Source organism: Tamandua tetradactyla, chromosome 20 (genome assembly GCF_023851605.1).
Source record: "Tamandua tetradactyla isolate mTamTet1 chromosome 20, mTamTet1.pri, whole genome shotgun sequence".
Taxonomy (NCBI): Eukaryota; Metazoa; Chordata; class Mammalia; order Pilosa; family Myrmecophagidae; genus Tamandua; species Tamandua tetradactyla.
This window is the reverse complement of record NC_135346.1, coordinates 54,780,740-54,852,490: the sequence shown is the minus strand read 5'-3', so window position 1 is coordinate 54,852,490 and position 71,751 is coordinate 54,780,740. Positions and strand designations below refer to the sequence as shown.

The window sequence follows — 71,751 nt, the reverse complement described above, 5'->3', positions numbered from 1 at the left end:
CCTAAACCACAGAACAAGTAGAAGGAGTGAGATTACCACAATGATCTTCAACTAATCGAGATTCACCCACTGAAGCTGGGGAGAAGCCCATCTTCGCACGTCCCTGAACCATATGGCTGGCCTGTCAGTAAGTAAGAAGGGAGAATGGCTATTAGGTAAACAACCCACAGTAACTGTCAAGGCTAAAATAAAATCCCATCCTCAAAAATAAGTAAATAATTAACCAGTCATAATGCTTGACTCTAGAATATATGCCAAGTTGCCTGCTAGAAGCTCATAGTCTAATAAAAGAGCTAGCAGACATTGATTGCACACCAAGTATGGAATGTTCATGTGTTAAGAATGTCCATGTTTGTATATTGTTTGGTTTTATCAATAAAAAAATTTAAAATATCAAAAGAAGAGCCAGCAAATCTTTTTTTTGTAAAGGACCAGATAGTAAATATTTCAGGCTTGAAGGTGTGCTGGTTTGAAACTCTTATGTACCCCAGGAAAGTCATGCTCTTCTAATCTAGTCTTGTGGGGGCAGACCTATTGTTTGGGTGGGATCTTTTGATTGGGTTGTTTCCATGGAGATGTGACCCCGCCCATCCAAGGTGGGTCTTAATCCTTTCACTGGGGTACTCTATGAGGAGAATAAAAGGCAGAAAACATAACGAGAGCTCGGAGCTGACACAGAGGGCAGAGAGATGACACCAAGAGACACAGACGTGCGGAGATGCCAAGCTAAGAGATGAAACCCATAGAAGTTAAGTGAGGACCCACAGATGCTTAGAGAGAAAACCACTGGAATCAGAAGCTGAAAACAACAAACCAGAAGAAAGGACCAGTAGATGCCAGCCACGTGCCTTCCCAGCTAACGGAGGTGTTCCAGATGCTGGCAGCCTTTCTTCAAAGTCAAGGTATCTTTCTTTGGATGTCTTGATTTGGACATTTTCTCAGTGTTAGAACTGTAACTTTGTAACCTAATAAATCTCCTTTGTAAAAGCCAATCCACTTCTGGTATATTGCATTTCAACAGGTTTAGCAAACCAAATAGAGAGAGGGTAATTTATTCTACTGTACAACTATTCAATTCTGGCATTGTCATGCAAAAATAGCCAAAGATGATAAATAAGCAAAAACATGGCTGTGGTCCAATTTTCAAAAACAGGTGGCAGGCTAGATTTGACCCAAATGCTGTGGTTTGTGACCCTCTCATCTCGTGGAACAATAAGCATGTAAACCAACAGCTAACTCTAGCCAGGACACATTTTGTTTGGCAAACCTAGGGTGTAAGCAACGCATGTGATTCCAATGAACCACAGTCTCCACTCTTCCCTATCGCCTCTCACCATGCCACTCTTCACATTTACTCTCCTGACTACTTGATGAGAGTGAAGGCTGTTTCACCCAACTACTGGGAGACATCCATTTGCTTATTTCTGCATCTTCAGAGAAAGCTTTTTTCTAATCCATATTTCATTAACAAATCTCATGTAATGAAACTGTTTCTTGTGCTGTGATTCTTGCTCTACTTTGGGGCCACACACACATGCGCATGCACCTCTCACATACACACACTCTCACAATTTAACTAAATTATTTGGACACTGATTTTCTAGACACCCAGGCAGAGAAACCCTGCAATAGTCCTTTCTCGGGAAAGGATCCTGGCAGACCGGGTCCGTGGTCACCCGATCTCTGCATTCTGCTGACGAGCCGTGCTCCCGTGGTTTATGAGCTCAGTGGAATCCCTCAATAGAATTATACCCTTTTATTGAGTCCTGAACCATATATTATCATGAACACTAACCCAGTTCAAATGGCCCATCCCCCTTCCCCCCCCCCCCCCCAACATTAGAGAAAGCTTTTGGCAATGACCCTTCTCTTCAAACAATGTGTTTTCTCTGGCATTGAATCCTGCTGAAACCTACAATGCCTGGGCACCATCACATGTAACACTCCAGTCTCCAAGCCAGACTTCCACCAACTCCCAGCAGTCTCTGGTTCATTTGGACAGGACCATGGGGCAGTTAAATGCCTCCCTTTCCATAAGGAAAGGATTACCAAAGACAATTTAAAGTACGGGCTCAATTTCAGAGGGGATGGTTAAATGCTTTAACCCAGGGCAGCGGCTTTTAGTGGCATCTAGCACTTGAGCTGCCTTCCACACTCCACCAGCTAAGACCCAAGTCTCCACAGAAGGTAATGCTAAGGAGACATGGCACTTATTTGTGTTCCATCAATATTTATTCATCAACTGCTGTGTGCCTTTGTACTCGGTAGATTCAGCAGGGAATGAAAAAGAACTGTTACCTCCTCTTGTGGAGTTAACAATGTAAGGGGGTGTTGGGGGGGTCTGGGAGGTGGTACTGGGTTACTTAGTACCCTCCAAAAATCCATATTCGCCTGGAATCTCAGAATGGGACCTTATTTGGAAAGAACGTCTTTGCAGATTTAAATAGTAAAATTAAGATAAGGTCACAGTATATTAAGGTGGGTCCTAAATCCAATGACTGCTGTCTTTGGGATATTCAGACACGCACGGGGAAGAAGGCTTTGTGGCATCAGAGGCAGAGATTGTAGCGAGGCAGCTACAAGCTGGAAGAGTCCTTTCCATAGAGCCTTTGGGGGGAGCACAACCCTGCAGATACTTTGATTTCAGGCTTCTGAAATTTAGATCAGGGGGTCAGAGAAGGCCCCTGGTAGGGGGTGGTGAGATTTAAGCCAAGACTTGAAGAAGAAGGGATATGCCACACAGCATAGGGAACTGGAGACTAAGGAGAAGGGACATTCCTGGCTGAGGGCACCGGCTGTGCAAAGGCCCTGAAAGTAGCTGAGTTTATGGTATTCCAAAAATGGAAAGAAAACTAGTATGCATGGGAAAGAGTGAGGGAAATGGCCCGAGATGTGCTGGGAGGGGCAGGCGGAGGCCTATCCTCCAGGCCTTGGAAACTACTGGGAGGAACCAGGGTTTTACACCAAGTGCAAGAGAAAGCCACTGAAGGGTGTTAAGCATAAGAACAACATGATTCGATTTACATTTCATCTTGGAGATACTTTCTTAGAGTGTAGCTGGCCTCCATTTAAACTGGGAGTTGTTATTTTCATTGTAGTTTTTAGCAATAACAAATGCAGGGTTTTGTCATTTACAAAGTACTGTTACATTAACTCATTTAATAAAAAATACATCTAACCCAAATACAAGTCAGGGTATCATGTGGTTCAGTGTCTTCCTGAATTGTGTTTTACGAATTACAGTCCAAAGTCCAAAAATAGTTCAAAGCAATTCCAATCTTTATGAGTACCTCTTCTAGAACATCAGAGGAAATCTAATTTACAACCCAGAGCAATACCTCATTCAATCCTCTTTTTCCATTGTTCTCATTCTCAACAGCTTTTCCAATTCAGTTTCCTCAGTAGCCTCTTTCCTGACACCTCAGCCCATTAGAATTTCTCCTAATACCCTGGCTAAGGTTCTTGACTCCTTCACCCTTCACATCTCCTTCTTGGGTGTGCCCTGTTTTGCCCTCCAGTGAGTTTTCCTTTTTAACCTCTCAAGTACTCTCGACCACCCCATCCTCCCAATAACCCCATGGGAACAGCAGGATCTAAAATCCCAGCTGGACAAGCCACAGCCTCCCTTGTAGAGAGAGGAGTCAGCCTGAGTAGGCAGAGACAGAACCGAATCTCATCCAATCTCTCTCTGTTTCCCTCTCCACCCGCCCCTGCCTCTCTCTCTCTCTCTCTCTCTCTCTCTCTCTCTCTCTCTCTCTCTCTCTCTCTCTCTCTCTCTCTCTCCACCACCCTTCCATCTCTGTCTCTTTCAGAAGAGGGATGGGAGACAAAAATGCAAATACAGTTTTCCATCTCATGCTATTTCTCTCCACGCATAAATTTAAATATTTTTTTCATTATAACCTCCATGAAGGGAGAAACCACATCTTGTCCATTTTTCCATGCCCTGCACGGCAGAGTCGGCCACCTTGCACAAAGGTGAAGACAAATTGATAGCAGATGCTTGCCTGAGACTCTGAGTCCTTCTCAACAATCAAACATTCTTCCTACATCAGCCACAGAGTCACTGAGCTGAAACTGTCTGGTCTTAATTAAGCTGTGGCGACATCTGTCACGTGTGACTGATGACATTTTTCCATCCACTCATCACTTCTAAAAATGGACTCATTCCTGCAAACGAGGACTCAACAGACTAAGGGCGCCCTGGAGCCCAGGTGAGGGAGGCTGTGCAAGTCAGCCAAGGGGAGGGAAGGGACCCTGCTCCCAACCGCAACCAATGGGGATGGCAAAAGGATGGAGGAAGGCAGTGAGGGAGGGTCTCCATGAGAAGCCGGTGTACTGGACCACGGGCTGGATACTGTCCCTGCAGGAGAAGGAAATATGTTCCATTCAGTATTGTAACTGTCTCCCCTCCAACCCCCCACCTCCAAGCTCCTTGCAAGAACCAAGCCCTCTGTGAAGTTGGTGAGTCGTTTGGTCGATTGGTAGGGTGGCTGATAGTTTGGTTGGTTGAATGAGCAATCACAATCTCTATAAAGAGTCCTATCTTCCCTTCCCGGTGCCACTCGCAGGGACTTCGCAGAGACTATAACATCACAATCACCTCTGTTCTCTTAAGCCAACTTCCAACATCAAAGTCTGAGAAAGGAGGTCAGTGGTTTCTTAGAATTCCAGAGTCCCCAGAGATGCTTGCAATGGTACCAGCTGCTAAGAGGTGTGAATCAAAGCCATCCATCAGAGAATCTAATTTCTTAAAACTTCCCAACTGAAAGTTTGCATGGCCACTTTAATTTTATCCTTTCTAATGTTTTGCAAACATCACTTAAATCATTCCTCAGATCCAAATATTTGTGAATGTATGTGTGTCCCTGGCTGTCTTTTCTTGTTGGGTGCATTTCTTTCTTGAGTGTGTGGGTGTGTCTCTGTGTATTAGATGCTTGTATGAGTCTTTTTTAAAATAGAATCTTTGTTGTGAATGGTCAATGTTAAAAATGTAAAACACATGGAAGTTGTTACTTGTAAAGTCACTGACATACTCTAGCTGCAGAAATGCAACATCTAAAAACATCTCATTACTATATATGAGTACAGATTTTCTTCCTGGGCCATATGATTTGGAGTTTGCTCTCTTTACCAGAGTCATAATAGTGAAATCAAACTATATCCATCCTTTTGTATCTGGCCTATTTCACTCAGCATTACATCTTCCAGGTTCATCCATCTTGTCATATGCTTCAGAATTTCAGTTTGCCCTACTGCTGTATAATATTCCAGCATATGTACATACCACATTTTGTTTATCCACTTGTTGGTTGATGGGCACTTGGATTGTTTCAATCTTTTAGCAATTATGAATAGTGCTGCTATGCAAATGTCCATTCGTGCCACTGCTTTCATCTCCTCTGGGTATATACCAAGTAGTGCTATTGCTGGGTCGGTTATAGGGCAACTCAACATTTAGTTTCCTAAGGAAATGCCAAACTGTGTTCCACGGTAGCTGTACCATTATAAATTCCCACCAGCGGAAATAAGTGTCCCAATTTCTCCACATCCTCTCCAACATTTGTAGTTTTCTGTTGGTTTAATAGCAGCCATTCTTATAGATGTGAGATGATATCTCGTTGTAGTTTTGGTTTGTATTTCTCTTATAGCTAATGAAGACGAGCATCTATTTATGTGCTTTTTAGCCACTTCTATTTGCTCTTCAGAAAAATGTCTATTCATGTCTTTTGCCCATTTTATAATTGGGTTGTTTTTTCTTTTGTTGTTGAGTTGTGTAATTTCCTTATATACACAGGATATCAAACTTTTATCCCACATATGGTTAACAAATATTTTCTTTCATTGAGTTGGCTGCCTCCTCACCTTTTTTTTTTTTACATGGGCAGGTACCGGGAATCGAACCCAGGTCCTCGGGCATGGCAGGCAAGCACTCTTACCTGATGAGCCACCGTGGCCCGCCTCTCCTCACCTTTTTTTGACAAATTCCTTTGAGGCACAGAAGCTTTTGATTTTGAGAAATTCCCATTTATCTTGCATAGCTTGTGCTTTGGGTGTTAAGTTCTAGAAGCTACCTCCTATCACTAGGTCTTGAAGATGTTTCCCTATATTTTCTTCTAGGTGTTTTATGGTACTGGCTCTTATATTTAGGTCTTTGATCCATTATGAGTTAATTTTTGTATAGGGTATAACGTAAGGGTCCTCTTTCATTCTTTTGGCTATTAATGTCCAGTTCTCACAAGTCCATTGATTGAAAAGACTATTCTGTCACAATCCAGTGAGTTTAAGGAATTTATTGAAGATTAATTGGCCATAGGTTTGATGGTCAATCTCCACACTCTCCATTTGGTTCTATTGGTCAATACTCCTTTATTTGTGACAATACCATGCTGTTTTGACAACTGTAGCTTTATCATAAGCTTTAAAGTCAGAAAGTGTTCGTCCTCCTACTCTGCTTTTCTTTTTTAGGATATCTTTAGCTATTCAAGGTTTCTTTCCCTTCCAAATAAATTTGATAACTAGCTTTTCAAATTTTTAAAATAGGTTTTTGGAATTTTGATTGGTTTTGCATTGAGTCTAGAGCAATTAGTGTAGAATTGACAGTTTAGCGACATTCAACCTTCCTATCCATTAGCATGATCAGATCCAATTTTTTTTAAGCACTTGGAATGTGTAGGTGCTGTAGGGAAGGTAGTCCTCAAGCATTTAAGCTCAACATTATCCCCTAAAAGAATTTTGGCATACCATATAGCCCCTTGCATGCTAAGTTGACATCTAAGATTTTTTAATCATAAATTTAAATATTCCAAAGGATGTCACTCTTGCTGTACTGTAAATATTGACATTTTACAAATAAAGCTGTTACATTACTCTTTAAAATGTGTCCAATGGAATTTAAATACCATAGCGATTTGATACCCACCATCAACTACATGAGTCAGAAAAATCTACACTTTTCTTTTCTCTCCTTGAAATCATATTTCCATTTTGCTTTCCTCACAGAATTTCATTTTAATATGATGTTTAAGCTAGAAAGACTTCTATTCATCATCCTATCACCATTCATGAAAGAAACAGAATGTATATAAATTGAAGATCGATTTTTTAAAAATATCCTGTGACCATTAGGCTCTGACTGTAAAGCAATTTCCTCTGGACTGAGCTCTTATTGTAATTATTATTCCTACATGTTTGATAAAGTAATATAAATATATTCTAAATTTGGGTATATAAATATACACAATACAATTATTGGAAATGTATGTCCTAATCAGATGGATGGAGGTAGGATATAGAGGCTTCATGTACACCGGCATTTTGAGTGTCATTGTTTGGCACTTAAGGGAGAAGAAGGGCTGGGTGTTTCTTGGTTAACGTGGGAGCAAAGCAGCTAGAAAGAGTAGGAGGAAAAGGAGAACCAGTCTCCACGGCAGATACCCCTTAGGAAAAGACACACAGATGATTCCTTTGAAACTGCTTTTGGCAAGTTCTCCCATACCTTCAGTGGTAAGAGTAGCTAGGATGTGAAGATCAAGCCATGGATAAGCAGGTAAGAATAAGACCCAATTTCAATCTTTCAGGAGTTTGCATCTGGGTAGGGCAGGTACATAGATTAGTAACAAGAAAAGATCTAAGGACAAATTCAAGACAATAGGCCTGGTGAGGAGAACAATGAACCCACCCTCTGCCCTCCCTCCCCCAGATGTCCATATCCTAATCCCCCATCCTGTGACTGTATCACCTCACATGGCAAAGGGGAATTAAGGTTGCAGGTGGAATTAAGGTTGCTAGTCAACAGATAGGGGCATTATCCTGGATTATCCAGGTGGGTCCACTGTCATCACAAAAGACCTTAAAAGTGGAAGAGGAGGTCATAATGATACAATGTGAGAAGGGCTCCAGGCACCCTTGCTGGCTTTGAAGATGGAGCAGGGGGCCACCAGCCAAGGAATGCAGGTGGCCTCTAGAAGCTGGACAAGGTAAGGGAACATTCTCTCCTAGAGCCTCCAGACGTAACACAGCCTCGCCAACACCTTGATTTTAATCTGGGGAGACCCATGTGGACTTCCAACCTCCAGAAATGAAAAATATTACATGTGTGCTATTTTAAGCCACGTCGGTAGTAACTTGCTACAGTACTCATACTTTTCTATGGTTTCTACAGAGAAACATTCCCCATGCTAGAAAACAGGTGCCCTAAAAGCTCAGAAAGAGCCCCATCCCCACTCCTGCTAGGGCTGAGGGGTGGCATGGTCAGGCCCCAGCCAACTAGTGGCAGCCCACACCTGGGTTCCAATCCCCAGCCCAACCAGCTCAGCCTCAGGTGCTCTGCCAGTCTGAGAACACAGGTGTGAGGCCACCTGGCTCCCTGCTACTAATGCTTCCATGCCCCTGTCTTCTGTGGGCCTCACACCTGTTCTGCTCTGTCTTCATTTCTTGGGCTCTTTCTGTCATGCACAGAGAAGGTCTGAAGAAAGCCTGGGCCCTTTCCTACACTTCTTCTAATCCGCACCACAACATGGCAAGAGGGGATGCTGTTATTCCCATTTTACAGCTGGGGAAACTGAGGTTCAGAGAGGTGTGCTTTGATTTGGGAAAGCTGACAAAATGCAGTCTACCAGAAATGGATGGGCTTTTAACAATGGAGATTTTTTCGCTTCCAAGTTTACAGTTCAAAGGCCATGAAAATGTCCAAATTAAGGCATCAACAGGACGATACCTTCTTCCCAAAGAAATGCTGCTGGCGACCTAGGGCTGATCTGTCGCCTGGCAAAGCACATAACCGGCGCCTGCTGATCCTTTTCTCCCGGGTTTCATTGCTTTCATCTTCTGGCTTCAGTGGCTTTCTCTGTTTTCTGTGGGTCCTCTCTGAGCTTCTCCAGGACTTCTCTCTAAACTTATCAGGGTGGCTCTTTCTGTGAGTGTCCCTTAATTTCATCTCTTTGTTTTTATCCTCTTATAAAGGGCTCCAGTAAGAGGATAGGACCCACCTTGAATGAGGAAGGTCACATCTCAATTGCAGCAGCCTCATCATAAGATCCCACCCACAACAGATCTGGACCCACAGGAATGGATTATAAAGAACATGGCCTTTTCTGGGGGTACGTACAGCCTCAAACCACTGCAAGGTGGAATAGCTGGCCCATCAGGAAACAACTGGCAATGGTTGCTCTATCCACTAACCTGGGAGCTTTTCAAAATCTAGGTTCCCTGCGCCCCACTACAGATCCACGGACTGAGAATCTTCAGAAATCAAACCCAAGAATCTGTTTTTTTCTTCTAAGCTTTCCATCCAGGTGATTTCGGTGCTCAGGCAAGTTCTACTCAGTGTAGCTTTGAGCTGCCTGGATAAATCTTCCTTTCTCCAAGGGCTAGCCCCCAGGCCGCTGCCACCTGCCCACACTAACAGAGTAAAGCCCTGCTGCCCATCAGAGATTGGGCTTGGGAGATGGCCTCTGTCCCTATTACCTACAAATGACTCTCAGCCTTGGCTGGACATCAAAAGCCTCCTGGGGAGCTTTCAGACACTGCTGCCTGGGGCACACTCCGGGTTCTTACTCGGGTGGTGTGGGCTGGGGACTGGCCAGCAGTAATTGTGAAGTTCTCCCTGGTGCTTAAAATGACTCCAATGTTCAGCTAAGGTTGCAAGGCCTAACTCTAAAACAATAACTACAATTACAGCTCATGCTATACTCATTGTAGGCCACCATTCTAAGTGTCTTATAACCACAACTGCATTAAGAGATAAATAGCATTCTGATTCCCATTTTTTAGATGTGGAAACTGAGGCACAGAGAAGGAGTCAGAAACTTGCCCAACCTCACAAGCAGGAGTACTGGATCTGGACCCAAATAGCCAAGCTTCAGAGGCTGTGTGCTTCACCATCAGGTGCCTTTTTAGGAGGCAGCCTCATTGCCCTACCCCTCATCCAGGGCCCGAATGGTTCACCTTCTCTGTGACCGCCTCGGTGTCTGTGAAGGCCAAGAGCTGCAGGCTGTTCATCCATCCTCTTGTCCCAGCCGTTTTTGGTTATAAGAAAAAAAATCATCTTTTTGCTTCTCCCACCCACATTCAACCTCCCTGCCCCTCCCTACCTCCAGCTCAGGCTAGGGCCCCCACTGCCCGGAGGATGCCTTGCTGAGCTGCCCCCTGCATTCCGGGGCAGCCAGTGAGGCTCACTGCCCTTCACACGTACATTTACAGCGAGACGTGTGCCTTGAGCCAGTGTGCCTTTCCTGGAGAAGCCAGTTGTTATCTGATCAGAAACACAGGTTCTTTTCAAAACGATCTGAAAAAATCATGGGCTCCAAAAGAATTGAAAGCATGGGCTCAAACAAGTACTCAGCCATGAATGCTCCTAGCAGCATTAGTCACAACAGCCGAAAGGAGGAAACAACCCAAGTGTGCATCGGGAAGTGAACAGAGCCACAACAGGGGGTGTGTACATGCCATGGAATATTATTCGGCCATAAAGAGAAATGGCGTTCAAATACAGGCGACGGTGTGGTTGAACCCATAAAACATCAAGCTACGTGCAAGACGCCAGACTCAAAGGTCACATATTGTATGATTCCATTTATGTGAAATATCCCGAGTGGGCAAATCTACAGAGACAGATCACAGATTGGTGGTTACCAGGCTCTGGCATGAGTGGAGGATGAGGAGTGACAGCTTAAATGGTACAGGGATTTCTCTGGGGGTGATGAAAATGTTTTGGAACGAGAGAGAGAAGGTAGTCGCACAACACTGTGAATGCTGTAAATGCCGCTGAATTGTTCACCTTGAAATGGTCCATTTTTTAAAATCCCCATAGACAGATGGACATTGAGAGATGGAAGGCTCTTTATAAAGAGTGCATGTAGTAAAACTCCAATTTTGTATCAAATATGCATGACATACATTTTTAAAAGTGGAATAATATATGCCCAGATGCTAACTGAAGGGTGATTTTTATTCTTTTTTTTTTTTTTTTTTTTGGAATGATCTGGGTATTCTAAGCATCTTGCAGTGAATTCGTATAACTTTTGAAATAAGGAGGGGGAAGTTCAAAGCACTTTTTAAAAAAGCCATGGTCTACAATAAATTAAGATGTTTGAAATTCTAACCAAAGTATTTTTGTACCTTTTCCTATATTAGTGAGTGTTGCTAAGGAACCATGCGGTACAAATTAGGAATAATCTCCAGGGTAGCTCAAAGGGGTGAAAACAGAAGCAGTCAGTCAGATAGACAGAAGCGTGTGGAGTAGAAGAAGGAACCACGGACCCATGTCCGATCTTGCTGGCTCTTTTCTCCTCCAACTCACAGGGAAAAGAGAGATGGTTTCTTCTCAAAGGCAAGCAGAGAAAAGGCTGAGACAGCCAAAAGATTCAGGGCCAGGGGCAAACTAATAATTACCAGTATTATTACTTCATATATTGGAGCCCCACAGCCTCCTTTAAAGGTGGGGAGATCATTACCTGCACTTCATAGACAAGGACACCGAGGCCCAAGGAGTTAAGTATCTTGCCCATTGTCCAACAGCTAACAAAGCCATAGACCCAGACTGCCCAGTTCAGACCCGGCACTGTAACCACTGACTGCGTCCCGAAGAAGACAGGCTGCGGGACCCTTCATTCCAGCCGGAGAGCTGGTTAGAAGATTCAAGGGCAATATCCAATGCCAAAGTCAGAGTGAAAGGAGCTAACGGCTCCTCTTCTTAGAGCAGAACAAAGAATGGAGGAGGAAAAAGAGAGGAAGAGGTATTCACAGTAAAGAAGGAGAGAAAGAAGTATAAGATTTTATGCTCGCATTTATTTCGTTAATTTTCGCTGGGTATATTGTTTTATTAAATAGGGTGTTTGATGTTCTCCTGTTTAATAAAGAGGGAGCTGTGTGGTGAGCACATGCGTCCAGATGTGGTTACAAATGTGCACTCATGCATGGGTGTGAGCATACAGGTGAGTATGTGTGCATCTGTGCATGGGCGGGTGTTTGCACCAGGGTGTGCATGCATGTGTGGGTGCACAGGTATGTGTGTGCATGTGTGTACAGGTGCACATCTATGCACATGTGCATCCCTGAGTGTGTGCACATGTGTGCAAGCATGGTGCACAGTCATGCCCACAGAACGCCTGACTGCCCAGACAGACCATCAGCCACATGGCGACCTGGTTAATTACCAGCAAAATTCCTCAGGGTAAATAGCCTTCCGGGAGCCCACGCTCACCCTCAATGCTCAAGCAATGGCAGCATCTCTGTCTCCTCGTTTGCCCACCAAGTCGAACTTACAGCAAAAGCATGGCCAGGGGTGCAGTCAGCGGCTGCTCTTCTCTTGTCTCACCACTCACCTTTCACATGTTCCTTGGGGATTTCAAACAAGACAAGAGCTTGCTTATACCCAGTCTTCTCACAGACGCTCTGCGTAACAACCCTTGACTCTCACCTACCTGCAGGCTGAGATGCGGTGCCAGGCACGCCAGGTTGTCTCCTTCTCCTGGGCACCAAGAAGGAGGGAGCAGCTCCAGTTCCAGATAGGATGACAGGTGTCCGACTTCACACACACTAGCTTGACCTGGGTCTCCCTTCTGTGATGCTGACCACCCTCTCGAGATAGTATTGCTAAGAATATATAACGAAATCAATAACATAATAAACTACATTTTTTAAAAAAGGTTGCACAGGTGGTTAGGTGGTAGAATGCTCATCTTCCATGCAGAACCTGGGATTCAATTCCCAGACTAGGCACCCCCCCCCCCCAAAAAAAAAGATCGTATCACTCATGTTACATGGGAGGGGACCTCTCCTTGTGCGCTTTCTGGTGAACGAGGCAAATCGCAGCAAAGCGAAACCCCATGGAAACCTTAGCAAGCAAGAATCTCCCTCACCTATTTCTAACGTTATCAATAACCCCAGAGCTTATTGCAAGTACTGAAAATAATAAGGAAGTTTGTGCAGCCTTTCTCATCTCAAGGCAACAAGAAAAGCCTTCCCAAGGGGCAGCCTGCAGGACAGTCCGCCTTAGTTGTGAGAGAGGGAATCAGCCAGAAAGCAGGGCAAAAGGGCCTCTCAACAGATCTGGGCAGCTGGGGGAACGCTGCTGTATAACAGATGCACCCCCTCCAGGGAGATCCCTGCCCCATCTTTAAAGCTGGAAAACTGGAATCATTTCCAAAGCACGAGGGACAAGGGTAAGAAATCAGAGCAAATTGCAGGAATGGAGCCAGTTGAGCACCGAGGTGACTTTTTAAAGCATCTAGAAGAAAGGTCAATTCCCCCCAAAAAAGGTAAGCTGCGGAAGAAACGCAGCCTGTGGATGGCTACTGCAGTCATGACGGGCTGAGGGAGGTGGTGGAGAGGGAGCCTCCAGGCTCTAGATGAGACCTTTTCCATTTCCAGTGGTTCTCAGAGAGCCATGAGCGGTCTTCTTGGGGGGGGGGGGGGGGGAGGGCAGACAAGGGAGTTAATACAGAGGAAAGATAACATCATTCCCAAGCGAGCAACTGTCCAATCCTTCACTCCCAAAATCATCCTTCGAGTACACAGGTGCCCAGTCAGGGCCCGCTCCGGACCAGGCGCTGGACTGCGCATTGTCTGAACCCGAGCAGAGGCCAGGAGCCACTGGCTCACCAAGCAAATGCAATGGGTAAGCAGGACTCACCTCCTCCCTCTCTCACTTTCTAAGGCAAGCTAGCAGCCCTCACCTTCCCAGGCCACATCCCCTCCCAGGCCCATCTCTGACCTGTGCCTGCGGGGAGACCCCTTGCCAGGCACCAAGCCCACCCCCACCGCACCTTCACCAGAGAGCAGTTCAAGGTATCTGTGTTAGTTGGCCTGAGCTGTGAGCACAAATAACACAAATTGGTTGGGGCTTAAGCAACAGGAATTTATTGGCTCCCAGTATTGGGGCTAGGGAAGTCCAAAATCGAGATATCAACAAGGCTGGCTTTCTCCCCCACTGCAGCATTCTGGGGCTGGCTGCAGGCCATCCTTGGGGCTCCTTGGCTTTCCCATCACATGGTGATGTCCTCTCCTTCTGGATTCCTGCTACCTTCCTTCTTCTAGCTCCTTCTTGTGGCTTTCTCTTTGCATGGCCTCCAGTAATGCAAATTAAGTCCCGTCCTCACGCAGTTCATTCACACCTTAATTAAAAATAACATCTTCAAGAGGGCCTATTGACAATGGACTCACACCCACAGGAATGGATTAAAGACACGTCTTGGTTGGGGCACAGATTTCAGCCAAGGACACCACGGTGTCCTTCTACCCAGAGGCGTTTGCCTTCAATGGGCGACTCCGAGGAATTCTTGACTCATGGGCTTTCAGTGCTAGAAAGGCCCCCAGAGATCGATGCAGCCATGAACCTTCTCATTTCAGAGGTGAGGGACCAAGGTCCAGAAGGGCCAGTCCCAGCACAGACAAGGGACAGCAGCAGGACTGAAGTTCAACCCTCGTATAGCACAGCTCATTGGTTTGCTGGTTTCTCGGGTGCAGGGACCAACTCCAAGCAAGTGTTTGGAAACAGGGAATGCAGCCTGCTACCTGATGCCCTCAAACTGTGTGTGGCAATGTGGACCCCAAAAGGCATGCATCACAGATGGGGTGGCATCTGAAGCTGGAGCTGACACCACTTCTCGTTTGCAAAATGGGCATGATTCCTGGATCCTTTGTCCTCAGGCAGTGCATATTCCAAGACCCCAAACATTTCTTGAGTCACAGGGTGATCAGGCAGGGAAGCTTACATCGCTTAAAGGGTCTGGCTGTGCCTGTAGGGATGGTAGGGATTTAGGGACCATGGGGAGACCCTAAGGGGATAACAGATTTGCCTTGTAGAAGAACAGGTCCAAAAACAGAGCCATGTATGGGTTAGAGGGGTTGAGAAAGGTCATTTACGGGGAAACCATAGTCGTTCAGGTGGGAGAGGATGCCAAACTGAGGCTGTGGTCAGCCAGCCATGGATTCAAGAGATTTTAGTAGCAAAAGGAAATCACTCCTTCTCGGAGTAAGACCTTCCATTTGCCAAGAGGACAAACGGTCTACATTCAAGGACCACCCACTCCCTGAGCATTTATCATCGGGGGACATTACACTATGTACTTTGCTCCTATTAATTCATTTAATCTACAAGGTAGATACGATTATCACACCCATTTTACATACAAGAAAACTAAGCCCAGAGAACTTAAGTAACTACCCCAGGGTCACAGAGCTCGCATGCTGGCAAAACCAGCATTTGAGCCCAGGTTGCCTGCTTTCAACGTCTGCACCTCTGCTCACCCACTAAACAAGAGCCAAAAAATGTCCGCCTACCAGCCAGCCCCACTATTCAATTATTTGGCTTCATTGAGAATGAAATCCAAACAGTTGACTGAATTTGTTTTCATTTTCATCCAGATGTTTGGCATCCCATAAACGAGATGACATGCCCGTGAGTGGGAAGCTCATCAGGAAACGGGACTCTGTCACCAGCAGAAACACTGCCTTAAAGCGAGGTTGTCGCTTCATAAACTAATGATTTGCACCCCAGTTGTTTTCGAGGAGCCTCCCAGTGCACACTACATTTTGCAAATCTGTTTCTGAGCCCCTTTGGTTAACCCAAACCCATGTTAGAACCGTAGGTTGTAGAGATATTCTACCAGTTTCTCCTTCTCCGGCTGGTATTGGCTGAAGTCACTTCGTCTTTTTTGGTGTGTGTGTGTGTGTGTGTGTGTGTGTTTTGCATCACAAATAACAAAAACCACGCATACTTTAGCTTCATCCCTGAGGTTAAAAGTAAATACATAATTTTGGCAAATTACTCGGAATTACTGGCTAGCAGCATCTGGTTCGGATATTCTCGAGTAAATTATTGGCACGGTCCCTGCCACATTTTTTATTTTAACCAAAATGTTCTAAGAAACATGTGTTTTCTGTCCTGGTTTGCATGTAATCAGTTTTAGAGGGCCTCGGAGCTTTAAGTGGAAGATTTCAGAAATTAGCTGCCCTACCTGGGCACTGACTGCAGGCCTTGAAATGCCACCCTCCCGGCCCTGGGGGCGTGGAGGAGGGAAGGCTGCCAGGCTGGGCCAGCGCTGGTAGCTTGCTTTTCCTGCCTCCGGCTCTTCGGAACCAACGAACCCTGCAGGTACTGCGTGTACACATATCTCTCCCTTCACTCTGCTTCCAAATTACATACCTCGCTTTTATGTCAAGTCCAATATAGCTCCTTAGCAGGTTTTCTTCCCCCCTCTTTCTTCCACATCAAGAGTACCCAATTACTTTTATAAATACTTGTTTTAAAAATATCGCAGTGGTTTCCTGCTGCTTCGCATTCTGAAGAGCGATGCAGGATTTCAGACTCTTATAAATCTTTCAAACAGTTCATATTTTATCAACAAAGTGTGCTTTTTTGTAAATCCTAAGTATAAATCCTTGTCGGGGCCGTTTTTTTATAATGAGTTGACCTTTCCATTAAAACGACCAAATAAAAGGAATTCTTGCCGTTTGGAAAACCATTTGCAATGTCCTCGGTGTGTTCGTTCATTCCGCCTCGCCCTCCAACAAGGGCGGCACTTTGGGTTACCAGAGAAAGCAACATGGAGGCTTGTCAGTTCCAGAACATGCCAGCAGAGGTAAAACAAGGTTAGGTACCTGGTCTTTAAAAGAAAATTCCAAGAAGGCTTTGGTTTATTGTTAAAACTGAAAAAAAATTCCCCAGCTCCAGGCAGGGAGCTCTTGCGTGGGTTTTCACAGCGGTCCCCAGGCCCTGGAGAAAAGGTCACCGGGATCACGGGCAGGGGAAGAGCTTTGCACGCTGGAGGCTGCTTTCAGTTCCTCAGCCACGGGTCTGCACGGGCCACTCAGCTGTCCGGGTTTAAACGGGCATGGCTGTGGTTTTCCACTTGGAACTGCCTGGAAATGCTCAAGGGATGGCCACTTAGGAGGCAAATCCCAAAGGATATTCAACCATATGCGATACAGTTCCAAGCAGGACAGCAATCGAGCTGTATCTACCAAACAAACCCGTGCCTGGAAGCTTGGGAGCAGGGCATCCTAGCCTTCGGTGATAGAGCTGAACAATTTTGAGGGGAGAGGGTTGTTCATTTTTTAATATTCTGGAAACCATGCTGGGAGAATAAATGCAATGAATGTAATTCAGGGATCGTTTAGAGCTTTTGGTCTCAAACACAAAAAGAACAAGCCAACTTCCTGAATTAGTAGACTCTGACGGGTATGCCATTGGGTTTTGTACACTTGATTCTCTCCCCTGAATATCCAGGAAAGTGTTTCCAGTCAGTTTAGCTTCATCCCCACCCTGCCCGGCCAGATGCATTTATTCGGGAGATATTTAAAAACCTCCTACTATGTGCTTGGTTCTCCTGGGAGCCGAGGAAGAGCCAAAGACATACACAATGGGCACCTTTTCTCAAGAATCGAGTTGGACCACAAGCTTGAAGCTATAGAGCCCCACCGGGCAGCCCACAAGCTAAGTCCTAAGGATGCCTCCACCTACTCAGGGCACGAGGGCTGGGTGGGAAGACCCAATCTCTGGAGACTAGGTAAGCTTCCACACAGGAAGCTGTGAGAGAGGAGGAGGATTTGGGGAGGCCCAAAGGAAAGAGGAGGTTTCGGGATAAAGATCAAGAATGGGCAGGATAACCCTTGCTAAGCCAGGCCTTCTTACTCTCTGGGCCTAAGACAGAGGTCGGAGGGCCAAAGGCAGTGAGCTAGAAATGGACACACGCCGTCTGCTGAGAGGTCTGAGGGTGACGTACCGGGGCTCTGGGAGTTGGTAAAGTTTCCCCATGAGCCTGTCAATTCCACAGTCTGGCAAGAGCACGAGGATGTGCTGGAGAAAACAGACCACTGGCAAGTCTGCTGTCACAGCCCTAAGGGAAGAGGCCAAGCTGGATGGAGAAGGACAGGGAGCGGAGCCCTGGAAGGCTCTGGGTGCTGAGCCAGGAGAAGAGACAAACCTGAGGGCAGGGTGTGGGTGTGATTCTCCTGGAGGCTGCTGCCAGAGCTCCCTGGGGACACGTGGCCAGGCTCAAAACAGAGGCCAGCCATACGGAGAAAACCCTGGATGCTTAACCATTTAAGGATTCTCCCAGGCAGATGCTGAAAAGAGAAAAGGTCAGAGAACTGAGGGCTGAGCTTGCAGAGGGGCGGTTAAGGAGAGGGGCCAAAGACCCTGCCTGGAGGGGCGTGCCTCCTTGCTGGAGAGTTCCTAGGGCAGGATGGGGGGATTCGAATTTGAACTAGATTTAAATGGAGGCCCCTGGACACCTGGCAGAGTGGGAGTGGGTGGGGGACGGGGTTTCACTGAAAGCAGCAGAGTGTTTAACAGGGAGGAAGACAATTCTCCCAACTGATGAGTATGATCATGGGGGAGGCTGGACCTTGTTACCAGATGGGCGAAAGGGGTAGAGCGGAAGTGGTGGCGATGTGAATTCCATGGTGGACCTGCCCAACCTGGAAAGAGGAGATCCAGGCCTAAGTTAAAAGACTGGAAGGTTAAGTTAACTTGAACCCCTCCAGTTAAGAGGAAAGAAGGAGGGAGGAGGGGAGGAGGCGGAGAAAGAAAAGGTAGGAGGGAGAGAAAGGAGGAAGGAAGGAGAGAAGAAGGGAAAGGAGAGGGAGGGGAGGAGAGAAGGAAGAAGAGAGGGAGGGAAGGAGAGGGCGAGGATAGGCCCTGCCTTTCTCGATTGCAGAGACCTGTCAAATGCAAAAAGGCTGGAGAAGCCGTGGCCTGCAAATGGTGCCAACAGCTCCCACCTCTCCAGTGCTAACCAAGCATGGCTCTAAGGGCTCTAGATACCAACATCTATTTAGTCTCTTAATCATCCCAACAACTCTGAGATGTAAGTACTATAATTGTTACCATTTTCATTTTGCAGATGGGGAAACTGAGGAACAGAGAGGTCAATGACTTGTCCACAGTCACACAGCCAGCACATGGCAGAGCTGGGATTCTAACTAGGCAGTCAACCTAGAGACAAGAGGTTATTTGGCTTGTTAAAGGTTGTGAGGAGGAGATAAATGCAGGATGTGAATCCAGGCCCCAGGCACACTGTGGCTGGTTTACACATCCAGCCTGGGTCACCCTGTCTAGAGATGGAGAGAAAGGGGCTCACCAGGAGCCCTCCAGGTCCGTTGGTTCCCAGACACCTTAGAAGATGCATCCCAACCCAGGATGGCTTCTGCACAAGAGCTCAACGGCCTGGGGCCCCAGGCAAGGGTTACAACTTCAGGCATGAGCAGCCTGAACGACGCCAGAGATGCCTTCAGCAGCCAGGGGGCACCTGTCAGGAAGGCTTTCTGCCAGACTTGTGATCAGATCTGGGAGGTGGCAGATATTCCAGAAGTGCCACTGGGGAAGAACTTAGCTGAGAGTTCTCGGGATGTTGCCCATCAGGGTCCCAGCCAGCTCCAGGAGTCTCTGCTTCTACATCGGGGGTTTCGTGATGATCCACTGTTGTCATTTGGTCTCTTAACCTGCTGAAATACAAACTGGTCATTAAGCCAAATCCAGGTAGCCTATAGAGAGAGAGTCTTTGCCCTCCTAATCCTATTACTTTTACATTTGTAATTTACCTTTTACTCTTAACATCTCTCATCACACTGGAGTGTTGCCCATTGCAACCTTAGAACCAAAAAATCGCTTTTCCTTAATCACCCGGTCAGCGCCTCATGGCTCAATAGATGCGAGATTGCAGCTAACCCCCCAGCAGCCCCCAGCAGCCCTCAGCACCCCCCAACCCATGGTCCAGCCCCTCACTCTGCTCTCACCCCCTCCAAGCTGACTGCTGGCCTTTGTATGACAAGCCCATTCCCCCTTCCCACGCCACATAGCCTTCTCTTCTGCAGCTATCAGGATGGGCAGCTAAGGGGGCTAAGAGAAGACTTGAAATCTCTTCACAGCAGGAGGAGGCTGGGGCAGGGCAGGGAGTAAGGTGCGGGGGAGAGGGGGTGAAGATTTATGGAGGCAGTGGGTGAAGATTTACGGAAATGAGCACAGTTCGTGAGTACTTGGGTCAAGTAAGTAAAACCCTGCTGGCCCATCAACAAACGAGAGCAACAGATGTGACCTCTCTCTCTCTCTAAGCCAACACGGCAAGCAAACTCACTGCCCTCCCCCTCTATGTGGGACATGACTCCCAGGGGTGAAACCCTCCTGGCAATGTGGGACAGAAATCCTAGAATGAGCTGAGACTCAGTATCACGGGATTGAGAAAACCTTCTCGGCAAAAAGGGGGAAGAGAGAAATAAGGCAAAATAAAGTGTCAATGGCTGAGAGATTCCAGAGTCAAGAGGTTATCCTGGAGGCTATTCTCATCCATTATATATATATATATATATATCATCTTTTTAGTTTATGGTGTATTGGAGGGGGCTAGAGAGAAGTACCTGAAAATGTAGAGCTGTGTTTCAGGAGCCATGTTTCTTGAAGATGACTGTATAATGATATAGCTTTTGCAATGTGACTGTGTGATTGTGAAAACTTTGTGTCTGATGCCCTTTTTATCTACAGTATAGACAGATGAGTAAAAAGTATGGATAAGAAATAAACAAATAATAGGGAGAACAAAGGTTAAAATTAATTGAGTAGATTGAAATACTAGTGGTCAATGAGAGGGAGGGGTAAGGAGTATGGCGTGTATAAATTTTTTTCTTTTTTCTTTTCTATTTCTTTTGCTGGAGAGATGCAAATATTCAAAAAAATGATCATGGTGATGAATACACAACTATGTGTTGATATTGTGAGCCACCGATTGTAACCATGTCAAGGATATTTGTATGTTTGCTGTTTACAATAAAAATATTTTTTTAAAAATGAGAGAAGACACTAACGGATCTTACTTAATGACTATTTTTCCATCCATACTGGCTCATTGTAACAAAGGTACCACACTAACCCCCCAAAAAATAAAGTTTATGAAATTTTTTGAAGTAAAAAAAAAAAAAAATCAGTGAGAAAACAGGACCAACTCAGCTGGGTTTAGTTACCAAACAGTCATTTTCCTCCGGCCTCCTCACCGGTCTCTCACGCTGCTTCGAGTGAAATCATGGCAAGTAGTAGTCCTTCTTAGAACGGGGAATGGCCCAAGATTCAGAAGTTTGTCCTAGGACAATTGCCGTTTTCTTCAGTGCATCCTCACCCGTGATATAAATCAGGTTCCCCGAGATGATTCTGGAGCCGTGGGCAAATGCTTTCTATTTAATTGCTTTGTATTTATTTTTACGATCACCTTCTATTGGTGGGAAGGGATACAGGCTATCATGTTGTAGCCATTAGATAAAACTCGCTGCTAAAATAAATTTTCTAAGTGGAAAAAAATGAGCCAAATTAAAGAAAAGCAGGTCTGTAATGGCATGGGTGGAACACAAAGGTATGGTAAAAACTACAAAGGGGTGATCGAACAACTGACGTTTGGGTGGTTCTGATATAAGTTGCATAAATACTGAGCCATCCCACAGACCCACCTGGGCCTTTTGCAAATTTAGAAGAGGTCAGCATCACAAGCCAATTGGTTGCAAATGGCAAATATTCACCCAGAGCCTTTGCTGAATCTAGGACTGGGAGACACTGAGGGAGTCACACGAAAGAGGAAGGTCCCCCCGTGACCCCTGAATTCAGGAAGCCTATGGTTTGCTTGTTGGAAAGAACAAGTCTACACTCACGGAAGGCTCCAGAGAACGGAGCGAAAAAAATATGCAAGGGACTGAAGCAGACACAGAGCAGTGACAGGGACAAGAAAAAGGAGCCCAGGATTAGACTAGCTGGGCTGACTCCGGGAATGGGTCATGAAGATCAGAGCAGAAGAGTCCAGAACATTCCAGAAATCTGACCTCACCACTGGGATCCCAAGAAGTGGCTTTGGGTCCTGGTGACCTTTCTATGGCAGCAGCCAGAGACTGTGCTTCTGATGGTGGGAAATGGCCTTGTGGATAAACACCGGGCGGGCCCTTCTCTGTGCCATACCATAGCCTTGACAGTCACCCACCGTGCAAAGGAGCTGGCTCTGTGGATTCAGGCCTGACCAAGTTTCACTCTCGTGCCAGGCTTCTGCCACGCTCTGCCTTCCGCGCATCGTCCTCCTTGCTGTTCTCTAGCTGAGGTGGTCGTCTTTCTCCCCATCCAAAAGCCGACCCAGGGATCCTAAGACCAGGAATAACTGCACAGGGACAGAGACAGGCCTTCAGAACTGCTGGATTTTCCCCCAGATCTTTCAATGCCCACCTGACTGTGAGGGCCGTTCCTAGGGAATGGGTACCCCCATCCTACCCCTCGGGGTCACTGGGTGGGCACCGAGCACCAAGTTCACATGGCATGGCCCCACCCCCTCGACTACCAGGGATTGGGGGAGGAATCTGAGCCAATCAGACCCCCCTCTGGAATTAGGAACTCCTAGGAATTTGGAATTTTACTCACTCTGGGCTGGTCTCCTGTAGAGTGGAGGTACAAAACTCCAGACTTACGGAAGGCCATTTTCTGCCATGTTGCCCAGAGACATGGAGAAAGCAGATCTGCAAAGTGAAGCAGAGACATAAGACCAAGCCAACCCACCATCTATACTCACCAGAACGAACTTTGCTCTCCCTTAGCCTTCAACCAGGCTATCCTAGCCACCTAGCAGGCCACCCCCTCCCTTCTCCAAGGTAACTCCTACAGGACTTAAAGCATCCCATTTAACAAGAAAATCCGTACTCTTTGCCCTGGACACTGGCCTTAAATTATTCATCTCCTGCCACTCCCCACATCACTCACTAAGCTCTGGCCTCACCAACTGTCTTTCAGTTTACTGGACAAGCCAAACATATTCCAACCTCAGGGCCTTTGCACTGCTTCTGCCCCAAAGTAGCCTGCCCCTGATGGTCACATGGCTGGCTTCTTTGTGCCATTCTGCAGAAACGACCCCTGCGGAGACAGGCCTTCCCCAACCACATTACTACCATAGGCCCTTAGCCACTCTTTGTGTTTTCTCATTATTTTATTTGCTGCATGAGACCAGCTACCTTGCCCATTTGATTCACCACTAAGTTCCCGCAAAGGCCAGCGCTTGGCACATCAAAGGCACTCATCAAAACATTTATTAAATAAATGACTGAGCCATGAGGGTCTGGCCTCCACTACTGAGGTGAGAGAACCAAGCTGGCACAGGTAAAGGGGGAAGGGGTGACCCCAGCAGAGGGCACCTCCTCAGTTTTAGCCCGTGGTCCAGCTCTTCCCAGGCAGCGAGCCAGATCAAGCAAGTCTTCCTAAGGAAACCCAAGTCAGTGCAGAACTTGGCAAACAGAGCCCAGGGCTGGTCAAAAGATGGTCACACTCTGGAATATGCATGACCAGATTTCATGCACCGCGCAAGTTTTGTCTTTGATGGTACTTAGGGAAACATTATTCAAGAACATGGCGAACACGTAAAAATAAATCTTTAAAAATACCGTTTGGAAGACACAGCCATAAAAGCAAAGGAGTTTCTCTTTCTACTGTCGCAGTCCATTAAGGCATTATTAAAAAGTCAAATGTGCTAAGTTCAAGCATACAGTGACCTGCAAATAAAAATGTCTCAAGTTGCTACCCACAGTTTCCTAACGAATGAAAACCACACCAATCTCTCCACGCAGACAGAGCTGCCCTAGCAGGGTGGGAGGGAGGGGGCAGCTAACTAACTTGCATACAGAGCTTGCTAACTCTGCTGTCTGCCTTCCAAGGATGTGACGGCTCCTCCTCAGGCCATGGGCAGTGCCCTGGGTCTGAAAAACCAGGGAAACCAGCAGCTTATTCAGTGTCTTCCAAGTGCCAAGCACTGAGCAAGACATTATGACACATTGTCTCATTTAATCCTACAACCACTCTATGCAGTTGGTATTATTATCCCTGTGCTTACGTCGAACAGACCAAAGCTCAGAGAGGTTAAGTAACCTGGCCAAAGTTACACAGCTAATCACTGTCAAGTCTGAGATTTGAAGCCCACATTGCCCAGATCAGAGGCTCCCACTGGCCCCACCCACCCAAAAACTGCCCCCCACCTCCACCCACCATGGACTACCTCTCCTTGCCTTCAAACATTTCTCTGCATGGCTGCCTACTCCATCTCTGCTGAGATGAATAGCATATGCCAAACTGAGAAGAGGAACAAAATGCCTCCGTCTTTTCTCTAATGCCCACTATATATATATATATGCTGAGCCCACCGTATATATGCTGAGCTCACTGGGAAATGGTGACAGCACACATGCTAACCACTGGATTTTTTCCTTCTGACCAGCCTCTCCTAACTTCTGTCATTCCCTGGGGATGCAGGGGGACCTTCTATTTTTTTGTTCAGTCTCATCAATTATTAGCCACCTTGCTTTAGTTTTGTGTGCCTAACTTATCTTGTTACCCATTTCTTTCTGTGGGTTGGCCAAAACACAAGAAGAATCTAAAAATATTTCTCAACTTTCTTTTAGATTATAATCTTACCTTCGTTTGTTTCTACTTCTTTCCTCTGAGGCCTTATTTGTACTTTTCTCTCCCCCTGGCTCTTGTCTTATTCTTCAGATTTTGGGTCTTAGAAAAAAATTGCCTATATATACACATATGTAAAGATAAAAATATACATATATATACACATTATATATATATAAGTACATGTGGATTGGCTTCCTCTATCACGCTAGCTAAGCTCACCTTGATTAGCAGCAAAAAGAAAGTGTTTTGCAACATGATCTGCAATCCTTTTTGTTAACTTGTATGGATGGAAGAGTCGGTTATAATTTCTTAGAACATGGTAAAATAAAAAGAATGGGAATTTGAATACCCAAATTTGAATCTGGATTTAGACCCTTCCAGTTGTGTGAACATTGGACAAGAATCTTTGAACTTGAGGTTCTCGCCTATAAAATGCAGAGGGCAGCTCTGCTCCCCGCCAAGGTTGCCAAGGTCTAAAGAGACAATGGACACAAATGCACTTTTAACCTATTAAACAATTGCAATGCCAAGCAATATGTGGACAAGGCCTTGACTAAAACAAAAAAGAAGTGGGAGGATGCCGGTTGAAATGCCCATTGGACGCCCCACTTGAGAGGTTCACTAGACTTTTACATTCACCAACTTCTTCCCTTCCTAGACTGGGGTTCCCCTCTTTAAGTCCCATCTTTGTTAATGGAACTAAGAGCCATTTCATCATTGGTAAGTAGGTGGTTAGATACCTACCTACATACATACATAGGTAGAGATGGATGGATGGATGAAAGGAAAGGAGAGAGGGAGGAAAGAAAGAAAGTGCACGTTAAATAATGGCTAGATAGATAGATGTAGTAAAATAGAGATAGATAAATAAATATATAGATGATGGACAGATGAGAGGGAGGGTAGGGGAGGCGAGGACGGAGAGGGAGAGAACGAATTAAAAATAGATAAACATAGATAGATATTTAATCTGCTGTGTTGCCAGGACCGTAGCTGGTGCTGGGGTTTGGGCAGTGAAATGGTGGACAATATCTTTGCTTTCAGGGAGCTTATAACTCATTTTAGGTGGGAGAAAGGAGAAGACAGGCAATGAATAATTAAAATAAATGAATATATAAACAAGATGATAGCTGAACAAGGCCTCTGATTTGTGGGAACGGACTGTCCTAAGGACCTAAAACAAAAGAGCTTGGCTCATCTGCAGTGTAGACAGAAGGTGCTGGAAGTGAATCGGCGAGGGAGGAGGTGGTTTCCATGAGGTCTGCTAAGCCAGCTAGGGGTCAGATGTTGCAGAGCCTTCAGATTGTGGTCAGGAGTGTAGCTTTTATTCTGAAGAAGCCACAAGAGGTTTCAAGCAACTGATGGTATGATTTGGTTTTAGTTAGTGTGGTTTTTGGTTGGTGTCTTTTTGCTTTTGTTTTAATCAATCTGGCGATGGTGTGGAGAATTTGGACCAGAGAGTGTTGGTGGGCATATATCATGCATCATCTCCCTTATTTTTCCTTAATCACCAAGCTTCAAGAAACCCCAAGAGGAAGGAGGAGACCAATTGTTTGACTTTGCAATAGTCCAAGACAGCTTGGCGGGTGGCAGTGGAAATGAAGAGAGGTGAATGGAATTGACACATACTGGCAACAGAAACAACAAGCATTAGTGATGGGTTTCATTAGAATTAGCAGAAGAAAGCGAAGGAAAGGAAAACAACAAAGACAACTCCTGTTTGTTTGGTTTTTTTGCTGGAGAAACTAGAGTATAATGATAGACTCTGAGATGGGGGTACAGGAGGAGAGGTGAGGCCAGGGGCAGTGATGGGTGGGTGGGTAAATGAAACGTAAACTTCAGTCATTCTTTTCCACTTGCCACTCACATGCAAAAGGTAGTTGGTTCTCTTAGTTTGTTCCGCCACCAAACTCTCAAAATCACACCATCCTTTCCACCTCCATATGCCTTCCAGGCTTCTCAGGGAGTCTTCTCCTTGAGGGGAATCTCTCTCAGATCCATCTCCTGCACCCACTCTCCCACCACATCCTCAGGACTTCCTGGAATGGGAGAATCACGCACTTTCATTTCTTCTCCAAGCCACTTTTGTTTGGGTTTTCTGGAAGGGACAGATGAAGTCAGACAAACCAGGTCCTCAGGGTCTAACCTCAGCCAATGCTTCAACCACGACTCCTCTCCCCACCCCAAACACCCTCCTTCCAGAACACACTGTCTTAGTTCTCCGAGGCTAGTATGACAAACACCACACACTGGGTTGGCTTAAACAACAGGAATTTATTGTCTCATGGTTTGAGAGGCTGGAAGGCTTGCTTCACCCCCGGGGTTGATAATGTTCTAGCTGGTTGGCGACCCTTGGGTTCCTTGACTTTCCCATCACATGGCAATGTCCTCTCCCTTCTTTTCTGAGTTTCTGCTGATTTCCATTTTGTGGCTCCTCCCCATGGCTTTCTGCCTGAATTTCTTCTGCTTATAAAGAACTCCAGCAATCCAGATTAAGACCCATGCTCTTAGAGAGGTGCCATACCTCAAGTAAAACAACATCTGTGGGTTCACACCCACATAAATCCAGCTCAAGATTAAGAACTGGTCTAATTTGGGACTCATAATTCAATCCACCACAAGTGCTAACCCACCCAGCTTTACCAACATGCCCTGCTCTCTGCTCCTCTGAGCTGATATGGGTTCATATGCCTGGAATGTTCTCTCTCCTCTTTTCCATCCTCTAAATGCCTCCTAAGCATCCTGCAAGATCCCATTTCCATTTTTAAAGGAGTGAATGTAAAAACTAAAAATGTTTAATCTTTGATGCCTTTTGTGAATGCCGCAGCCCTGCTCCTGGTTACCAGGGTAGTCTGTCCTCGTCTTTATGGTAATGCCTGCCTACAAAACTGTACAAATTATTACTTCCTCCCTCTAGATTGCTACAGGACATCCTAGATTGCCCCCTCTATAAGGGCAGAAACCATGCCTGTCTCTTCCTTGTTGTCCGGTGTGCAATATTAGATTTAGTATATAAACATGCACAAGAGTCTATTGAATGCACAAATCAATGAATGGAGGGTAGGTTAGGTTCCAAAATCTCCAAATAAAGTAAAAATCTTGAATGGTCAAAATCAATCTCAAAATCCCATAAAATACTCATTAAAATACATATTCGGGGGATGCCAGGGTAGCTCCATGGTAGGATTCTCACCTGCCGTGCAGGAGACCCGGTTTGATTCCCAGCCCATGCACCTCCCAAAAACAAACAAACAAACAACAAAACAAACAAAAATTCAACAAATTGTGCTGCAATAACGGGATGATCACATAAAAAAAAAAAGAAAAAAAAGAAATGTGACCCTGCCATACGGCATGAAAAAAAAAAACATATTCATTTTGTGTGAATGCAGCCCTATTCAGTAATTCTTATCCCCACTACGGTTTAAGAACTGAGTTACACGAAAGAAGAGAGCAAACTAAGGGGCTCCGTGAAGATGTCTCGCATTTGAACCACCGGCTTGAAAATAATCGTCACTCATTAATGACAAGCATGTGTGGGAAAGCTGGATGGGGACAGGGTTAAAAATGGAGGGACTTCCCCTTGCCTGAAAGGGTGTGATTCATTTTTATTTTAATATTTTGTCCCTATAACCTTAACATCCCAGGATACCTGTCATCATCATTTGCCACCAGAAAATGAAACTTGTTAATTTTTATGAGTCGTTATTTATAGAAGAATAAAAGGATGAGTAGATTAAAACATCATTAGAAAATTTCATAAGAAGTTAAACATAATAAATCCAAATTTTCATTCCATATTTTCCTGGTTCCAAAGGTATATGCATCCAAAATGGGCAGCATCCTTTGAAGGCAACTAACTAACTGCTCATCAATGATGATGCACAAACCTGAAATACGCCCATCGTGTTAATATTGATTCCAGATTCCAAGTATATCTCTAATCTCCAATACGTTCGATCTTATTACTTCTGGTTCTTCTTGCATTTGCACAACTAAATATTTGTGAAACCTTTGACAGTCCATAATTTTAAAGAGAACACCGTCCTCATTTTTGCTCCATAACTGCAAAGTATTTTCATTTTTTAATTTGTAAATGTCAATCAAAACAAGTTTAATGATTTTTTTCATTTCTATATCATCTATTTCTTTATGACTTCATCTCTTGTCCCCTTTAAACTGTAGCAAGTAAATTTTGGTAAATAAGCTTCACAAAAGGTAAAAGCTATTGCCCGCTTCACTCTCATTATTTTAGCAAAACAGGGTGGTTCAGGTTCTTATTGCAAAATTATTGCTTGATGAAGTAATTCCCGTTGAATGACTAATTGGATAAGAATACCATATTTTCATTTTGTCCTTAGAAATGTATTGTTCACTCACTGATTTCCGAATTTGAGTAAATTCATCTAGAATATTGTCATATAAGACTCATAGTCTGAAGCTTTGCTTTTATAACCATGTCACCATTGTCACTTGGTCTACAGCACTGCTAGGTATCTCTTTGCACTCATCCTCTGATTTGTTTAATAATTGTAAACCATTTTCCTTTGTCAATTTTCATCTCTCTGCTATTACGCGCAGAAAATGAAAATGTCTGTATTCTCAAGCATATCCAATAAAAATAAAAAATAAGACTACCAAGAGGCTGTATGTGTGTGAAGATATCTCAATAAAAATATTTTTAATTATAATAATAAGACTACAAAGATGGCATCCTCTGTCTTTTATACCTTCCTGCAAGATGATGTAATAGCTTGAGCAATGTAACAAGAAAACCAAAGGATGATGCAATAGCGATGATTTATTTCACTGTTGCTTCATTCTTATAGGTGATTCCATCATTCTTCTATTTTATTATTTTAGTCTTTTTAGCATAATTGGTCATAATTATGGGCAATGGTTAAATAAATCCTAGGAGGATAAAATAGAAAGTGCTCCAAGATATAAGAAAAATAAGATCACTAAGGTTTCAATGGTCTTATACAGTAACTTAAGGATAGAAACCGTTCTATTCTATTTTTTAAAACATAAATGTTCTCTTTGATCTTCAGAAGACTTCTCAGAAAGAACAAAAGTCATGTAATATCAACCTTTACAACTAGTTAGTAAAGAACCTCAAAAACTAAAACTGGGTCCGATGGGCCCCTGTTGGTATATTAAGAGTTAGATCTCTAATAGATTTGGTCGTTTTGTGAAGGCTCTATGTCTGGTTCACTGGAAACTGCCCCACAAAAGGACTCTTCCTTCACCTAGCTGAAATCCAAAAGTTCTGAAAAACCAGCCAGAGAAAGTTCTATCATATTGCTGCACCAGGGGCACTGACTGCTGGAGCACAACCTGGTTCGCTCTTCATGAAAACCAGGAAACTCCTTGCCTGGGTTTTTCCTCCTGAATTCTGTCTCAGCACACAATGAGAAAGCAAAAATTATGGTCCAAAGAAAACAGAGAGACGATTCTGGGAGATTATTCAGGTTTCAGAGCAAGGCACTAACAAAACTCGGACCACAATCAACACCCAATGTTTACTGCTTTATATTCTTTCCAGTAAATGGATTTATTGTTAGGGAGACAGTGTTCCTATTATCGTGTAGTTAAAAAAAATTGTTTTACTCTTTTGTGCTTCCATTCAATCCATGAATACGGTTTGATTATTGATCTATGACATAGAGGAAAGACCCAATTCATAAAAGTTCTCTGTTCCAAAACTTTGGGAGTTGGTTGTTTAGGGAACTCAGAATATATTTTCCTCCAAAATTAGTGTTATAAATGATGGTCCAGTTTCCAGGCCAGCTCATAAAAACCTAATTAACTCATAATGTTGTTGAAACACCGTACTTTTACGTTGGAAATTGGTAGATGACAATTTTGTTGTAGCACTAGCCAAGAAACCCAAATATTGAAGGCATATTCTCCTTTATCCTGAACTCTGGCAAACTACTGGTTTGATGAAATAAGATCAGAGAAAGACAACACTTTTTACAAAGAGAATTCTGTTTCCAAGAATTTTTGAGACCAATTAGCCGTAATTCTTTATTTTACCTGTGTAGTCTCACTTTGACTTTGGGAGTGGGGCGGTGATAAGAAGAGTTGTTCCACCAAGATAAGTGAAGGATGGGGGAGAAAGAAGAAAGCAAAAAAGCTTGTCTTGATGAGGAGATTCAAACGTGCCATTGACGTAACACTGCCTAAAGTGGCATTGATTGATTTGCTACGAAAAAGATAAGGAAATAGAGATGCCCCAGGTCCTAGGGTCAGACAGAGAGAGAAAAGCATTCACTGTTTGGACAGGGAGTTCCCACTCTGGCCATAAGGTGGTGCCATCAGCGCAGACAGGCAGCCCCAAGGGGGCAGAGCCTGTGGTGGGCGGAGCTCTTCCCGGTAAGCCATGTTCTCTGCTCAGGCTTAGGACCAGACAACGCTTTCATTGCCTCCTCACCCAAGAACCGTTCCCATCTTCTAAGGCCCCAGTTGCACACACCTGAGCAAGAACACTTGTCCTGCTGGGCACCGCAGCCTACATCAAGATTCCAACTCATTACTTCTCATTCTTCTCATTTTTATGCCCCCCCCACACACACACACACAATATCAGCACTGGATGCCTAATTCCAGAAGAGAATCTAGAGTAACAGCATCCAAAATACCATCAGGATGAGAGAGCAAGATTTTTCCATGGTAAGCACACATTCTCTCCAATGGCCTCAGCCTGGTCACCCGTGTCCAGATGCCCTCTTCCAGCTTCATCTTCCACTTTAACACCAAAATGGGCAACTCTCTTCCTGCTACATATCCCACCGTGTGTCCCTCCATGCACTTGCCCTTGCCAGTCCTTCCCTTATGGCACCCTTTCTCTTCTCCCTACCCGTTTTTGTCACTCTTCCCCCACCCACATCAATCGTTCAAAGGCTAAACCCAAATACCTGCTTCGAGAAACCTATTCATTAAATGTTTACTGCATTTAACTGGCAAGGGAAGTTTAGAGAGGAAATCACGGGCTCCAGGCATCCACCACAGCAGCCCCTGATGTTAGGAAGCAGGGCTGCCTCATCCTCTGCCTGGAAAACTTCAAAGGAGTGCTCAGCTTCAGGGCAATGGCTAATCTGTCCCTGCTCCTCCCAGAAGGCGACTGTATAAAATCTCAATTCCTATCTAGAGCGGGCTCGGGTCTGGAGGGACACCAAAGCTCCCAACCCAGTGTGCGGCCCGGTGTCAGTTCTCAATTCATGCTAACTTTATAATAATCCTTTCTATACCTGCTATCTCCTCCCCACCCCACCCCACCCCACCCCCACGGTCACAGTCTGCCAAGCCAGGCCTGAGTTACAGAGCTGAAGAAATCAGGATGGGGATCCAAGGGCACCCCGCTGAGCCCCCATCCTCCCTCCCCACCCCCACCCCAGGCCTGTGGCCTAGACCTAGTGCCCCATGCAAACTGCCTACTCATTCTGCAGCATTTTCACAGCCCTGGTGGAGTGACTGGGAAGGGCTTTCCCCCTGGATGTGCTGGCCCTGGCTAAGTGGTCTAGAAATAAAATTTTTTAGAACCTGGTACCTGTGCTTGCAACACCTCAAATTCCAGCCACAGAGTCTTCTTTTAGTTCTAATGGGGCAGTTGGCTCAGGTGGAGCCAAGAATGTCCTCTGAAATTCTGGAGCAAATAAGCCTCAAGATGAATTTTTAAATTACATTCTATTAAAAAACAGCAGTAATGTCCCATAGGTCCACTGAGGACAGTCCCAAGGCCTCAGGGTGGCAAAAGGCAGTGCCTAGCTGAAAGCAGTGGGGAGGCAGGAGCCCAGGGGACCCACTGGTCAGTTCCTCTACCTGCCTGGTGACCTCTCGTTGGCCAGCAGACGCAGTGTATCTGCATCTGGCAAAGGTGGGTGTGCTCCCTCCCCCTGCATCTCTCCTATTTTTACTGCTCAAAGGTGCCCAAATGCCTTTTTAATTCCAGAACTGCTAGATTTCTCCTCTACAAAAGAGGCTACATGAAAAGAAAGTCTACCCAGCTATACCTACAAGCAAGAGGGGGACCAAATGGCCTTTGGCCCCAGGAAACTCAGGGGCTTAAGTGAAAGGACAGGCTGCTGCAGCTTTCTTTCTTTCTCTCTTTTCTTTCTTTCTTTCTTTTTTTTTTTTTTTATTTCCTTAAGAATATACAGGAGGTGGTTTTTCATGAACTTATAAAGATAGCCAAGTTAACTCTGCAAACAAAGCGGGGTGGGAAATGCCGAACCACCTATTTTAATGTACTTGTACCCCCACCTTCCACAAAAGATCTGAGGCTGCGGGAAGTAATTGCTGCTGGAATCTCAGGCGTGAGTAGTCAGTTTCTCCCCGCCGCTGCAGACTCGGACCTTCAAAGTTACCATTTATTGGGGCTCTGAAAGTCGGGCGGGGAGGTGGGCGTTCGAACCTCAGGAAGAGCCCACTCCAAGGGCGCCTTCCACCCCTTCTTCTCCCTCCTCCCACCTCAGGGCCGCTCGAAGCTCCGGACAGCTGCGGCCATCGCGGCCCCCCGGCCCCCCTTCCCCAAGCCCCAGAGCAGACGAGAACCGGAGAGGAAGCCGATCTGCGGCCGGAGGATGACCTGCGCGGCGCGTCTCCGCGACCCCTCCCCCAGCTCTGTCACATGGCGCTAAAGAGGCGGCCAGTGCGCCCCGCCGCGGAGACCTGGGGCCGCATTGCCGCCGGCAGTGGGTGATGAAACCTCCCTGGCACATTACCGCAGAGGGCGCGGGCGGGGAGCGGGGCAGGGCTGGGGGGTGGGAGCTGGTACCCCGGCTCACCTGTTCCCTAGGAGGAGGGTGGGGTAGCGGGGGATGGGCGAGGGCGCGCCAACTCCGGTTGCGTGCCCAGGGGGCGCAGGGTCCCGGCGCTCGCGTTCGCTCCCTCCCCCAGCCCTTACAAGACCCCGAGCTGCGCCGTCAGGCTGAAGATGCCCGGAGCAGTTCCCGGCCCCGGCCCTGGCCCCCGCGCCGGGGAGACGTGAGCGTGCACACGTACACACACAGCAGGGGAAGAGGCGCTCCGAGCGGCGCCCAACTTTCTCCAAGCTTGCGCGGCCCAGGGAGAAAGCAGCCGGGAGCAATGCAGCCCCAGCCGGGTTTGGGGAGGGGGCTCTAACCAAGCGAGAAAAGAAGAGATGGAGAGAATTTCAGAGGTTTGGGGTTTTGTTTGTATGTTTGTTTAACCATTTGCACCCGATAACTGGCGAATAAAGGGGACCTAGAACCGGGTGGCGAGTAGCGCTTTGGGAAAATGGAAGAGTGTGTTTGGAGACGCGTAAAGTTGCCTTTCAAGTTCCGGCCCTCGGGGCACGCGATGCTCCGCGGCCGGCTGACTCAGAGCTGCCCGAGCTTCCTTACTACCCGCCTGGAAATGATGCAAGTCCGGACTGTCACCTGGAGCTCTGCAACCCAGCCAGGAATCCGTCTGGATTTGGGGAGAGGGGGCGTAAAACTGGCACCCTATGTTGCACGGCCCCACTGAGAAACTGAGCACAAAGCGGTGCAAAAACAAAGGGGAAAGATGGGCCAGCTGGTCAGGCCAAGTTCTATACCTAGTACTTCTGCTCCTATCTTCAACGGCTTTTTTGTTTTAATGCAAAGCGTCACACCACCAGGAATTCCCGTTTGTGCTCAGTTTGCCCCGAGCATCACAGTGCCCAGGAAGCTCCTTGAGTCTGTCAAGGCTTGGGGGCTGGGAATCTCTGTGAATTCCGAAGGGCGGAAAGAGGAAACTTTTCCAGCCTGGTGCGGGAGTGTTGCGAGCCAGGGGTCCGGGAGGACGCTGTCCCAGAGCAGACCGGCTCCTCTCGCCCTTCTTTAGCTGCAACTGGAGCGGGAATTCGCTTCAAAAAAAAAAAGCCCATGCCCTGGAACTCCCGCACCCGCGCACGCATCTCGGACCGCGCTCACGCGCACTCACACACATTCACGCAGACGCGTGGCCCCCGCCAGGTCGGTAACTTTGTCGGGCGCTCCCAGCGGCGCCCGGCTTCCTCCTATAGTAGTTGGACGCAGGCCCCGCCTCCCGGCGGTGTTGTCAAATGGGCCGGGGTCTCGGATTGGTCCAGCCGCCGGGACAACACCTGCTCGACTCCTTCATTCAAGTGACACCAGAGCTTCCAGGGATATTTGAGGCACCATCCCTGCCATTGCCGGGCACTCGCGGCGCTGCTAACGGCCCGGTCACATGCTCTCCGGGGAGCTACGGGAGGGCGCTGGGTAACCTCTATCCGAGCTGCGGCCGCGAGGAGGAGGGAAAAAGCAAGCAAGGAGGAAGAGTGGGAGGAGGAGGGGAAGCGGCGAAGGAGGAGGAGGAGGAGGAGGAGGAGGGGCGCACAAAGAATCCAGGTCTCCCGGCCGGAGGTTTATACCGAGAACCATGTGTGCCGAGCGGCTGGGCCAGTTCGTGACCCTGGCGTTGGTGTTGTCCACTTTCGACCCGGCGCAGGGGACCGACGCCACCAACCCGCCCGAGGGTCCCCAAGACAGGAGCGCCCAGCAGAAAGGCCGTCTGTCTCTGCAGGACACAGGTAAGCGCCCCGCGGCCGGGAGCTGCTGCGAGAGGAGAGAACACCGTGCGCCCACGCAGCGCGCCCTGAAAGCTTCGCCCTGAGCCGGGCGCCCACCCAGGGCTGCGCGAACTCTTGGGGCGGCGCTGGACGCGCAAAGGGAAGCGCGAAGCCAGGCGAGGTCCGCGCCGGGAATCCGCACGCGCTTGGGAGGGTGATGAAATGGCTGGGGCAGGACTTGTTGCTGTCCTCGCCGGGGTCGAGGGGAAATGAGGCAGCAGCGCCCTTCCCCCGAATCCGGGATCGGGTGCAAAGCGCGCCGATCCATCCTGGCTGGCCCGCAGGAGGGAGGGAGGGTCTCGGGGTCGGGCTGTGTCTGAGCCCAGAGAACTTCTCTTCCCAGCCGGCTGGCCTCGGCAGGACCGCTTCTCCCCCTCCTCAAAAGATGCCAGACATCCGAGAACTTTGTCGGAGAGACAAAGCGGCACTGCGAAATTTGCCCCGGGGGGTATTGCTTTTGGAAATGGGGAGGGGGGTGGACGCAAAGCCTAGCTCCCGCGGCGTTTGGTCGCCCCCGGCTCCTGGGTAGGTCAGCAAGAGAAGAAATGGTGACATGGCCCGTATCGTGCACCGCCGCTCCTTGACGGGCTCTCAGCTTACCAGCAAGCTGCCGAGCACAGCAAAGCGTGCAGGGCACGGGGCTGGACCTTTTCCCAGCTCCAGGGAGAGAGAGAGAAAAAAAAATCTGCCAGCCGCTCCTTTGCTCTGCACCCCCACCCCTCCCCTTTTATTCTGGGGGGCCGCGCAAACTCGTGTGTACGCTCCCCGCACGAGCAGGAACGCACGAGTGCCCATTAGGGGCGCCCCAAGTGAGTGAATCGCCGCGGTGCGCGGTCCTGCCCGGCCGCGTGGAATCATCCCGGAGCCTCCCCTACCCCAACCCCCATGCCGTTGCCACCACCCCCAGGCCGGCGCCTCCCCGCAGCCCTAGTTCGCTCGCTCTCCCTTCCCCCTCTCTAAACCTTTCCCAGGGAACTGAACGTGATTCTCGGTACTTGGTGACCCGCAACCAAATACGCACCCCTCATTCTTTCTCTCGATTTAATCTGAATACGGATTATCTCCTCCGACCCCGCCCATCTTCCAAAATACACTTTTCTGATGTAATTTTGTGGTTGGTTTAAATCAGGAAATTAGGTAGGGGGGAGGGAAGGAAGAAGCATTTGCACATGGCGGCCTGACAGTTTTACGCACCCTGGATCTGTCCTTTCTGAGAGAGGAATTAGGGCCACATTCTCGGAGGGCCGCGGGGCTTCTGGGGGAATTAAGTGACATCTCACACCGGATCTCTAATTAGAAGGAGCCTGTAACTGTGGATGGTTGCGTATCTGCAGGCTAGCCCCCCATCTGACTCGCTTACTGAGTCTGCTGGCAAACCGCAGCTTCGCTAGCGTGGTATTTTTTATGCGGTTGTTCTGGAGGCACTGCCTCAGTAGGAATTTTGTTTTGATTTTTAGGTGTTGAATCATAAAGCTGAATTGAAACTGCCTTTTGGACGCTCTCGTTTGGGGTCAGGAAGGAAATGGCTGTGATTTAATAGCAGCAGCTTCTACCGATCCAAATAGAGAAGGGTATTTCATTGATGAAGAGAGAGCTGATAGTTGAAAGTCTTCTTTTTGCCTTGTGGGTTTGAAAACGGAGCTACCTTCTGCTCTTACACTAAATATTCCTACAAATACTTTAAGGAAATGGGTAGGATGGAAAACGGAGTGCTCAGACATGACTTCTGATTCTGATTTTTGTTAATGCCAGCCTGGCTAAGTTTTAGAGATATTGATGTTTTTCATGTTACTGATATCTCATCGTGAGATTAAAGGATGGCATTTTGCTTCCTCAGAGTTTTTAATCCTGGAGGTCATTACTAACCTTTATTTCTGTCTCTTTGCATTCCCCACTAGAGCTGAGATACAAATATATATTTAACGCAATTCTCATTTTAGCGGAAATCCAGCACTGTTTGGTCAACGCTGGCGACGTGGGATGTGGCGTGTTTGAGTGTTTTGAGAACAACTCTTGTGAAATTCGAGGCTTGCATGGAATATGCATGACTTTTCTACATAACGCTGGAAAATTCGATGCCCAGGTAAGAGCCCTAAGATAGCATGAAGACTGTTTTGAGTTGGCATAGCATGACTGAAACGTACATTGAAAAGATTTATTAACCGATGTCCTCAGCTGTGCTTTGTGGTGTGTTTCAGCACTGGCAAAAGACTTTGTAGGTGTACAGTGGGATGCCAGCTTGTCCCCACTGCACTCACATCCTGCCCTCTGGCGCTGCCATTAGGCTAACTCCTACACTCTTGAGCTGTGCCTACACAAGCAGAGTGTAATGGAAAGCAGGTGAACAATTAACTGGGGGAATTAAGCAGATGAGACAACACCCAGTCCCCAGGGCTCATCACATTAGAAGCAATAGGTGGGGGAAGTGGAGAGGACTCCAACTGATTCCAAAAACTGTTTTCACCTTGTAGGAAAGAGTAGTAAGTGTCACATCAAATTCCTCAAAATCCATCATCTCTTAGTGCTCGTGTAGACAGACAACCTGGCTAACCCAGGTGCTGCTAAGGAGCAGACCCTCCTCGCCCAACCTGGAAATTCAAAATCCTGAATGAGTCCCTTTTGCTCTTTTGCACTTTTCTTTTGCTCTAGATAATAAATATAACCAGGGCCTGACCCACTTCAGTTGTCCCAGCATCCCAAGAGTAAAGCGGAGTGGCTGCTTGGGGCATGGCAGGGACTGAACAAGTAATGTTCATGGCTCCAGGGCTGACAATGCAAACACATCCTTAGATGGCCTGGGGCAGTGGACACACCTTCGTTTTCTCCCAGCCCTTCTAGGACTGTTGCAGCGCCCTGTTGTTATATCCTGTCAATTCCCGTTTCATTGAGGATGGGTGACAACATTTGGATGAGGCCAAGAGTTTAGGTGCGATTTACACAAATCCTCAGCCACCACCTACTGACATCCTGTAGAGAGCATGACAAAGCACAGCCCGGGAACCAGAAAGGGACATCACAGGACTGGCAGCCTACAAGGCAGAGGATGTGGGATGGCAGGAGGGGAAACAGAAACTGGGGAAGGAAAGAGGTAGAACGTTTGAACTCCTTGGCGTTCCTGGGGGCTCTGTTACCCTAATAAAGCATCCCTTCTGTATAAACTGGAATTAGGAAACGTAATAGGAAATCCGGAGGAAAGATGTGTATTTAAGGGCAATCCCACAGGATGTCGGGAAGAATACCAAGAACACACTGCGGCAGTCTACACACAAATTAATCTTCCTTATCTCTCGCCCAACAGGAACATGTAGTCAAGTTAGAGACATCCTTTTCAAGTTGATTCTCAGCACATAACGACTTAATAAATGGGCGCACTCTGCTCTTCCTCCTGTTTGGCTCCCCTTGAAAAATCTGAGGAAAAGGGGGTTCTAGGGAGGTGGGTGGGCCCCATGGTTTTTCTCTGATCACACACTTATCTGTGGACATTCAGATTGCTTCTAAAGAGAGAGCCACAATAAATGTGCGCGACGGCCTCCCACCTCCAACCTAAACCCATGTACTTTCTCAACTCACTGACTTCCGAGCCTGTCTGTAGCTGAGGGGCGGGCTCTCTTAGAACCAGCTCGTTTCTGTAGCAAGGGAGGAGCAGGGCTCCCGGAATAGATCTCCACATTGTCTCTCTGCCCTGGGAGCCTGATAAGGGAGCTCTTGGCCCCGAATTCCCCTCCACATCCCCAAAAGCTGTCTCCTTTCTAGGATGAGAACAATCTAGCGGGGTTGCCAGAGAAGAGCACTGCGGGCCAGATATGTGCCTAGCCAGTGTAGCCCCTCGGAGGCAAGGAGCACAGGGAAGGGGCTGCGAGTCGGGCAGTCCAGACGCCAGACGCTGCCAGAAAGGGTGCCAGGCGAGCCTTTTAGAGGCAATAATCCTAGCAGTTTCAAGGAGTAGAATCGTTTTCAAAAAGGAAAAGAATGCTCCTCCTCTAACGACCAGGAGGATGTGGGGGCCGTGGGGGTGGGGGTGGGGCACTGGGGGGGGAGGGGGAGACCAACCTTGACATGACGGGGGGAGTAGAGGGGGGGAGGAAAGGGGTGGAATTTGGACGACCGGGCATCTTCTACTTGGGACAGACTAATGCCAGGAACCAAGAAGGTACCATATGGATTTATGTCTGGCCCAGTGCCCCTGGTATTCCAGAAACGTTGCCCCAAACAGCCCAGCCCGAGCCGTCTTGAGAGTAGACAGCCAGGGACATGCCAGGACGAAGGAACCTAACAGAGCAGCTGGGGAGGAAGGAGGCAGATTTGCCAGCCTCCAGGAGGAACACCCTTTTTGGCCAGACGCCACAGGGCCGTGTCCCTCTGGACATACCTCCTTGGTGTGGTCCTGGCCCGTCACCTGGAAGAGGGCCCAGTTGTCAGAAAAATCCTAGATCCGCCCAAGAAGGGTAACTGTCCAAGGACGTAACAAGACCTCCGGTCTTCCGCCCCCGTCTCCCTGCTCTGTCCTCTCGGCTCTCAGGGCAAGTCGTTCATCAAGGACACCCTGAAGTGTAAGGCTCACGCCCTGCGACACCGATTCGGCTGCATAAGCCGCAAGTGCCCGGCCATCAAGGAGATGGTGCTGCAGCTACAGCGGGAATGCTACCTCAAACACGACCTGTGCTCCGCCGCCCAGGAAAACACGCAGGTGATGGTGGAGATGATTCGCTTCAAGGACTTACTGCAGCACGAGTGAGTACTGCCCCCGCCCCGGGAGGCCACCGAGGGCTGCAGGAGAGTTCTAGTGGGAGAGGTGTATCTCGGGAAGCTGCCCTGACTCCTCTGGGGCTCCCCTTTCTTGCTGAATTTCAGGAAAAGCAGTTTGAGACTCATAAGCAGTACTGGCAGGAAATTTTGTACCGAGCACGAAATGCGTAGGATCAGCAATTCCCTTCCTCTTTCCCCCAGTTAAGAACACAACAGTTCTCTGAGAATTCCAAGCAGCCCTGTAGATATCCTTATAGACAGCAGAGAGCTAATGACATTTGCCGAGTATTTGCCAAGTGCCAGGCACTGTGCCAAGGGCTTTATGTGAAATTTTCACTTGATACTGACAAGAGCCCTTCTGAGGAAGGTACCAGCATCATCTCCCATTTTACAGACAAGTAAACTGACACTCTGGAGGTGAAGGTCACACAGCCAGGGGAAGGCAAAGCCAGGATTCGAACCCCAGCGAACGGGCTTCAGAACATGCACTCTTAGATGCCAAAAGCCGAAAGCAATAGGTTTTTTCCTGCCTCCACATGTCCTCTTCCCTTAGAAGGTCCAGCTCAATTTTGGTAACACGTTGATGCCTCCTAGAAAAATGTCAAAAACCTAACGTGTCAGTTAAACACTTTTATGGCAAAGTGAGGAGACGTGACCTTAACTTATTCAGAGACTTGCAATTCAGCGATAAACCCTAAACATCTCATTCCTTAAAAAAAATTCCCATCTCTAGAATTCTAAACCTTGCAAGGCAACAAAGCATGTCGGTCCACAAGTTTTCCTAATAATCAAAGCAGGGTCAATAGCCCCTGAAGATTACAATGACTCCTTCCTCAGACACTCAGGCAGAAAAGAAAGCTGCCTGCTAGGCAGTCCATAGAAAGTACAGCCAGCTTGATGCCTTTCTTGCACTTTCAATGGTAAGTCATTGGGCCAAATCAGTACGATTTTATGAACTCTTCCTCCTCCATTTGTTCCACGACCTTCTCCCAGATATGTCAGTAAATAGGCGACCCACCACCACTGCTACCGCTTGGACTGGAGGACTGCAACCATCTCATGTCACCTTGCACATGGCTACAGGGTCTGGGCATCTTGCAACGCCCGTGGTGCATTGTTAGAATGACACGTTTGACTGTGGAGCTCTGCAGACAGCTCTTGCCAAAAGCCTAATGGCATTGTCTTTTCTCTGAGAGATAGAAAAGCCTTTTAAAATATTTAAAAATATTATTTATCCTTCCAAATGCCTGTAAAGAAACAGTAGCCACCACAGCATTAACAACAGCCATCATTAACAACAAATAAAAGAGCTACCACTTTTTTTTAGTGTACTAGGCCCTTGGGTAGAGGCTCCAGAAGGTTTGTCTCATTTATCCTTCCCAGTGATGCTACAGAATGGAAACGACTGTTCCCGTCTAACAGATGGGGAAACTAAGTCTCTGAGATTTCATTCCTACCTTTCACCTTGGGAGCTGGTGATACAAGCAACTGAAGCTCCTTGCCCCTGACCTGTCCCCTCCCCATCAGGCAAGCTGATGCCCCACTGGTCCCTAAATGCAGCATTTCTTTTTCTTTACTCAAGCATATTCCCATTATGCAAGGAAAGCACTGTGAAATCCCCTTCCTTCGAGGTGCCACTAGGAACAGGATTATTCTAACCAAATCTATCCATAAAACAAGAGGCAAACGCCCCATGTTTGAGAAATTCCATGAAGTATAGGCATCTTCAAGCTCTTATCATCCACTAAAAGTAGTCTGTGGGGCTAAAGAATGGATGATGGGGTGCTAGTTGATAAGTCTATAATACATTACTTTTATAATACATTCCTGCAGTACGAGAAGATTTTGTTTTTCTGGAGAAAAGTCTTTGGAAATAATGGGAGGTTTTGCAGTTTCTCCATCACTATAGATCATAGAAGGAGAAAAGCACTGTGGTTTTCTGGCATCTTCTCCGTGGATATGGCCTGGGGAGCATCAGTCCCCTACTCACAAAGGGCTCCTCATGTCATTTGGAGTGAGTGGATAGCCCTTGTCCCCAAGGAGATAGCCCACCCCATAAGAAGCGTGGGCCTCTTTTTAAGAGCATTCTTTGTGGCTGCATGGAAGTCCCCTTGCCTTCGGCTAAGCCAGCACTTCCAGGCAGAGGGGTCTCACCTGACTCCAGCTCCCTACCCCCAAAATCCCCTATTACAGTCCCTTCTAAAGCTGTGACTAGGCAGGGCATCAACTTGACCTTCAAGCTGAATTGCCCTGGTTCTTGTTTTGTTTCATTTTTTTAGCTATCTTAACTGATTTTGGCACAAAGAATTCTGTCAGTTCCCAAATAGCATGAAGTCCATTTAAAAATGTGTGACATCGGTCACGAACAAGAAAATAAGAACTGGAATTGCTTTTCACTTTGGAGAGGAGATCGCATCCCCCAGATTCCACACCATCCCCATTCCTCAACCCAAGCGCGGGCACAGTTCAGTTGAAAACACACACAGTTTGAGGTGGCTCTTTCCAAACTCTCCATTCCCCTCCACTCCCCACACCCATCCAGCCCCACTTTCTCCAAATCCTCTGCCTCACCCTTGCTGCGTCCAGCCTGCTTGGCCAAGACACACTCACACACACACTGTGTCACTGGTGGCTGGCAACTCATTGCTCATTTGGAACTTTCCGCCACGTCCTCCTCCAAGTTTTTGGTGGTTTTTTTTTTCCAATTCGTTAGCCTTGCTGACACCCAGTTGAGAGAGCTGGGCTTTGTCATTAGACACGGGCTGAGCTTGCAGCCTGAGTGGGCACCACGCCAGCTTGGAACACTGCTCAGATTAACTGGGTTGGTTGCATACACCCCTCCTATACAGCTCTCTCCTCGGGCAAAGAGGAGCGTGAGCCGGCCCAGCCTTCTCGGGTCCGCCTTGGGGCTCTGAGAGCTCTCTTGGCAGGCAGTAAGGCCCTGGCAAAGGAGGCCAACAGGCAGGCCACAGATTCCCAAGACAGTCCTCTCCGCACTTTGGGGAAAGAAACTTGAAAAAGAGCATTGTGTGGTCTTCCAGAAAGACAGAGACTCAGTCCCTAAATTTGCTCATCTAAGACCTGGAGGGGAGGGATGTACAATCAAGGCGTTAAATCCTGTTGTTGCTTTAGCAGACACCTTCAGGGGACTTGAGCTCGCTGGGACAGTGGCTAGTTTGCAAAAAATGGAAAGACACAAAACATGCATTGAGCATTGCCCTTGGTCCTTGACATCAGGACCTCTTCAGGGCAGCCCCTGCTGGCCCGATGCTAACACATTACTTGCCATTGTTAGGGCCTGCCTTAGAGAGCTGGACCAGCTCACGCACAAGAGATGCAAACTGATTCCAGACCCATCCAGGAAGCCTTAAAAGGCAGCTCGATCTCTTATCGGCCAGAACATTCTTCCTCTCTGCTCTCAGCCCAGCCCCAGTCCTTCCAGGCTAGCCCCACCGAAAGCCACCTCCTCTCCTCTCAATTTTTACGTCTCTGCAGAACGAGGATCGTTTTACCCAACTGCAGCCTGTGGACTAAGTTAATAAAAATGGCAATAAATGCCTTTACAAGTCCTTAAAATAAAACAAAATAAAAAAAAAAAAAAACACTCTCTCTGCATGGGAACAACTGCTAGCTTGCAAAGAAGAAAGATCCAGGCTCACGGAGGATAAGAGTTTTGCCCTTCCCTGGGAGTGATATCCCCTGCCCAAGAGGATGGTCTGGAGGGCGATGCTCACTATCTGATATATCCAGAAACTTTGCTGGGTGAGGGCTGTGTAAGAATGTTGGTTGGCCACGTGAAGCATTCCATACCCTCCCTGGGGATTTTAAAAGTCCAGCAAGGAGGAAGAAAAGCTCAGGGAGTGGATCATCCAAGCCCAATGCTGGGGACAGCCCTTACCCAGATGGGCCCATAAATATAAAAAGCAGGGCGGTGCGATGGTGGCTCAGTGGCAGAGTTCTCGCCTGCCATGCCGGAGACCCAGGTTCGATTCCCGGTGCCTGCCCATGAAAAAAAAGAAAAAAAACAGGCTCACCACTGACCCCCCTTTTTCCCACACAGCCCCCACCCTGCTTGATATAGTCATTCCTCCTCAGGCGGTTTTGCTTAAGAACAACCTAAGGCCCAAGCAGCTCACCCTCCCTCCAGAACTGAGCGGTCCTTTCATGGAGAGCTGGCTCTCATTCCAAACACACAGGCCGGTTGCCGCCAGCCCTCACCTCAGGATTTGGGGAAGCCCAGATTGAAAGAATAAAGATATTCAGATAGTTACTCCAGCTCCTCCGCCTCTACTACCAAGAAAGGGAAAACTCCATAGGAAATGGCATTCCTAAGAGGGAGTCTTCCTCTCTGCCCATCTCTGCCTCCTCCTCTGGGCACCTCCAGATGTAGCATGAAATGCATCCAGTGCCTTTCATCAGGAACTGTGATTTCCCCATTGGCCTGAAACGGTGGCAAACACAGGCATTGGTTGGGGGGGCGGGTATCTTGGGACCCTCGCTTTCCTGGGAGAGGGGAGCATCATGCAAAGCAAGTTGGGGACACTAAGGCCACGGGCAAGAGAGCAAGGTGGGGGTTGTGGAAGCCATTCAGGGATCCCTGCCTGAGCCCTAAATCTCCCATCGCACCTCCCTGCCTCCCAGAGAAGACTCCCCGGTGTGAGATTTTAGGCCCTCCGCTTTTACCTAGGTCCGCTGGTCTTCATCCCAGCTGGCACCCACCAACCTGGCATTCCAGAAGCGTGCCAGCACCCTCTGGCCCTCCTACATTATCCACAGCTGCCCTACCTGGAATCCTCACCCCCAGTTCTCCCCCTTCCCCACAGGTTCTTGGTTATAGTGCCCCAGCCCTAACCTTTATCTTGCAGCCCTCTGAATTGTTTCTGGTCCTTTCTCATGGCGGGTACTCGTTCTACGGTTCCTTAGACAGTGGAAGCCTTCTTGTGCCTCTCACTCCAAAGCCTGGCAAGCGGCCTGGTACGTGCCAGCCACTCATTAAACACTAGTGGAGGTCGATATTCCAGAGCACTTGGGTAAGGGCTTGAGCAAATTCCAGAAATCTTTCCACCAAACCAACCCCAAGCCAACAAGCAGCTGTACGTCTCCCTTTCTGGGTGCCGAAACTGTTCTCTGCGGCCCCAGTTTCCGGGGTTCGTGCTATCCTCAGCACCTCTCTCTCCCTCTCTGCTGTCCATCTCTAGGCCCTATGTGGACCTGGTGAACCTACTGCTGACCTGTGGGGAGGAGGTGAAGGAGGCCATCACTCACAGCGTGCAGGCTCAGTGCGAGCAGAGCTGGGGAAGCCTCTGCTCCATTCTCAGCTTCTGCACCTCGGCCGTCCAGAGGCCCCCCACCGCGCCTCCTGAGCGCCAGCTCCAGGCGGACAGAGCCAAGCTCTCCAGGGCCCACCCCGGGGAAGTGGGTCACCACCTCTCCCAGCCCGGCAGCAGGGAGACCAGCCGGGGCCCCAAGGCCGAGCGAGGTAGCAAGAGCCGCCCGCACAGCTATGCCCGGGGCAGGGCCGGGGCCCCTGGGTCTTCTGGAAGCAACGAGTGGGAGGATGAACAGGCCGAGTATTCTGATATCCGGAGGTGAAACGAAAGGCCCCAGCCCTGAGATCTTTTCCTCCACGCCGTCCATTTTCTTATCTATGGACATTCCAAAACATTTACCATTAGAGAGGGGGATGTCACACGCAGGATTTTATGGGGATTGTGGACTTCACGGAGGGGTGTGTTAGCGGAATGAGCAGGTGAGACCGAGACTTCTTGGGCAGAATACCTGGTGAATTCTGCGCTTTTACTCATGCCTCCCGGATGCAACTTTGTCTTCTTTCACCCGCAGAGCCAGTGTGGGTGGCAGCTTGCGGTTTACTCGGTTGTGGGGGAGGTGAAATGGGGAGGGGGCGGGGTGAAGCAGGCCCACCTGGGCTGGACCACACACCTGGTGCTGGGGCCCGCCCCCCGCAGCTTCTGGTGCTGTCTTCTTGGGCGGGTGGATGGATTCTGCAGGGCTCTGAATGCCGGCGAAGGAGTGAATGTAAGGGTATCGCTGGGAACAGCAGGAGAAGAGTGGAGAGGAGTCAGCGTGGGCGCTTGGTGCCAAACCGAAATTCAGTTTCTTGCATGGGACCTTAAGGTTTAGAGCTGCTTCGGGTGGGGGTGGGGGTAGGATTCGATGTGTCATTTCTGAGCCATTGTTCCATCTGGGGGCGGGGGTACGCCGTCGGAGGGAGTGACCCCCACGTGTTTGTATTTTAACCACTGCTTCAAATCTCTATTTCACTTTTTTATTTATCCAGTTACATCTACATATCTGTAGTCTAAATAAACAGCTTCCAAACAAAGCAACTGGGTCATTAAAACCAGCTCGAAGGGGCGGGGAAAAAAAGGAAAGCAATGCATCCTTTGGGACTGATTTTTTTTTAAATGCTACTTGCAAAGGAATCAAGCAGGAGTGTCGCTATACATCTGAATGCCTGCTGTAGACCTCTACACACATAGGGCAAACTTTACACATGAAGGGAAACACACCTGGGGGATATACATTTGACAGATTTCCCTTAGAATGGTTTTAACTCCCCTGGACCCTCACCCAAACTGATAGAGCACTATGCAGTCCATCCCATGAAGCCACATTGGAAACTTGACTTTTCCGTGCTGGAGAATGGGAAAAGGGAGAGGTGAATGAAAGCTACTTATTAATTTCCATCAGGGAATCCTGACTTTTTCCATAAATGGGGTAGGATTTTCCAGACCCTTTAGCAATGAGGAGAGGAATCAAAGTGAACCAAGGAAAGGCAGAGAGGGGCGAGAGAAGTAAAGATAAGAAGGGCGGGAGAGGACTATCATAAAAAGTGTCAGCAGTTCCTTCTTGCAGTTGTTTAAAATGTCTCATAATTAGGCCTTTTCATTCCTAACAGGCTATCAAGTTAAAGCTTCTTCCTTGCCCCCAGTACTAAAATATGAACCCAGCATTTTAAAGAGTGGAAAGGGTGTTCAGGCCAGGTCATTTTAGAACAGGGGTAGGCAAACTGTTTTCTATCAAAACTTGGAATAGGGTGGTGTGATGGTGGCTCAGTGGCAGATTTCTTGCCTGCCATGCCGGAGACCCGGGTTCAATTCCCGGTGCCTGCCCATGCCAAAAAAAAAAGGCTGGAATAGTAAATATGATATTTTTCCATTATGCTGGCCATACAATTTCGTCCATTGCAACTACCCAACTCTGTCATTACTGTAACTTAAAGCCGCCTTGGTAATATGCAAACAAATAGATTTGGCTACCTTCCAATGAAACTTTATTTAGCACAGGCCCAGTGGAAATTGGCCCTAATTTGCTGACCCCTGTTCTCCTGGATGGCTGGCAAAAAGATATGCAGCCTCTATTTTATATCACCTCATTAACACTCCCCCAAAGCAACCGGAGGCCAGAGACAAAGTCAAATGTATTTACTCTAAAACGCATTATTCTAGGGAATAACCTCACCCCAAGCACGGTTAGCGTCTATCTACCCTAAATCCAGTCTCACAGCTGCCAGGACTTGGTGCTCTTTGGTAGTCCACATTGGAGAGCAACTTTTTGGGTGTTGGGGAGAAGGAAAGCGAGGAGGTGTTAGCATGCTGAGAGGAGCACGGGGAAAGAGCTGGGGCCACAGAGAACAGAGTTTTTTTAAGCCCCTTACCCCTTAACCCAGCCCAGCCCTGGGTGGGGAGGGGGAGTGGGGGTGTCAGGCTGTGCCATGGGAACTGATGCAAAGCGTGCCTGTCTCACGCCGTGTGGCAATTGAGCAAGCTGACCGTGTTACTTACGTCACTCAAAATCTGAAGCAATAACATTCTCCCGCATTGCTCGGTCAGCTGTTCCTTTATCCGCCAGTCCTGGGCTGGATGTGTGAGAGGCACCCCTTTTTCTGTGTTCCTCGGTGTAAACTTTTTATGTGTTCGCCTACTGATGTCCCATTTATTGCTCCTATTGTAAATATTGTCATTTGTGTTTATGATGTCAGTGTTTTCTCCCAAAGGCATCACAGGGCTTAACTCTGATTATTTGAACCCCTTTCCTGGTTCAAATAATCATGCCACCTGTGTGTTTATTCCTTAAAAGTCAGGTAAACATAATTTCCGAATCTTCGTGATATTGGAAGTATACAGAAGTATTTACTGCTGAAGTACTGTGGTTCAAAACCAATGAGAGTCCAGATTTCTCTAAGTGTTTATCAAGGCATTTCTACAACCTAAAATGAAAGCAAAGCAGTTATTAAAAATAGGCCTTCTGCTTGGGCTTCACAAATTTACTCATGAACCTTCCTTTGAGGAAGGATGTTGATCTCCAAATAAAGATAGGACGTTTATTTTGAGCTTTGCATCCTTAAGAACCGAACACTTCTCTTGTGAATCAATAAGTAGCCCCTGAATTGGGAGATGGAGGACAGAGAAATGCCAACACCCAAAACCAAATGAGTAGAAAGCACCAGCCCAGAATTGTAGTCCGACTTTGGCACACACAGAGAGAGAGAGAAAGAGAGAGAGAAAACTGTAAACTCAAACCAAGTAAAGGGCTTCACTAGAATGACATGAGAAAACAATGCTTCCAGTGGCCATTTCCTATGGAAGAAAAACCTCTTCTGATCTCAGGATTGGCACCGCATGTGTTTGCAAAGTCATAATATCTGTTTCTGCTATGAATTCAGGCAACACTCTGTACCTTGTCACGCTATATTATTTTGCTTCAAGAATTAATAAAAGTTTTAAATAAACTCCTTCTACTTGAGCGGTATTTTGTCAGAGAGGGCTTTTGATATCTCCAGGGCAAAGGGGGGTGGGGGGCAGCCGGAACAAGTTAGCTTTCGAACCAAGAGAACCCTGTGCCTCTGTTGAATGTTCAACTTACAGGACGAAGGTGAAGGCTGTCCCTGGGCTTCTCCTCCATCAGCGCCAAATCCCTGCCTGAGTCACAGACAAAGAAAAGAATGAACTCCGTGCAGGTAGCCTGGAAGTTCCATCCCCTATACCTTGTTAAGGAAAATCTTAGCATCATCCTCTGGTCCTATGTTTGAGTCTTCCCTGAAGCCTGGCTGCCCCTGCTTTCAGACCGAGCCTGCTGATGCCACCAGCTTAGCACCCTAGTGGCCAGGCACAAGCAGGGAAACTCACCACCTCCTCCCCAACTCCTTCCCTCCAGAGAAAAACAGTAGAGGTCATTGGTTTATTATTACTTACAGCACCCTTGGTGAGCCTATAATGCGCCAAGCACTGTCCTAGGCATTTGTCACTCATTGTCTCATCCTGACTGCATCCCACAAGTAGGAGGTGTTATCCCCATTTTCCAGGAGGAGAAACTGAGGTAATTGGGAGAGATGAAGCAACTTGTCCCAAGTCGTGGGGGTGGGGTGGGGGTGGAGGCTGTGGGCTCAGACCCAGAGCTGGGACTCCTCAGCCCGTGTGCTTTCCCCCACTTCAGGCCTAGCATCTCTACATTCGATTTATTTTTAATCTAAACCAATCAGTATCATGCCTATTTTACACGAGGCTTAGAGAAAGAATAATTATACTCTTGTATTTATAGCACCAGCCCCCCGAGGCGTTCTGCTTGAGAATGGAAAGGAAAATTGATGTTCTCACCTTGTCTCTCTGCAAAGGCTCAACTTTTGGTTCCGATGAAAGAAGAGAAGGAGAGGCAGAGCCTCATCACTTTTTCTCTACATGTGGGTCATTTGGGTTTGTTCGTTTTTTCAATTGTTCCTCTCATGTGCCACTGAGGAAAGCATTTTGGGAGAAGCTGGGTTTATGAAGAAGCAATTAGAGCTTGAAAGGCAGCCCAATTGCCAGTCCCATCTGAGAAGCCAGGTCTCCCTGAACTCTTACTTCCGTCATGACAGTTAAACTTTCTTGTGGCCATACTATGTGCCAGGTACTTTGCCTGATGCTTTAAAGATGTCATTTCTCAGCTCCACCTTACAGATGGAGACACCAGGCCTCAAAGAAAGCTTAGTCTGCCTGGAGCTGGTTACAGGACTCCCCAGCTAGTCGTGCTCCCGTGCAAATGGGAATCCAGGATTCCTTCTGCTCTTACTGGGCTGCCTTTGAGGCTCAAGTGAATCTTCTCATCCCAGGTATGAAAGTGTGGGTTACTTACATGCACTTCCAAGTTCAGAAATGCAGCTGCGTCCCCTCAGACCTGCTCCTACAGCTCAGGAATTATTAGGCTATGAGGAGGTAGAAGGGCCTCTGAATATTTAAACAAGGTTTCTAAAGGAAGCTGGAACTGTGAGCCCCCAAATTTGAAAACAGAAATCTGAATTTGTTCTAAAGTCAACAAGAAAGCATACCCCCCGCCCCCTGCTGAGGAGGGCACAAGCCTTGGCCAGAGAACGGGTTTTATGTGAATTCTTTTTTGTGGGTGGAGAGAAGAAAAGAGCAATAGAAGCCCTAGGCTGGGAGTCACGCTTGTTGCTGCTGCTGCTGCTTACATAGTCAGTTTTTATCACTCCAAAAAGGATGGGGAAAAAAACTGTCATTCCCTGAAGAGAACAAACAAACATACCTTACAAAGCCAACCTAAGCTTGTGCATGAAATGGGCCTCACCAAAATGAATCCTGCTTTTTGTCACATTTCACATTAGGGTATGCAGCCACTAGCCATCATCTAAAATCACAGCTGCCCTTGCAACTCTTTAAAAGTTGAAAGAAACAAAAAATACACATCCAAAGAATTCTCTGAGGCGGGGAAACTCTTCACAAGGTGCTCAAGAGAATAAGCTGGTTCCATTTTCCGTGTGAGAGTTTCCAGTATTTTTTATGCCTCTTAAAATGAAGGGGGGAGGCCCATGGGAAAAGAAGAGGTGGGCAGGCCATGGTGGTTCAGTGGCAGAGTTCTCACCTGCCCTGCCGGAGACCCAGGTTCAATTCCCGGTACCTGCCCATGGGGGAAAAAAAAAGTAGCAAGCCAAAGAGGACCACCTGTTTGCCCTCTTGAATTATGAAGAAAACAACAGACCATGTGCTCCAAAGAGGGCTTTTTGTGCAGGAAAAAAAACGATCTGGCTGTAGGATTCTATCCTGTTTGTTGCTGTATAACTAACTACCACAGAACATCTTAGATTAAAACAACCATTTTATTTCACCTGTAATTTTGTGGGTTAGAAATTTTGAGAGGGCTCAGCCAGGTGGCTCATCTCTTCTCCACACAGAGTCAGGTGGGGCAACTGGAGGATGCAATTCCAAGAAGGTGCCTTCGCCTCTCTCTGACTCCCTAAGTGACGTCTCATTGCTGGAAGTCTCTCAAACATGGCAGTCTCAAGTAGTTGAAGGGTTTTCCAGAATATTCTTTAAATCTAAGCTAGGGATCCAATTTCACCCTTGGTAATGTAACAACCCCAATTTCTAAACTCCACAAGGACAGAGACTGAACCACGTTTTGTGCACCATTTCATAGCATGCCAGCGGTCCTAACATCTTATAGGATGAGTGAATGAATGAGTAAAACTAGGTAGACATCTTCTCTTGTCTAAAAAGGTGCTAAAATGTCAAATCAGATTAGTTTTGATTCACTTTAACCTCAAAGACGAATGTATCATTGTGTCCTTGAAAGGGGCATGGGAAATATCAGAGGGTCAGTGAGAGGGCGTCAAAAATAAAAAATAAACAGCGGGCAGCCTGTCCTTCTGGAGTCATGAGAATAGATAAGGCTACCGATCTGGCCACTTCCGAGTCTTGCACCAGTTCATCTGTTTTCGAATAAGATGGGGTGTAAATAATGACTGGAAAAGTAAATCAGAACTGAGCCTGAGACCCGGCCAAATCAGTTAGGTTTTCCAAGCCTGTTTTCTCAGCTACAAAATAATGGAACTAAACTACCCAGGTCCCCTCACAGGGGAGTTGTGAAGCTTTAGTGACATGAGCTACATGACGAGTCACGATACATAGGAGATGCTTCGAAGACCGTGAAATTCCATGTGAACGATGGCTGTTATTTCTCCTGGGCCATTTTTGGAAGCTTCAGCCCAAAGCCGAGAGGGCAGATGGGAACAGTTGTCCCCGTCCTGTCCTGTCCACTTTGTCCTGTCGATTCTTAGAGGCAGGTACAACATCTTTGATTGACAGGACAGGAGGCCAGCTCTGCGTGGGGGGGGGGGGGGGGGGGGAGTTTGCCTGAACTAGGAACCAGGGATCGGAGATGCTTGTACTGCCTCCAGTGCTAAATAGATGGGGGCATTGAGCAAGTCCCAGCCCCTCCCTGCGGGGGGGAGCGGGCGCTGAGAAGCTTCTGGATGCTGTGTCTCTCAACACAGAGCCCCAGGCAGCAGGCTCAGCTGGGGAAGAGAGGGCCCTTCCTGCGAGGCTCTCCCTAAAAACCCCCAGGCCAGGTACCCACAGAAAAGCCGATTAACAACCCCCCTTTAATGAGAAAGGAAAGCAGAAACTGACAAAGACAAGGGAGAGCAGGGATTGTGGCCAGAGCCCACCCTGCTCCGTGCCAGGGTTCCTAAGAGTTTGACATTTGGAAGAGATCTGGTATGTAGGAGCCAAGGATTTGGGACAGGGCTCCTTCCGGCTCCCGGGAGTGTCAAGGAGAGGAGGAGGCGAGGAGGGGGAGGAAAGTGACTCAGCTGAAATGAAGAGAAATGTATTTTTAAAAAGCAAAAACGATGAAAAGCACAAAGGAACAGAATGGAATCCCAGGACAGGCTCCAAATGCCTTCTTGGAACGACTGGATTAAATTTGCAAAAAGAAAAAAAGCTAGAGCACTCACTAGGGTTTCCCAACAAAGAATTTAACCAGGAACATGAAGACGCTCTCCAGCTCCACCTCTCTCCGAGCCCTCCCGGGTTCCTGGTTCCTGTGAGGCTTAACGCCCACCTCCCCTGACTTTCGAGTCTAAGAAAGCAGGCGAGTTCTATCACATGCATTCAGGAGGCAGGCCGCTCTCACTCCAGAAAATGCCTCATGGTCACATTCACCCAGCAGGGCGAGAGGAAGCGGGGTCTCCGGGACTCACCCCTGGCTCCATTTCAGCAATGCCCACCCCCCTCCCCCCTTATCCTCATCATGGGGCGGGGTATAATGAGGGGAGGAAAATGGAAGGAGTCCCTCTCCTCCAGAAGTTGACACAGATCCAAACCCTCCAACAGCCAAGGTCAGAGACCTTGATTGCAAAAGTGTCATTTTGAAATATTCAGTGGAGAGAGAGTGTGCTAATGAAAAGAGATGGGAGAATAAATAGAAGTCAGCGCCTGAACGCTCTGCTTCTTCCTTTTCCTGGATCATTCAGCGAAGCGCTGGGTTCACGCTGGGTTCCATCTCCTCCCTAGCATGAAACTCGGTGAAAATTGACATTTCTAGAAAACGGAAAGCAGGGGGGAAGAGCTCAGCCCACGAACTGTGACCCCCTAGCCTGGGCTTGTCAGCCCGGTTTATCAGCCTTTTATTTTAAAAAGAGTCCCCCAGAGTTTACTGAGAGGCAAACTTACTGTCACTGGGCAAACTATGCATCTCTTCCCAGGGGGAGACAGAACGAGCTCGGCCAACATGACTAATGCAGAGGGGAGCTTGGGGAAGGCGGTTATATTAGATTCCTGGGGCCACTGTAACAACGTGCGACAAGCACAGAGGCTTAAAACCACAGGAATTTATTCTCTTACGGTTCTGGAGACCAGAAGTCCGAAATCAAGGCGTCGGCAGGGTTGGTTCCTTCCTACGCTGTGAAGAGAACCCTTGGTTGTTCCCAGCTTTGGCTGGAGGTCAGGAGTAGCTGGAACCCTGGCTGTGGTTGCCTCCCTCTCATCTCTGACTCCGTGGTCACACAGGCTTCGTCTCCTGAGCTTGTCTCTCTGTGAACCTGTCCTCTAAGAACGTCAGAGATTGGATTTGGGGCTCAGCCTAATCCACTGTGTCCTCATCTTAGCTACCTGCATCTTCAGAGACCCTATTTCCAAATAAGGTTCACATTCTGAGGATGCGAGTGGTCGTGAATTTCGGGGGTACTCTATTCAACTCACTCCAGGGTCAACTCACCAAACGCCAACTGCCCTGAAGCAAGGCTAGGGTGGGAAGCCTCCCACACACCCCTTTTGAGAAACTTCTGAACTGTATTTTCTACATTCTGACAGGAAATAGGAAAACGGCTGAGAATTCCTGGCTCTGCATACCCTGCATCACCCCAGCTCCCGAGAAGAGGGAAGTTGTTTCTGAGACCATTCTAACGACCGCCAGCACCAGTCCATCAGGCCCCTTGTGGCTGCGGCTGTGCAGAAGGAGCAGGGCAGCTGCCCTCTGAGGCCCCTCCCTGCCAACCTGGGGTATCCTGAGATTTCCTTCCCAACCACTGCTCCTTTACGCAGATACCCTTAGGCAGAGAAAGAAGCAACCTCTGTACATGTATTCTCAGCGGCCCTAAAAGCTATGTCTGTTGGGGTCCTTCAGGACCCAGAACAAAATGAGAAGTGCAGGAGCTGTACTGGAGGAAACACTGTGCAGGATAAAGTGGAGGACAGGTGTGAACAGGTGGTTGAGTTTGCTAATGTGGCCAGAACTGCAATGTACCAGAAACGGTTTGGGTTTTATAAAGGAAATTTATTATAAAGTCACAAGTTTACAGTCCTAAGGCCATAAAAATGTCCAAACTGAGGCATCCAGGGCAAGATACCTTCACTCAAGTAGTCCGATGGGTCCGGAACACCTCTTTTAGCTGGGAAGGCACATGGCTGGTGTCTTCTGGTCCTCTGGCTTCCAGTTTTAAACAGCTTCCCCAGAGCTGTTTTCTTTCTGCATCTCCAAACATCTCTCTGTGTGCTGGCTCTGAAGCTTTTTTCCCCAAATGGTTCCCTCCTAAAGGACTCCAGTAAGGGATCCTACCTTGAATTCATGAAGACACATCTCCATGGAAACAACTTAATCAAAAAGAACCCACCTAACAATACTGAATCAGGATTAAAGAATGTGGCTTTTCTGGGGTATACAACAGTTTCAAACCGGCACATCCGGTCAGGCTCTCAGACGGCAGTGTAGGGCTGACCTCTGTGAAGGGAGAAAGGGAAGGAAGAAGGGCTGCATAGCACCACGGGGCAGCACCTAGAAAGTCTCGGCCCACAGGAAGCAGAGCCCGAAGACAAAGTTTGCCCATTAGAGAAGTCCTGAGTTGGGCAGGGAAGGCCCCAGTTCTAGGAGCCTTGCATGCTCGGACTTGGCTGGGAGCAGCTCCAGAAGAGCATGGCCTCAGCCTGGTACTGCAGCAGACCTTGGAGTGTGGCAGCTGGAGAATGTCAGTTTCCTACACTCCCTGCAGCAGGTCTTCTCAGGAAGGAACATCTGGGCAACAACTCTCCCATGGCTGCCCCAAAAACTTTTTTAAAAATTCCTTTAAGCAGAGCACTAGGCTTAGTTCTTAAGACAGGTTCCACCCGTGCCCAGACCCTTGGTAAGAGGCTTCAAAGGGTTATTGCAAGAAATAAATAAGAGAATGAATGGTACAATAATTTGCCAAAACTGCAAAGCCCACACTAGAGGTGCACAAGATGGTAGCTCAAGGGCCAAATACTGTACATAGGTGTGTTTTATTTACTCTTGGATTGATTTTTTATCTTTTTAAAGCCAAGGTAGCTGCCAGCATGGCCAAGCCACAAAAATCAAGATTTCCAGCTCCTCTTCACGAATAAAATTATTCACCAATATTGAGCCCACATTTCTGTTCACCACATCCGCCACCACTCCCTGTGGTATTATACCCAGCTCATGTACTTGACCTGACTGACCCCTGCAGGCCTTCTGCCCACACGCATGGATGTGTCTCAGTCATTCACGGTCATCCCATTCCTTAGGAGCGTATAAAGAGGAATATCTAGAAAATTGAAAAAGAAGCTCCTGGAAACTAAAGTATGAAGTGGGTTGGGGAAGGAAAAACTCAATTAAAAAGTTGGAAGATAAATCTGAGAAAAACTCTCCAAAAGTATTATGAAAGTAAAAAGATAAGAAAGTGAGGGGATCCATCTAGGAGATTTAATACCCAGCCAGCAGGATTTCCATTAGGAGGGAACAGAGAAAATGGTAGGGAGAAAATAATCTGAGAAATAGAACAAAATTCAAGTTTTCAGGTTGAGAAGGCCTACAGAGGATCCAAGACAGTGAATGGAGTACTTCCCCAAGAGGACACATTCTTGTGAAATTTCAGAACTCCTAGGGATAAAGAGAAAAATCCCAAAAGCTTGCAAAGAGGTAAAAAGGTATGGGTAGAGGGATGAGGGGCGGTCATTAAAAGGATCAAGAATCAGCACAACTTCCGGAGAAGATGGCGGCTCAGTAAGACGCGCGGGTCTTAGTTCCTCCTCCAGAAAAGCAACTAAAGAAACAGAAACAATACAAAACAGCTCCCGGAGTCACGACAGAGACCAAAAAAAACAGCGTACCCCATTCTGGAACGGCTGAACGGGTAGGGAGAATCCACTGCTGTGAGATACCCGAGGGGTGCACGTTTTCCCGGCTGGGGTGGCTGGCGTCTGGGGTCCCCTCCACGCACGTGGCTCCCCGGTCTGACTGGGAACATTGGATAGCGGGGCCCTCCCGTCACGCTTGGCGTCTCGGGCCAGCTGGGCAATTTGGACCGGCACTCCCCCAAGCCACGGCCAGCGACCCCCGCCTCCACGCGCGGTTTCCCGGGCCGACTGCCCCGCAGACAAACGACCGCCACGAGCGCCACCTACTGGGCAGGAAAAGGAAAACAGAGCCCAGAGATTCCACAGAAAAACCTTTCAACCAGCCGGGTCCCACACCCAGGGAAATCTGATCAAATGCCCAGACACCAGCAGAAAATAATGGATGACGCTCGGAAAATTGAAGATATGGCCCAATCAAAGGAACAAACCAATAGTTCAAATGAGATACAGGAGCTGAGACAACTAATGCTGAATATACGAACAGAAATGGAAAAACTCTTCAAAAACCAAATCAATAAATTGAGGGAGGACATGAAGAAGATATGGGCTGAACAAAAAGAAGAAATAGAAAATCTGAAAAAACAAATCACAGAACTTGTGGGAGTGAAGGACAAAGAAGAAAAAATGGAAAAAACAATGGATACCTACAATGGTAGATCTAAAGAGACAGAAGCTACAATTAGTGAACTGGAGGATGGAACAACTGAATTCCAAAAAGAAACAGAAACTATAGGGAAAAGAATGGAAAAACTTGAGCAGGGAATCAGGGAACTGAATGACAATATGAAGCGCACAAATATACGTGTTGTGGGTGTCCCAGAAGGAGAAGAGAAGGGAAAAGGAGGAGAAAAACTAATGGAAGAAATTATCACTGAAAATTTCCCAACTCTTATGAAAGACCTAAATATACAGATCCAAGAAGTGCAGTGCACCCCAAAGAGAATAGACCCAAATAGGCGTTCTCCAAGACATTTACTAGTTAGAATGTCAGAGGTCAAAGAGAAAGAGAGGATCTTGAAAGCAGCAAGAGAAAAACAATCCGTCACATACAAGGGAAACCCAATAAGACTATGTGTAGATTTCTCAGCAGAAACCATGGAAGCTAGAAGACAGTGGGATGATATATTTAAATCACTAAAAGAGAAAAACTGCCAACCAAGACTCCTATATCCAGCAAAATTGTCCTTCAAAAATGAAGGAGAAATTAAAACATTTATAGACAAAAAGTCACTGAGAGAATTTGTGACCAAGAGACCAGCTCTGCAAGAAATACTAAAGGGAGCACTAGAGTCAGATACGAAAAGACAGAAGAGAGAGGTATGGAGTAAAGTGTAGAAAGAAGGAAAATCAGATATGATATATATAATACAAAAGCCAAAATGGTAGAGGAAAATATTATCCAAACAGTAATAACACTAAAAGTTAATGGACTGAATTTCCCAATCAAAAGACATAGAATGGCAGAATGGATTCAGCTTTAAGACAAGATAAACTTATGAACCATGTAATAACATGGATGGACCTAGAGAATATTATGCTGAGTGAATCCAGCCAAAAACTAAAGGACAAATACTGTATGGTCCCACTGATGTGAACGGACATTCGAGAATAAACTTGAAATATGTCATTGGTAACAGAGTTCAGCAGGAGTTAGAAACAGGGTAAGACAATGGGTAATTGAAGCTGAAGGGATACAGACTGTGCAACAGGACTAGATACAAAAACTCAAAAATGGACAGCACAATAATACCTAATTGTAAAGTAATCATGTTAAAACACTGAATGAAGCTGCATCTGAGCTATAGGTTTTTGTTTTGTTTTGTTTTGTTTTGTTTTGATTTTACTATTATTACTTTTATTTTTTTCTCTATATTAACATTCTATATCTTTTTCGGTTATGTTGCTAGTTCTTCTAAACCAATGCAAATGTACTAAGAAATGATGATCATGCATCTATGTGATGATGTTAAGAATTAATGATTGCATGTGTAGAATGGTATGATCTCTAAATGTTGGGTTAATTTCTTTTTTTCCGTTAATTAAAAAAAAAAAAAAGAGAAGGGATAATTGGAGATGAAGGGATACAGACTGTACAACGGGACTGGATATAAAAACTCAGAAATGGACAGCACAATACTACCCAATTGTAATGCAATTATATTAAAACACTGAATGAAGCTGCATGTGAGGTATAGGTTTTTTGTTTTTGTTTTTTTTTCTTTCTATTATTGTTTTAATTCTTATTCTGTTGTCTTTTTATTTCTTTTTCTAAATTGATGCAAATGTACTAAGAAATGATGAATATGCAACTATGTGATGTTATTAAGAATTACTGATTGTACATGTAGATTGGAATGATTTCTAATTGTTTTGTTAATTCTTTTTTTAATTAATAAAAAAAAAAAAGAATCAGCACAGCCTCAGACTTCTCAACAGCAGCTTTGGAAGCCAAAAGACAAAGACATAATTCTATACTCCATCAGATCATCAGTCAAGTGGGGCACAACAAAGACATTTTTCAAACATGCAAGGCCTTGAAAAATTTCCTTCTCAAATATTCTTGCACAAAAACTCCTGAAAGGTGTTGTGGTAATTAGATTCAGTTGTCAACTTGGCCAGGTGAACGTGCCTAGTTCTGCTGCTGCGGACATGAGCCAATGGTACGTGAACCTCATCTGCTGCTCATTACAACTGCAGCCGGCTAGGAGGCATGCCTGCTGCAATAAATGATGTTTGATTTAATTGGCTGGTGCTTAAATGAGAGACTCAATGTAGCACAGCCCAAGCAGCTCAGCATACCTCATCTCAGCACTCACAGCTCAGCCCAGGCCTTTGGAGATGCAGAAAAGAATCACCCTGGGGAAAGTTGTTGGGACCCAGAGGCCTGGAGAGAAGGCCAGCAGAGATCACCCTGAGCCTTCCCACGTAAGAAAGAACCTCAGTTGAAAGTTAGCTGCCTTTCCTCTGAAGAACTAATGAAATAAATCCCTTTTATTAAAAGCCAATCCATCCCTGGTGTGTTGCATTCCGGCAGCTAGCAAACTAGAACAGCTGTGCTCCTCCAAAATGAGGGAATAAACTGAGAACAAAGACAAGGTCAGATCCAGGAAGCAGAGATTTACCAAAGTAGAGAAGGGACTTCCCAGGATGACAGGAAAGACGAACCCCAGGATGACAGCTGTGGCACAGGCAACAGGGCAGCCAGCTCAATCGGGAGCAGGGGATAGAGGAAATGGACAGATGATTGAACACTGAGGCATTTCCTGCTTCTGCCAGAGGATATAGGGATAAATTAGTTACAGGTACACAGAAAACGAAACAAACTGAAAATGAGCAAAAGGCTTGAACAGGCCTTTCACAAAAGAAGATATCCAAATGGCCAGTAAGCACTTGAAAAGAGTTATGACTTTGTTAGTCATCAGGAAAATGTAAATTAAGACCACAGTGGTATGTCACTACTCACCCAGCACAACAGATAAAATTAAGACCAACAGACAATCCCAAGTGTTGTCAAGGTTGTAGAGCACTGAAACTTTTGTATACTGTTGGTGGAGCATAAATGGTACAACTACTTTGGAAAACCCTTTGCAATTTCTTACTAAGTTAAACATATATTCATCCTATGGCCCTGCAATGCCACTTCTAGGAATATATCCAGGAAAAAAATGAGCACATATGTTGTAGTTAGTGAAGATTGCTAGAATGCAATATACCAGAAATGGAACGGCATTTAAAAGGGGGAATTTATTAAGTTGCAAGTTTACAGTTCTGGTAGGCTATGAAAATGTCCAAATTAAGGCATCTTGAGAAAGATACCTTGGTTCAAGAAGACTGATTATGTTCAGGGCTTCTCTCTCAGCTGGAAAGGCACATGGTAACGTCTGCTAGCTTTCTCTCCAGGCTTTTTCAACAGCTTCCCTGGGACTCTGTCCATTCACTGGGCTCTCTTGGTTCTGGTGGTTCTAAAGCTTTTTCCAAAATGGTTTCCTCTTAAAGGGCTCCGGTAAGTAACCCCACTTAGAACCCCACCTCGAGTGGGCAGAGACACATCTCCATGGAAACCATCAAAAGGTTCATACTCAGCAATACTGAATGAGGATTAAAGGTCATGGCTTTTCTGCTGTACAGGATAGCTTCAAACTGGCACAACATATATCCACAGAAATACTGGGACAAGAATATTTGCATTAGCTTTATTCATAATAGTTAAAAACTAGAACCAACCCAAATAGTGACTGGACAAACACACTGTGATATTTTCATCAAGAAAGGAATACTAATCAGCAATAAAAAGGAATCAGTAGCTGATACCCACTGCAAGGTGGAAGAATTTCAAGACCATTGTGTGGCATGTAAGGAGGCAGATACAAGAATACAAGCTGCATGAGACTATTTATATGAGGTTCAAAGATACAGGCAAAACTAATCTTTGGGGTGGAAATTAAAATAGTGGCTGTCTCTGGGGTGGAAAGATGGGGCTAGGCAGTTATTAACTGGATGGGGGGCAAGCGAAGCTTCTGGGATGGTTTAAAAAAAATTCTCTATCTTGATCTTGGTGATGATGTCATGGGTATATAATGTAAAAAAAAAAAAAAAATCATCAAAGTAGGTGGATGAATCTCAAAAACCTCCTCAGTACCATCAGGTCACATATGGCTGCTTCCGTTTACATGGACTGTCCAGAACAGGCAAATCCACAGAGACAGAAAGCAGATTGGTGGTGATCAGGATCTGAGGGTGGGGAATGGAGTATGACTATTTAAGGGGTGCGGCGTCTCCTTTGGGGATGATGAACATGTTCTGAAATTAGAAATAAAAGCCACTGAACTGTGGCTTTTATTTAATGTCTGTTATTTAATGTTATTTTATTTAATGTCTGTTAATTTATTTAATGGTTAATTTTATGTTATGTGAATTTTACTTCAAATAAATAAGCTTGTGAAAGTCATTAAGTCGTACACTTAAGATCGGTGCATTTTGCTATATCTAAATTGTATGCTAATAAACTAGTGAAAAAGAAAAAACTGTGATAGGCCAAAAAACATGCATTATTGATTCCATGAAATATATAATTTTATGTATTAAAAAAAAGAACAATGAACCTAAAATCAATCTAAAGTTGATTGTGGTAATGAATGCACAACTATGTGATGATACTGTGAAACACTGTACACTTTGGATGGATTATATGATATGTGAATCTATCTCAATAAAACTGCTTTAAAAAAACATAGGACTGTATGTACCCTGATGAGTACAATGGACAGGGTTAATTGTCCAAGTATAAGAATGTTCTTTCATGAATTATAACAACTATATGGCACTAATACAAGGTGTAAATAATAAGGTGGTATATAGGAAAATTACATGTAAACTATGGACTATCATTTACTATGTTAGAACACTATTTTAATATTCTTTCATCAATTGCAACAAAGGTACTACACTAATGCAAAGTATCACCAATAAGGGGGTACAAGGGAACATTATATATTTTTTAACATGACTTTTCTGTAGACTTACAACTTCTCTAAACCATTATGCCAAGTGAAAGAAAAAAATAACTTGCTTTAAAAAAAATGTGATCCTTCCCTTCAGCACAAGGGTCCAAACTTAGAAAATGAAACACCTGAGCAGCTGAATGAATGTTACTGGTTATGCGCGAGCACTTTGAGACTCTTAGGATCTGTGGAATTCGCCCTCATAGGACAGTTCTTCCAGACAGAACTATACCAACAAGATTTGATCTTACCAGGCATTTGAACAATGCACATAATAGGCACAGAAAATGAATAAAAGAATTGAGTGAAGACACTGAAACAGGAAAGAAAACTGATGGAACTTCTGAACAGGAGCAAAAACATAAAAAAATACACACCAGCAGTGCTCAGAACCCAAATGCAGAAGAGAGATGAAGACATTTTACCAAGAGAAGGAAAACAAAGAATGCCCAAAATCTTCACTTGAAATTTTTATTCTCTGAGTGGAGATGAGAGCATCCCAAAGATCTGTTTCCTCCTGACAACTTTCGAGCACTGCTGGGGTGCCCAGTAAATTTTGATGAAGACAGGGGTGCGAGGGTAGCTGAGTGGTAGCATTCTCACCTGCCATGCGGGAGACCCGGGTTCGATTCCCAGCCCATGTGCTTCCCGAAAAACAAACAAGGAAACAAAGAAAAAAACTAAATAAACAAAAATTCAACAAATGGTCTTGCAATAGCAGGATACTCACGTGGAAAAAGAACAAATTGTGTAATGCCATGCAGCATACAAAAAAAAAATTCTGATGAAGAGGTTCTGAGAAAGCACTTTGAAAACACAGCAGTTAACGCGCTGTTTTGTTCAAAAACAGCAGAAACAGATGCTAGAGATGTGTGAAAGCTACATTTGGGAAGAAAATCTCGAGAGACTCATGCTTCTTTTCCATCGTCTGTGCTGATGTGTGGTGGGCCATAGCAGGGAAAGGGCACCTACCTGTGTTGGCAAGGTTTGTGAGAGGAAGAGAGAGGAAGTTGTGGGCTCTCTGCCTTATGAAGCTGATGCAGAAATTCTGGCTGTGAAATTTCACACTCTGAGACGGGGGGACTAAAACATGGAGTTCTGGTACAGACAGGCTTACGTTGCGTCCAGTGGATTTTCTTCCAAAACGAAAGTTGCTGCCTTCTAAATTTCTAGAGAAATATCCCTGATTATCTACCCACTCTTCTCTTCTGGTGCCTTAAATATATGGTTTGCAAAATCAGCGCCTGTTATGGGAGTATCTTTGGCATTGGGAACGATAGAGGACGTTCCATCTTTTTTCCATCAATCACCAGAACTACTTTTAGAGCTTGCAATGCAATTTCAGTCCTTTTTCAGAGCATTGAACGAAAAGGTTATGAACTGAAGGAAATTTGCCATTCTCAACAGACAGGCAGGCATAATGCTTGTGAAATTTGAGTGGCTCTCTGGCAAGCACTTCTTTTATTCTTTAGGTGGTGCGAATAGTGACACAAATATTAGATGGAATAACTGTATAGCTGGTGGAGCACTTGTGCTCTGTAGTGCAGTAACAGATTTTGATTTCACTGTTACCATTTTTGTTCTTAAGAATGTCATATCTTTTAAAAGAGCCTTTGGGAAAAATCTCCAGGGGCAAATCTCTGATGTCTTCTTTGCAGCCAGCAGCTTGACCGCACTGCTGCATTCACTAAATAAAGTAAAGGACATTGAAGCTTAGCAGGAATTTGGGTTTGAGGAAGCCACAAATATTGCAACCAAGATTGATATTCAAATAAACTCCTTGGCAAATCCCGCAGAGCTCAGCAAGGTAACCTGGAACCTCAGCTAAACCCTGAGTTACTATAAAGAAACTCTAAGTGTTCCAACAGCCCAGCATTATTATCCAGGAACTTACAGATCTGTTCTCAGAACAGCACCTCAAAGCTCTCAAATGCTTATCTCTGGTCCCTCTATTATGGGACAGCTCAAAGGCAATACGTACATCAGAGGAACAGCATGCTGACACATACAGAAGTGACTTACCCAATTCTGACACACTCTCAGCCGAGCTTCATTGTTGGAGGATCAAGCGTGTGGTCGTTAGGGTCAAGTGTCAACTTGGCCAGGTAATGGTGCCCAGGGAACTTAAATCATCAGCATGTGAATTTCATCTATGGCTGATCACGTCTGCGGTCTGCTAAGGGCAGTGCCTTCTGCAATGAGCGAGAAACAGCTGAGCACAGCGCCAAGGAGCTCCAAACAGTCCAGCACAATGCAGCTCAGAGCTCAGAGCCGGCCGAGACCCAGACGCTCCCAGGGACCCATTGGAACCCAGAAGCCAAAAGAGAAGCCCAGGAGATGTCCCCCGTGTGCCTTCCCAAATTAGTAAATGTGTAATTAAATAACTTCCCTTTATAAAAGCCAATCCATCTCGGGTGTATGGCGTTCCGACAACCTTAGCGAACTAAAACAAAATGGAAACACAGAGAAAGCTACAGGGCTTCCAGCCACCATTTATGACATCCTCCATCTGCCTGACATCAAATTTGTTCCTAATGGTCATGATGTGAGAAGATCTTACGTATTCTTCCTGTGATGGAAGTTGAGAATGCACACTATGGAAATTGTCAAAAGCATCTCAAAGCCTACCTGAGGAACACTTTGGCAGACCAAAAGTCAAGCAACACGGCTTTGCTTAACATAAATTTTGATCTAAAACATGATCTGGGGGGTACATAGGTGGTTCAGTAGTAGAATATTTGCCTTCTTGGGAGGTGTGGAAGGAAGGAATACATTTTGAAAAATGTTACAAGGAGGCTAGTAGAGTTTTAAGTGTGCCGTTACAGATTTGTATTGGACAGTTAAGGGAATTACCAAAGAGTGAGAGAAACTGAGCTTGGCAAGCAAGGATTTCAGTGTAGATTTTGTCTTTATTGAATGAACCTAAAGGAATAAGGTAAGGTTAAAAGTTTGAATGCCTTTTTCCACATCTGGTTGTCGCTGTTTACTTTCTTTGCTGAGCCTGTGCCTTCAGATGCTTTTGAACAGGGCTGAACACTTCATGAACACTTGTTTCATGGTCGAGCCAGAACCAGAGGCCGTGGATACTGACAACTGATTTGTCCATTTTCTTCTATTTCCATGACTATATCCACTGCCTCATCTTGACTTATAAGCAAAATCTGGAAATTCTACAAAAACAAGTGTTTTGTGATTTACTTAGGAATAATACAGAAAACAGCCCTGCTAATTTGGCGAAGGAACTCAATTTTGTACAGTTTATTTCAATCTAAAATAAATGTGAATTTTATTTTTTAAAAAAGCATAATTATAGGACACTCCCTGTCTTACGGGCTTATTAGCTCAGTTGTGAGCAAATATTGCATGGTTGCAATAATGGATAAATACACTATATACAGCTTCAACCAAAAATCTGTACTGGCCAGATGGCCAAAAGGACCATGTTTATATGTGGCAAAGGGGAGGAGAGCACAAGAGAGCTAAATCCCAATATTTTAGGAAAGTCAATAGATGATGTCAAAAACAAACAAATAAACCAGAAAGAGCAGCAGAGGGTGTTATTTAGACTAGAAATAACAGCCGAAAGGGTAGCAAGAGGTTATCTCTGGGGAGTAGGATTCAGCAAGGGAATGTATGGGGCAGGATGCTGCTAATTTGGGCCTTCTAGAATTAGGTTTGACTGAAAGAAACAGAAACCCAAAACAACAGTCTCTTAATTAAAACCGAAATGTATTCCTCTCTCAGATAAGCATCTGAAAATAATCCACTCGGGGCTGCTCCATAAAATTCTCAGGGACTCAGGTTTCTTTTTGTTGTTGCTGCTCCATCATGCTTTATTCCTTGTCTCCAATTCCAAGATCACCCAATAGTCCAATATGGCTGCTCCAGCTCCAGCTATCAAATCTACATCCCAACCAGCAGGATGAGGGAAGGGATGAAGATGGAAAAGGTATCTTTTGTCTTTTTTAGGAAGTTTCCCCAAAGCTACCACACAACAGTTCTATTTAAATCTCACCAGCCAGAACTGAGTCCCACAGCCACCCCTAACTGCAAGGGAAGCTGAAAAATACCATCTGTGTTCTGGACAGCCATGTGCCAGCCTGTTCCAGTTTACTAGCTGCCGGAATGCAATATACCAGAAACAGAATGGCTTTTAAAAAGGGGAATTTAATAAGTTGCTAGTTCACAGTTCCAAGGCCGAGAAAATGTCCCAATTAAAACAAGTCTATAGAAATGTCCAATCAAAGGCATCCAAGGAGAGATACCTTGGTTCAAGAAGGCCAATGAAGTTGAGGGTTTCTCTCTCAAGTGAGAAGGCACATGGCAAACACTGTCAGGGCTTCTCTCTCATCTGGAAGGGAACATGTGAACACGGCGTCAACTGCTAACTTTCTCTCCTGGCTTCCTGTTTCATGAAGCTCCCTGGGAGACATTTTCCTTCTTCATCTCCAAAGGTCACTGGCTGGTGGATTCTCAGCTTCGTGGTGCTGCAGCATTCTCTGCTCTGTCTGAATCTCCTTCATTCTCCAAAATGTTTCCTCTTTTATGGGACTCCAGAAACTTATCAAGACTCACCCAAATGGGTGGAGACATGCCGTCACCTAATCCAGCTTAACAATCACTTTTTTTATTTCCTTATTTTATTTTATTTTTTTAAATACCAAAAAACACACCAAATAAACCAAACATTCCTATTTTGATCATTCTGTTCTACATATATAATCAGTAATTCATAATATCATCATTTAGTTGCATATTCATCATCATGATCACTTCTTGGAACATTTGCATCTGTTCAGAAAAAGAAATAAAATGAAAATAGGAAAAAAAATCATACATAGCATACCCCTTGCCCCTCCCTTTCATTGATCGCTAGGATTTCAAACTAAATTTATTTTAACATTTTTAACAATCACTCTTGATTAAATCACATCTCCAGGGAGATGATCTGATTACAATTTCAAACATTCAGTATTGTATAGGGATTATTCTACCTTTATGAAATGGGATTTAGATTAAAACATGGCTTTTCTAGGGTCCGCATATCCTTTCAAACCAGCACACAGATGAATTAAAGGGTTCTATTACTAGGGAAGAGGGGACTCTCTTCCATTACACCCTCTGTTAAAAACTTTGTGTATAAATACTATTTTGATAAAAATTAAAATTTAAACAAAAAAAGAAATAGGGTGAGTAACCAACAGCTAAAGTGGAGAGTGATCCATGGAATACTTTGGTCCCGAGCACACACCTGGCAGGAAGTACAAAATTCCGAATGACAGCAGTTCCACCACAGCCCAAAAACCAGGAGTTGGGTAAGCAGCAAGAAGCTGACATTATGGCATAAGATACTGGATGGGTGCTCTTTCCATAGGAACCATAACTCTATGACAGTAACCTTGCAGATATACCCCAGACTCTGAAATCTCCCCCAGCCTTCCGCATCTAGGCCAGCTTTTGGAATATTAAAAGTCTCCCAATACGGAGCTGAAGGGATACAGACTGTGCAACAGGACTAGACACAAAAAGTCAAAAATGGACAGCACAATAGTACCTAATTGTAAAGTAATCATGTTAAAACACTGAATAAAGCTGCATCTGAGCTAAAAAAAAAAAGATCTATTTGTGAGTGCTGGAAAAAAAAAAAAGTCTCCCAATACCCCATGAAGGTGGAAATGGAGATTCCTACTTTAAAAGATTAGAAAACAGACTTCCAGGGGTTAAGGACTTACCCAAGGTTGGAATTAGAGGAGCTAGATTCGGCCTCAGGAATCCCAGGCCTGAGTCTGGGCCTCTCTCCTCCATTATGCAGGCAGGTCCCGCTTGGGGGCTTCTGACCCAGGGGTCTGGGTGGCTACCTGCACCTTTTGGATTCTCCGGGGAGCCAAACCAGGCCCGTCAATATGTCACAAGAAGCAGTGGCTTGTTTGAAGACAAGCTAAACAAGAGGGAGGCCCCATGAAATTGGAGGTCCTGTTTCCTAGGAAGTCTGCCTTCTGGAGGGCTGAAAGAGCCCACAGTTAGCAGGCAGGAACCCCTTCTGCAAACACCAGCGCAGCAGTTTCCAGACAAAGAGAAAGTGCTGCTGGCAATAGAATGGGCAGCCAAGCTTGGAGCGGCAGAGGAATTTCCAGCCTGAAAGGGCTTTTGTCAGGCCTGGGCCAGGAACCTGAGCATATGGAATCCCAAGCCTTTTCCTCCCAATTCCTACCAAACCAGAAGGGAAAGTTATTCTGAGCTGCTCTAATAATATTTATCCACAGCGTCCTATCCAAGGATCTCAAAATGCTTCACAAATATTTCGGAGTAAAACTCCAGATCATTCAGGTGATCTTGAGGCAATCATTTCATCTCCCTGCACCCCGGGACATGGAGGAGAAGGTGAATGGACCCCGTGGCTCTCAGGAGAAGGAAACGATTTGGCAGAGAGAAAGACCTCACTCCAAGTCCCCAGAAGGCATCCCAACCACACCCCTCTGAGTACAATGGGCTTGTGGGGACTGGCCAAAGCCCAGAGCCCAGATGGCGCCACAGGAAAGGGACAAGGAGTCAGAGAGAGCCACGGAGACAGAGTTAGCAGATGGCAGGCCAGTAGCACGCAGGGACCCAGCTCCACGTTCAAGGACAGGGCTCAGCATCTGCAAAAACTCAGATGGGGGCAGGACCCCGGCCCCAGAAGGAGTCCTCTCTCAGGCTAAGATTCCAGGTAGTGCTGGGTCAAGTCTTGGTCGTCAGGAGACGAGGGCTTTGGGGCAGAGCAAGGTGACGTCATGCTGACTCAGCCTAAGGCATTTCAGAGGAACTTTTCATATGCCCTGACCCGTCACAGGACTGATGCCAGAGTTGAAGCAGCCTGGAAAGTTAGGAGACTGCAGGAACAAAGTGCCTCAAAGGCAACTCAGAAAGCAGCACATGCTCAGCGACCCCCCAGCCCCCACCCTTCTGTGCTCCTGCTTACAAGGCCGCTCTCCAAAGCATCAGAGACAAGCCCGTGACCTTCAATCCAGCCTGGCGCGCTATGAAAACACCCAGGACAAAGTCCTGTTCATCCTTGACCCCTTCCCCAGCTTGAAAGGGCCTTCCCAGTGCAAGCTTTTTAATTCTGACCAGGTGTAAACCTTCTGTTGTCATGTTAAAGCCACCGGCTTACTCTGGCCCCATTCCAGCATCCAGCACAATGCAACGTACACAGGCGAGCTCGGGAAATACCTGTTTGCTTTATTTGATTTGAAAATAATTTCATTAGCGATATCTGAAGAGAATTATATGATAAAATGATGATACGCAAAGAAGCACAAAATGATACCACACCAATTAGTTTTAAATCCTAAGGAAACATTGAAAAAAATAAATGAATAGTGTGTGGCATTCATTTGGGAAACTGCTTGGGAGAAGTGAGTTCTGAACCAGCTACCAGGGGAAAACAGAGTTGGGACTTAATATATTAGAATTATTTTGGTTGCAAGTAACAGCGATCTAGTTCAAAGCAGGAGGGAAGGGGGAAGAAGGGAGGGACAGATGGACAGAGAGTGAAAGGGAGGGACAGAGGGAAGAAAGGAGGCAAAGGTAACAAGGAAGGAGGGAGGGAGGGAAAAAGAAAATGGAAGGAAGAGGAAGAAAAAGGAAAAAGAAAGGAAGAGAAAAAAGACAAAGAAAGAAAAAACAAAATGAATTAGAGTAAGATACACTGATCCAGGCAACAAAAGGTAGGCGGGCTGAATCCAGATGCTCAAAAGAAAGCATCGGGAACCCGCCTTTTCTCCATCCAGCCTGCCTTGGCACTGGCTTCATTCCCAGGCAGACTCTCCCTTTGGGTGGCTCCTGAGATAGAGATCCCCAGCAGGAAGAGAGAGCTTCTCAGGTAGCTGAGTGGGGATTAAACACACAGGCATACACACACTTTTGTAATGAAGAGATTCTGGGGGTGATGGGGGAGGGGACTTGATTTGTTACTGCAGCATCACCTGGCCAATCCTGACCAAGGCACGCCCCATTGGTCCACTTTGGACACATGCTCACCCCTGCAGCCAGCAGGGACTGTGCTCAGATTGGCCAGGATGAGTCACAGGCCCAACCCCGGAGCCAGGGCACTGAGGCTGGCCCCACCCGAACCACACAGTCTGAGACTTGGGAGGGGGGTAATTCCCAAAGGAAAATAAAGACTGTTACCCAAAGAAAAAGAAGATAATGGACACTGGGCCGCCAAACATAGCAGGGCTCCCCAAGTACTTGGTGGAGATACAGAAGGAGGTTGAGCGGGCTTTGTCCAACCTCCAGAAGGATCCAGAAGATGGATCCGAAGCTTCCGTACTCTCTCAGAACCGCCTGTCCAAGGCACACATACAAAGCTACCCAAGTCTCTGGGTCCTCACTCCAGATTCCCCAAATGGAAGCTGGGACTTCCTCAAGAGATCTTGGGACTCCCAAAGCAGCGACAGGTCCTGCCCCCCTCTCCTTGCCACCCACCACCCACTCCAGGTAAGACTGCCCAGCTCTGAAGATGCCCGGGCCCTGCAAAGGGGGTGGGGTGGGGGTCCACTGCAGGACTTCTAAGGGCCCACAAATCCCGCCCAGACCCCTCGGGCAGCCGGATCGCCGATGCTCACACGTCATTGCAGCAAAGCCAGTTCCTCCGGGAGCTGAGATGAAGCATGTCCACCTCCCTAGCTCTTCCATTCCCTTACATACTTTTAACCTCCGGGGCTATGGAATTCAGTCCAGTTTGGCTGCACCTCCCTGCAGACCTCAGCACTCAGCTGGAGTCGCTACGTCATGCTTCCTGCAGCGAGCCTGAGGGTGAGGAGTTCACCGGGGTGAACCCACCACCTGGGGAGCAGGGACCCCAGTGAGCATTCCATTCCCCACCCCCTACCGAGGCTCCGACAGCTGTGCTTCCCCCTGGCTCGGAAGGGGAGACCAAATAAAGCAGCAGAAAGAATTAAGAGTCAAGAGGTCAAACTCTGAGTTACGGATTTCGAGCAGGTCACTTTTTTTGTTTGCTTCTGCCTCAGTGTTCTCCATGGTAAAGTAAGGGTGAGAAAAGGATCATTTTAGGGAAGGGAGCAGATCCTTGAGAGAAAACCAGCTTCTCCACCCCAGTTCTGCAGGGTCCAGTAGCTATTTGAAATCAGTTCAAGCCTTCTTGCAAAGAACCTTCTAGAATCCCAAACCCACCTTAGGAAAGAAAACTGTGGTCTAGGCTTAGCCTGCGGGTTTGGTGCTCTGTCTGAAAAGGGCACTGGATAGAGCAGACAGCTGGATGCCTACGCCATGGGCTGTAGGCTTTTGTGTTTGCAAGCATCTCTCAGAGATGTCCTAAAGTTAGTACAAGGCCAGAGTGGGACAAGCCCAGATAATCGAAAACACAGGAGCTGAGCTTCCTACATTATACCTGATAGTACCAGGTGCACGGGAACTTGGCCTCTGAGGATTCACAGCCTGCCACTCAGGGAATGACACATATTTATTAAGGCAATGAAAGGACCATAGAGATGAGATGTCTGTACATCTGGAGAAGGGGTTGAAACAATTAAATAGGAGGTTACTCAGAATTGTCAAGAGAGAGCTGGTTCCTGGATGAGAGTCTGGGATTCAAAAGTTATTTAGAAAGAAATAAACAATAGAAAATTAAGAAAAAAAAATCTGGAAAAAACTTCTTGCACTAGGTTATGGAGAATACAACAAAATATAAGGAACAGGGCCAACTGGGGAGCAATACTTAAATGTAATACCCTTTTACAGAAAGTGCTTCAAAAGGACAAATCTAATAAAATCACTTACATGGGAATTACAGCAAGTCCTGGCAACCATGGTAGATACTTTGGGATACAAGTGGCGGCAGACCAGTAAGCCAGAAGGGTAATTTATTGACTCACTTGACAAAAAAATAGTCACGGTCCACCTTCAGGCATGGCTCGATCCAGGTGAAGGCAGTGCCATGAGGACTGTCCCTCACCCCTTCTTGATTCTAGGACACCATGAGGCATCCCCTGGAGTTAGCAGGCATTTCATCTTCTTACTCCTGGGGAAAAAAAACAGGAAAAAGAGCTTCTCCTTCCCGAGCATTCTCACTGGCCCAATTTGTGTCACTGA

General features: G+C 46.5%; 1 protein-coding gene across 1 annotated transcript; it reads left to right on the top strand.

Moving 5' to 3' along the window:
• Positions 1-34,490: 34,490 nt before the first annotated feature.
• Positions 34,491-48,486, top strand: STC2 (stanniocalcin 2). Its single transcript, XM_077137669.1, has 4 exons — positions 34,491-34,949; positions 36,929-37,071; positions 39,508-39,719; positions 44,933-48,486. Exons 1-4 carry the CDS (start codon positions 34,799-34,801, stop codon positions 45,324-45,326), a joined length of 900 nt encoding a protein of 299 aa, XP_076993784.1. The 5' UTR covers positions 34,491-34,798; the 3' UTR covers positions 45,327-48,486.
• Positions 48,487-71,751: the final 23,265 nt, after the last annotated feature.

What these genes read in the sequence shown, in the direction of transcription:
- STC2 (XM_077137669.1), top strand. Translation starts at nt 34,799, where the DNA reads ATGTGTGCCGAGCGGCTGGGCCAGTTCGTGACCCTGGCGTTGGTGTTG. An exon ending in TCTGTCTCTGCAGGACACAG is followed by an intron (nt 34,950 to 36,928) that starts GTAAGCGCCCCG and finishes TTCTCATTTTAG; the next exon opens with CGGAAATCCAGCACTGTTTG. An exon ending in AAGGACTTACTGCAGCACGA is followed by an intron (nt 39,720 to 44,932) that starts GTGAGTACTGCC and finishes GTCCATCTCTAG; the next exon opens with GCCCTATGTGGACCTGGTGA.